Raw genomic sequence first — 60,771 nt, 5'->3', positions numbered from 1 at the left:
GAAGGTTTCCAGGCTGAGCGTACGAATGCTCCTCAGAGGACACCCTGTGTGAGTTGGCTCTCTTCTTTGTCAAGTGGGTCTGTCCCAGGGGTTGAACTCAGGCTTGGCAGCAAGTACCTCCACCCACTGACTCATCCTACCTGCTCAAGAGTTTGAACTTGATTTTTTTTTTGTTTTTGTTTTGGAAACAGAGTTGTTTTTTTGTTTGTTTGTTTGTTTTTTGTATAACCTTGGCTGTTTTAGAGTTGCAGACCAGGCTGGCCTCGAACTCACAGAGATTCACTTGCCTCTGCCTCCTGAGTGCTTAGATTAAAGCCACACTTCCAGTCTTTGTGTCTATATTTTAAAATTTAGCTCTAGATTTTGCTAACATATATCCCTGAATGGAGTCAGCTTATGAGTTGACTGTTTTGTAAACATTTTTGGGAGGGTGTGTATAAAATTTATCTATTATAATCCTCAGTGGTGGCCCACAACTTTAATCCTAGCACTCAGGAGGCAGAGGCAGGCAGATCTCTATGAGATGAGGCCAGTCTTGTCTATAGAGTGACTTCTAGGACAGCCAGAGCCACATAGTGAATCTCTATCTCCAAAAACTAAAAAACAATTTTTTTTTATATAAAATTATGTTACTTTAAGCTGGGCGGTGGTGGCGCATGCCTTTAATCCCAGCACTGCAGAGGCAGAGGCAGGCGAATCTCTGTGAGTTCGAGGCCAGCCTGGTCTACAAGAGCTAGTTCCAGGACAGGAACCAAAAGCTACGGAGAAACCCTGTCTCGAAAAATCAAAAAAAAAAATTATGTTACTTTAAACAGTTTTTAAATAGGTCAACTAATTTTATTTAAGCATTGTTGTTGGAAATGGAATTGTCATGTGTGCTAAGTATTTACACTCCCCTCAGACCAAGCTCAAAATTTTTAGTTTGAAAAAATACCAAACTTTTTTTGGTGGCAAGTGAAGGGTGTCTTGGTCACTGTTCTCTTGCTATGAAGAGACACCATAACTGTAGGAGGAGGCCGCTTGTTCCTCCCGGCTGCCCAGAACCAAAATAATCACACAGAAACTGTATTAATTAAAACACTGCTTGGTCCTTTAGCTCTAGCTTCTTATTGGCTAACTCTTACATCTTAATTTAACCCATTTCTACTAATCTGTATATCACCATGAGGTTGTAGTCTGACTCTGGCGGTGGCTGCATAGCGTCTCTCTGACTCCGTCTTCCTTCTACCTTGCTATAGGCTAAGCCAGTTTTTTTATTCATTGACCAATAAAAGCAACACATAGACAGAAGGACCTCCCACAACACATGAAAAGGAAGCATTGTTCATAGTTCCAGAGGTCTAGTCCATTGTCATCACGGTAGAGAACACCAGGGCAGGTATGGCAGGCACGGTGCTGGAAAAGTAAGTGGTTGAGAGCTATACTCCTGATCCACAGATGGGCCTGGCCTGGGCTTGGCATGGGCTCTCGAAAGCCCTGAACCCACTCCTCTTGACACATTTCTCCCATCAAGGCCAAACCTCCTAATCCTTTCAAGGAGTGCCACTCCCTGGTGACTAAGTATTCCAATCTATGATCCTGTGGGGCCCATTCTCGTTCAAACCACCACAGGAGGGAACAGCAAGATGCTCGGTGGGCAAAGGCACGAGGTATCAATTGATTTCACCCCTACCCTCCCTGGATGCACATAGTACAAAGAGAGAACTGATCTCTTAAATTTTCTTCTGACCTCCATAAGTATTACACACAGGTGTCAGTCAAACAATCAATCAGTTAACACAACTTAAAAAGATACAGCTAGGCTGGGAGAGATGGTTCAGCGGTTAAGAACACTTGCTCAAGCTGGGCGGTGGTGCTGCATGCCTTTAATCCCAGCACTCGGGAGGCAGAGGCAGGTGGGTCTCTGTAAATTCGAGGCCAGCCTGGTCTACAAGAGCTAGTTCTAGGACAGGCCCCAAAGCTACAAAGAAACCCTGTCTCAAAAAACCAACCAACCAAACATCCTTCCAACCAACCAACCAACCAACCAACCAACCAATCAAACAACAAAAATAACATTTGCTCTTGCAGAGGACCTGGGTTTGGTTCCCAGAACACACAAGCTGGCTCACAACATCTGTAACTTCCATGTAGTCTGATGTTTATTGTTGACCTCTGCAGGCACCAGACAGGCATGTGGTATGCAGACATGCATGTAGGCAGAATACCCACATAAATAAAATAAAGAAATCATATGTATATATAGGCTGGTGAGATGGTTCAGTGGGTAAAGCCTGAAGGCTTGAGTTCCATCTTGGAAACTTACATGGTGGAAGGGAAGGACTAACTCCTGCAGTTGGCTTCTGACCTCCATATGTAGCCCGTGCACATGTCCTCACCCAATACGTAAATGAGAGAAAATTTAAAAGTATTAATGCATGGTCTGGAGAGATGGCTCAGTGGTTAAGAGACTGACTGCTCTTCCAGAGGTCCTGAGTTCAATTCCCAGCACCCACATGGTGGCTAATAATCATCTCTAATGAGATCTGGTGCTCTCTTCTGGCCTGCAGGCATGCATGCAGGCAGAACATTGTATATATAATAAATAATTCTTTACAAAAAATAAGTCTTTACAAAAAGTATTAATACAGAGTCCTACAAGTCAGTGTGGGAAGCATAAGGGACTTCAAAGTGTTAGGCACTAAATAGGCCATCTACGTGACATATCCTCCTCTCAGGGCTAAAGGATTGCAAGAACCAGAGGTCATGGATGACTGCCATGAAACTGTTTTCTGGGCACAGCAGGGTGCCCCTGGCACACATGAGTTCATGGCGACTGGGCTTGAAATGCACAAGATGAAGCCAGACAAAATCCCAGTATGACGTGAACAATGCTCAGGAGGTCCCACCCCCAGCAGAGAAGCTATGGCAATTGATGGCTGTTGGGACAGGGCAAGCCAGTTTTATTAGGTTGTGGCACCTGAGAGGCCACCCATGCTCCAGTAGATGGCCCTATATCCATTCGGGTCTAGGCAGCATTTAGTGTTAACACATTGATTTAAAAAAAAAAAGTCCATGAAATTGGGAAGGAATTGAGTAGGGGGATAAGGGAGGAATTGGAGAGGACAGAATGGAAAAACTTAATTAGACCACATTGTGTCTGTGTACGAAATTCTCAAACAGTAAAAAAATAATTAAAGAAAATATAACCAGACTCGCTGAACATAGCGGACAATGAGGATTACTGAGAACTCAAGAACAATGGCAATGGGTTTTTGATCCTACTGCACGTACTGGCTTTGTGGGAGCCTAGGCAGTTGGGATGCTCACCTTACTAGACCTGGATGGAGGTGGCTGGTCCTTGGACTTCCCACAGGGCAGGGAACCCTGACTGCTCTTTGGGCTGAGGAGGGAGGGGGACTTGACCGGGGGAGGGGGAGGGAAATGGGAGGCAGTGGCGGGGAGGAGGCAGAAATCTTTAATAAATAAATAAATAAATAAATAATAATAATAATAAAACAAAACAAAAAGAAAATTAACCAATTCCTGTTCTACCTCTAATTGCAGCAAGTAGTTTCATCTCTTGCCCTCATTCTGTCCTCCTTGAGAATGGAGGCGGAGGCCCTCCTACAGACACCATGAAGATGAAATCAGGCCATAGGGATCAAATGCTTAGAACACGGCCTGGGACGTGGTTGATGAGCGTGTGGTCAGGGTCCTGTGTCCTACACACCTGTCTTGAAGGCCCCAGCTGTGCCAGAGTCTAGCCAGGCGGAGTAATCCATGCCATTAACCGGATATCTGGACTCCCACATCTGAAGCGAATCCAGGCTCATTATTTCCACATCTGGAGCTCCCCCAGCTTCCTGCAGGTTGCCGGGCCTCCGGGCTGGGATTGGATCCCATCTGGAGCAGCTGCCAAGCCACCTAAACTGGTTTAGGCCAGCCCAGGATTTAGAGGAGCCCAGAGTCAGAGTGCCAAAGGAAAAAAAAAAAGTTTGCTCTTGGAGCTGCTGACCCGCTGCCTCTGTAGGTGGCTTGAACTGAATTTCTTTCTTTTTTTCTTTTTTTTTATTGCGAAAAGAAGAAAAAAAAACATAAACAAAAAACAAGTTTCCACCTCCTCCCAGCCTCCCATTTCCCTTCCCCTCCTCCCACCCTTCTCCCCCTCCTCCCACCCTTCTCCCCCTCCCCCCACTCCTCTCTCCCTCCCTCTCCAGTCCACAGAGCAGTCCGGGTTCCCTGCCCTGTGTTAAGTCCTAGGTCCTCCCCCCTCCGTCCATATCTAGGAAGGTGAACATCCAAACTGGCTAGGCTCCCACAAAGCCAGCACATTAAGTAGGATCAAAACCCCCTGCCATTGTCCTTGGTGTCTCATCAGCCCTCATTTGAACTGAATTTCTGGAAGGGAAGGAAGAGATTTAATCATGGGGCATCTCGTCCTGGAGCTGGGGATAAGTTTTCTAACTGATTTGAAACATTGTACTAATGTGTTGCGTTCAAACCATGACCGAGTGGTAGGGGCCCAGGATGGATGGAAGCTGATGCTCCCTGGGTGAACAGTACCACATGCTCACAAACTAGCACCATCTCTTCCTCAAGAGAGGGACATAGAGTTGGGAGTGTTGGCGCTGGAGAGACGGAGGAGCGATGATTAGAAGTTCAAGGCCAGCTTCAGCTGCACATTTAAAAATATTATTTGTTGTTTGTCTGTAGAATTTTTCTGTGTAGCTCTGGCTGTCCTGGAACTTGCTCTGTAGACCTGGCTGGTCTCAAACTCAGAGATCCGTCTGCCTCTGCCTCCTGAGTGCTTGGACTAAAGGTGTGTACCACCACTGTCCAGCTAATTAATTAATTAATTTTTAATAAATTGTAACAGATGCTGGAGAGTCTGGGTGGAGAAACAGGAACCTTTATAAACTGCTGGGGTGGGGGGTTTAAGCTGGTACAGCCATTAAGGAAATTTGAAATATTTGAAAAAATTCTAAAAGTGGCATTTCCACAGGATTCAGCTCCTGGGCAGGTATCAGAAGGACTCTAAGTCAGCGTAGCACAGAGACACTTGCGCAGCCATACTAACCACAGCTGTTTTCACAACAGCTAGGAAGTGGAATCACCCTAAATAGATGACTAGATAATGAAAATGTAGCATGTGTGGTGTGTGTATGTGTGTGTGTGAGTGTGGTGTGTGTGTGTGTGGTGTGCATGTGTGTATGTGTGTGTGTAGTGTGTGTGATATTATACAACGTGAAAGTAGAAGGACCATTTGTGAAGAAGTGGGATAGAAACAGTAATGCGATGAATAAAGTTACGAGAATCTGACAGACTTGAACGGATGGCATGAAGTATCCCGTAATGTTTCCAATATGTTGAATAAAGATAAATGCTGAGAAAGGTTCAAAATGTACTCACAAGCTTTTTGACTTGATCTAGTAGGCTCCTACATAGTCTTCAAAGTCCTTTGGCAATAGCTCCCTTTCCAGAATGCCTTTCTCTCTTCTCTGGTTTCCCCAGTTCCTTTGTTCCCTGAGACTCCGAGAAAGGATCATCCGTAACTTTGAGAAGTTGGGTCCATCTTATTCTGGCCTCAGCAATTCCAGACCGTGAGTTCCTTGAGACATAGCCCAAGGTCAGCGCTGAGAGCTCTCAGGGACGGGGTGACAGAGCAGAGTGGGGGGAAACACGTGGATGGCTTACTTCCTGAACAGAGGGCCCGCCTCTTAGCTGTGGGTCTCCCCGGCTCTGCTTCTCTGGGCAAAGAAAACGTTCTAGGTCAAGATGGCCAGCCTCCTGAATTCTGCTCTCTGTTCTCTTTCTGAGTCATTGAGCTGGGGTGGTGGCTTCACTGTGGGTGTATTATCACCTCTGTTACTCCTTGGCCAAAAGAACCCCGGTTTCAGTACAGGCTTCCCGGCAGCATAAGGTAGAGCCTTTCCTGTCCATGTGCCTCATTTTCTCCACCTCTACAATGGGAACAGTAGTGTGCTTATCTTTTGGCTGTGGTGAAGGAATTGATGGGACTCATTTCTCACCACCCACCTGTTACTAACTGAGAGAAATTCACAGGACAAAGGGTTAGCAAACTAATTAATAATTAATTATTGTTCGAGACAGGATCTTCTGTAGTCCGGGCTGACCTTTAACTTCCTGAGACTGATCTTGCTTCTGTTTCCGAAGTGCTTTGATGGATACGCATGCATCATCATATACTCAGTTTATTTAAAAATATTTTAAAAACCTCACATTTTGGCAGGTAGTATGACGGGTGGGGGGGGGCGTGAGAGCTAGGGAGGGGCATAAAGGCCCTGCTTCCCATCCTGAATTCCTCACACCCTGGATCCACATGGTGGAAGGAGAGAATCAACTTACAAAGAGCTGTCCTCTGCATATTCACAGAAAACAAACTAAAGAATTTATATTCTCTGCGGTGTGTGTGCGCGCGTGTGTGTGCAGGTCGGAGGATAGCTTTCAAGAGTCTGTTCCCTCCTTCTGCCGTGTGCCTCAGGGACCTAAGGCTGGCAGGTTTGGTGGCAGGTACCCTTTACCCACTGACCCATTTTGCTGCCTTTGTTTTGTTTTCTTGAGACAGAGCTTCATGGAGCCCAGGCTAGACTTGAATTTGCGATTCTTTTGACATTCCCAAGTGCTGGGATGGCAAGTGTGTACCATCATGCACAAAATTAATCACTGCGAAGCAAGCAACTTAAAACTATAAACCCAGCAATCAGTGACATTTAACACACAATAGAGTTGTGCAAGCACCACTTGTCTACAGAGCCAAAAAAAAAAAAGTTTCTCCATCCCAAGTGGAAACACCAAACATATCGCTCCCTGTGCCCATCCCTTCAGGCGCAGGTAGCCTCTGTTCTGCTCTTGGGATCTTCCCATGCCGACATTTCATACAGATGGCACCATGCACTGTCTAGCCTTCTGGGTCTGGCTTCTCCCGGTACTATTGCTTTCAAGGTTCAGCCTTGCTACGGTGCTTGTGGGTGCCTCGTTCCTTTATGCAGCAGAGTAACGCCACGCTGCACAGCGCATGACATTTTCTTTCTCCATCACCAAGGCCTCACTTGCGTTCTCTGTTCTTTCTCATTTGAGCTGTGCATCGGTGTGCACAAGTTCTCACCATCCCGGGGGGGGGGGGGGCGGGGGGGGGAAGTGTGTGTCAGCACACTGAGGAAGACTGCTTTGGGGAGTCAGCTTTCTCTTTCCATCACAAGGGTTCTGGTGATCACACTCACATTGTCAGACTTGAAAGAAAGCACTTTTACCCCCTGAGCCATCTTGCTGGCCCTTGTTTGCTTTGTTGTCTTTGTAAACACAGGAACTCACTAGGTACCCTAGGCTGGCTTTAAACCCTCAGTCCTCCTGCCTTGGCCTGCCAAGAGCTTCTGTAACCAAGTAAAAGTGTGTGCCACCAGGCCTAGTTCTGTTTTGTTTTTTCTTTTTCCTCCTCCTTCTATTTTTCATTTTCTACTGTTATTGAGACAAATCTCATGTAGCCCAGATCAACTTTGAACTTGCCAAGTAGCCTAGTGTGGCTTCAAACACTGACCCTTCTGCTTCATCCTTCTTGAGTGCTGGGATTATAGGTGTGTGCTGCCTGGCCAAGGTTTGCTTTTAAGCATTTATTATTATTATTATTATTATTATTATTATTATTATTATTATTATATTGTGTGTGTATTTGTGTGGCTCATGTATACATCTTGGTGTGTATACGGAGATCAGAGGACAACCTTTGTGAATTAGTTCTCTTTCTGCTGTTGGTTCCAGGTATTGAACTAAAGTTGTCAGATTTACATTGAAAGTACTTTTTTAATCTACTGAATCATTAAATTTTTTTTTGGAGACAGGGTCTCTTGTAGCAGAGGATGACCTTGAACTCTTGATCACACTCCTCCTTCCCAGTGCTGGGATTACAGGTATACCACCACCAGGCTTAGCCTTGTTTTCAATTCTTTTGGGCCTGTGTGCAAGGGAGGCTCTGCTGGGCTGTGTAGTCCCTGTGTATAGCATTCTGAGGAACGAGAAGGGTGTACCATCTATTTTCACACACTTTAGATTCCTTCTGTCTCCCAAGCAAAGGGAGGACAGCTCTAGGAAGAGACTCCTTTACACCTGCATTTTGCAGACAAGGCAGTTTGAGGATGGGAGTGGTGATTCCTGTGCCAGCTTGAGAGTGAAGGTGAAGGCTCCCATCAGCTGCTGGACACCGGGACTAGGCACCAATCTATGAATATAACAGAACATCATTAGGGATCACGTCATTAATTTATCTTTTATTCTTTAATTTTGCCAGCCGTGTTTGGTTCTACCCTAGGTCTCTGTGTTATCCAGCCTCCGGTTCCTGGTCATCCAGTCAACGTCAGACATGAGCTCCCTCTTGTGGGAGGGACCAGCACCAGGGTATAGCACCACTGTGTGCCAGCCACTTGCTGAGAAGGGTCTTATACCAGTCCCCAGAAAGTTTCATGGTCCTTGGGATCCAATAGATCTGAGCTTAACTGCCAGCCTGAATAAGTTATGTCCTCCTTCTGAGTTTCTGGGACTCTCCCTGGGGTCAGGCACTTTCCAGATCCATACCTCACGGCCTCAGGGCAGGAATTAATGATGGAGGAATTAATGATGGAGGTAGAAGGTGTATCTAGGGAAAAGTAGTCAACCTAGCTCAGGGGTGTGAAGTAACTTGATAAAAGCCCCCTGGGAAAGGACAAAACCTGGAGTCAGCCTGAAAAGGCAGGCCCTCCAAAAAAGGGACATGCTACTGTCCTGATTTATTTTGAGGGGAGCTGACTTTTGACACCGTAGCTTACCAAATCTGCCTGAAGTGGCTTTTGGCTGTGAAGAGCAGAGGCTGTGTCCCTGGTGGAGGTGCAGGGTGCTCTAGCCACAGCCCACTTCCTCCCCCTATCTGTTCATATCTGCACAGCCAGCGACCTTGGGCTCTCCAGATGGGGCAACAGAGCAAGTGTTTCCATTCCTCCAAGGCCTGGCTCCTGCAAGGCACCCCTGCTCTGGCTTCCTTCTTTTCTTTTGTTACATTTTATTATTTATTCTGGACTGGGTATGTGTTCTCTGTATGGAGGTCAAAGGCTAATTTGCAAGAGTCTGTCCTCTGCTTCCAATATGAGGATCCCAGGGATGGGATTCAGATCCTCATGCTCAGCACCAAGTGCCTCTTCCTGCTCACCATGTTTCTCCTGTTTCTGTCAGGCACACGGTGGCATCATGCAAGAACATGAACAATTCAGCTTCCATTGTCTCCCCTGACTTCTTGAGGCCTCCAGAGGATGCTGTTCTCCTACTGACCTGGACTAGATACACTGACAATATTCCACATTAGATTTCCAGGTCTTCCTGGCAACCTCATCCGATTTACATGGACTCTTATCTGACATTTCTTTAATTAGTTAATTAGTCAATCATTACCTTGTAGCCCAAGTTATAGTCATGGATGACTTTGAATATTGTTTTTTTTTTTAAATTTTAAAAGAGATTGTGTGTGTGTGTGTGTGTGTGTGTGTGTGTGAGAGAGAGAGAGAGAGAGAGAGAGAGAGAGAGAGGGGGGGGGGGGGACATGGGTATAGTGGTGCTTTTAGAGGCCAGAAGAAGGCGGCATGGGATTCCCTGGAGCTGGAGTTGCAGATAGTTGTGAGCCACCTGATGTGGGTGCTAGGTACTGAAATTGAGTCCTCTGCCATCTCTTCATCCTTCAACAGACTGACCTTCTTGATTTATTACTATTTTCTGCACTGGGATTGAACCTAGGACCTTGTTGTAATACGAGCGGCAAGGCTGCATTCCCAGCACCCTGGCCGCCTGCTAGCTTATGCCCGAAATAACAATACACAAACTGTATTCATTTAAACACTGCCTGACCCATTAGTTTCAGTTTCTTATTGGCTAGCTCTTACATAATGATCTAACCCATTTCTATTAATCTGTGTAGCCCACGAGCTGGCTTACCAGGAATGATCTTAACCTGCGTCTGCCTGGAGTGGGAGAATCATGGCGACTCCTTGACTCAGTTTCTTTCTCCCAGCATTCTGTTCTGTTTACTCCACCTACCTAAGGGTTGGCCTATCAAATGGGTCTAGGCAGTTTCTTTATTAATAAGAAATCACTCCCACATCAGGACCTCATGCATGTCAGGCAGATGTTCTACCAACTGAGCTATGCCCACGGCTCCCTCCGTTTAGTTTATTATTATAAATATAAATCTCCTTTCCTCCTAAGTAAGTTTATAAAGGTGAAGGGTTCTTCCATGCTCAGCTTCACGGTGTGGTTTCTGAGGACAAAGACCGACACCTCAAGGTATCACTCTGCATCTACCTGTTCTTCCCTTCAACCCAGACTCCCATGAAGCCATCAAAACCCACCCACCATAGCACTTCTTACAGGAATCTTTCTATGCCTCTTCCAGGTCTCACTGTGTAGCCCATGCTCCCCAGAACTCCCGTTCACTACCCTCAGCTCACCAGGAGCCACCATGCTCAATTCTCCTCTGGGTTTTTACTGCTGCTGTACCGCTCCTCTGGGAATGGTCCCGCCCTCTCCCGGTACTGGTCTTTCTCTCTACTGCTCTTTCTTAACCTTTTCTCCCCTGGTCCCTTCTAGAAAAACTTCACCTTATTAGTCCCCACGCCAAAAAGTTTTCTGTCACTATGAGTTGTCATCTGATATCGCGGCATCCAATTTGTCAGCAAGTTTCATTTGTTTCACCATTGGAAAATTTCAGAGCCGAAATGTGGCTCAGTGGTGGAGTGTGAGGCTCTGGGTTCCATCTGGAAAAAAAAACCAAGAGAGCCAGGCGTGGTGGAACACTTTTAGTACCAGTACTAGGGAGGCAGAGGTAGATCTCTATGAGTCTGAGACCAACCTGGTTTACAGAGTGAGTTCCAAGACATTCAGGGCTACACAGAGAAACCCTGTCTCAAAAAAGAGACAAAAATAAACACAAAAAAGAACAAAATTCACTCACTCCTCACCAATCTCCTGTTCTTCCTTCAACCTATTCATAACGTTGCAGCCAGAGGGCGCCTGTTACAGCCTTTGCTTAGCGCCTTCTCAGCTCAGAACCTGGTGTAGCTCCCACCTTCCCCAGAATGACACCCTCAAAGGGTGTCTTAGTTAGGGTTACTGTTATTGTGATGAAACACCATGACCAATAGCAACTTGAGGAGGAAAGGGTTTATTTCAGTCACAGTTCACCTTCAAGGGCAGTGATGGCAGAAATTATCAAGGACAGGAAGCTGAGGCAGATCATGGAGGGGAGCTGCTTCCTGGCTTGTTCCCCATGGTCTGTTCAGTCTGCTTTCTTATAGAACCCAGGGCCAGCAGCCTAGAGATAATATAACCCACAATGGACTGGGCCCTCCCCTATCAATCACTAATTAAAGTACTCTACAGCCTTGCCTACAGCTGGATTTTTTAAAAATTATTTTTATTGAGCTATATATTTTTTCTCCACTCCCTTCCCTTTCTCCCCTCCCCCCTTCTGCCCTCTTCCATGATCCCACGCTCCCAATTTACTCAGGAGATCTTATCTTTTTCTACTTCCCATGTAGATTATATTCATGTATGTCTCTCTTAGGGTCCTCTTTGTTGTCTAGGTTCTCTGGAGTTGTGAATTGTAGGCTGGTTTTTCTTTGATTTATGTCTAAAAGCCACTTATGAGTGAGTACATATGATATTTGTCTTTCTGGGTCTGAGTTACCTCACTCAATATGATGTTTTCTAGATCTATCCATTTGCCTGCAAATTTCAAGTTATCATTATTTTTTTCTGATGTGTAGTACTCCATTGTGTAAATGTGCCACATTTTCCTTATCCATTCTTCAGTCGAGGGGCATTTAGGTTGTTTCCAGGTTCTTGCTATGACAAACAAAGCTGCTATGAACATAGTTGAGCACATGTCCTTGTGGTATGATTGAATATGCTTTGGGTATATACCCAAAAGTGGTATTGTTGGGTCTTCAGGAAGGTTGTTTCCTAATTTTCTGAGAAATCATCATACTGATTTTCAAAGCAGCTGTACCAGTTTGTACTCCCACCAGCAATGGAGGCGTGTTCCCTTTACCCCACATCCTCTCCAGCATAAGTTGTCATCAGTGTTTTTTATCTTGGCCATTCTTACAGGTGTAAGATGGAATCTCAGAGTTGTTTTGATTTGCATTTCTCTGATGGCTAAGAATGTTGAGCATTTCCTTAAGTGTCTTTCAGCCATTTTAAATTCCTCTGTTGAGAGTTCTCTGTTTAGGTCTGTACCCCATTTTTTTATTGGATTATTTGTTCTTTTGATGACCAATTTCTTGAGTTCTTTGTACATTTTGGAGATCAGTCCTCTGTCTGATGTGGAGTTAGTGAAGATCTTTTTCCATTCTGTAGGCTGTCGTTTTGTCTTGTTGACTGTGTCCTTTGCTTTACAGAAGCTTCTCAGTTTCAGGAGGCCCCATCTATTAATTGTTGCTCTCAGTGTCTGTGCTACTGGGATTATATTTAGGAAGTGGTCTCCTGTGCCAATGTGTTCAAATGTATTTTTTACTTTCTCTTCTATGAGGTTCAATGTGGTTGGTTTTATGTTGAGGTCTTTGATCCATTTGGACTTGAGTTTTGTGAATAGTGACAGATGTGGATTTAATTTCACTCTTTTACATGTTGATATCCAGTTATGCCAGCACCATTTAGTTTTTTTTTTGTTGTTTTTTGTTTGTTTTTTTTTTTTCAAGGCAAGTTTTCTCTGTAGCTTTGGAGCCTGTCCTGGAACTAGCTCTTGTAGATCAGACAGACCTTGAACTCACAAAGATCTGCCTGCCTCTGTCTCCTGAGGGCTGGAATAAAAGGCATGTGCCACCACCGCCCAGCCCCAGCACCATTTGTTAAATATGCTTTCTTTTTTCCATTTAACGTTTTTTTGCTTCTTTGTCAAAAATCAGGTGTTCGTAGGTGTGTGAATTGATAACCAGGTCTTTGGTTTGGTTCCATTGGTCCTCCTGTCTGTTCTTATGTCAATACCAGGCTGTTTTCAATACTGTAGCTCTGTAGTAGAGTTTGAAGTCAGGGATTGCGATGCCTCCAGAAGTTCCTTTATTTTACAGGATTGTTTTGGCTATCCTGGTTTTTTGCTTTTCCATATGAAGTTGAGTACCATTCTTTTGCAGTCTGTGAAGAATTTTGCTGAGATTTTGATGGGCATTGCATTGAATCTGTAGATTGCTTTTGGTAAGATTGCCATTTTTACTATGTTAATTCTACCTACCCAAGAGCATGGCAGATCTTTCCATTTTCTGGTGTCTTCTTCAATTTCATTTTTCAAAGATTAAAGTTCTTGTCATATAGATCTTCCACTTGTTTGATTAGAGTTATGCCAATATCTTTTATGCTATTTGTGGCTATTGTGAAAGGTGATGATTCTCTGATTTCTTTCTCAGCCCATTTATCACCTGTGCAAAGAAGGGATACTGATTTTTTTCGAATTAATTTTGTATCCGGCTATATTACTGAAGGTGTTTTGAGCTGTAGACGTTCCTTGGTAGAATTTTTAAGGTCACTTATGTAAACTATCATATTATCAGCAAATCTTTTCTGATTTGTATCCCCTTGATCTCCTTTTGTTGTTTTATTGCTCTAGCTAGAACCTCAAGTGTTATATTGAATAGATGTGGAAAGAGTGGACAACCTTATCTTGTTACTAATTTCAGTGATATCATTTTGAGTTTCTCTCTATTTAGATTGTTGACTGTTGGCTTTACAGCTGGATCTTATGGAGGTTCTCTCTCTCTCTCTCTCTCTCTCTCTCTCTCTCTCTCTCTCTGTTTTTCAAGATAGGGTTTCTCTGTGTAACCTTGGATGTCCTGGACCTTGTTCTATAGATCTGCCTGCCTCTGCTTCCTGAGTGCTGAGATAGAAAGTGTGTACCACTCCTCACCACTATCCACCAAGCTTGGAGGTATTTTCCCAATTGAGGTTCCCTCTTTTTAGATAACTTTAACTTGTTTTGAGTTGACCTAACACTAGCCAGTACATTAGGTAAAGGTGCTTGCCACAGAGGACAATGACCTGAGTTTCATCCCCAGAACCCACACGGTGGAAGGGGAGAACTAACTTATGCAAGCTGTCCTCTGATATTCACAAAATACATACACAAAATAAATAACCCAGTCCTCTTCATAAGAGCCCACAGGGCAGGATCTGGTGAACTTTGCAACATTCTTGCCCTGCTCTCCTCCCCTCTCTTCCCGTGTTTCTCTCAGTTCCAGTTGGCTGTTCTTCTAGGCAGAGCACAGCCTCGGGACCTTCGCGCAAGCCCTATCATTTACCTAGAATGTGTTTTTTTTTTTTTTTCTCTTAAGGTCTGCGCTCAAGTCCCACTTCTTTAGAGAGGCCTCTTCTGTCACCTTGCCTTCTTAACTTTCCCTTCATCACAGGTTATATGTAGAATTTGCCTTCTGAAGTTGCCCATTTTTAATTATTCATCGTGGAAGATAGCCAGCGTTTGTTGAACAACTATATGTTGCACAGCAGATTGTTAGGGGGAAGGCAGAAAATGAACGAGAAAAACCCTAGCCCAGGGTGACTGTCATGGCCTGACTTAGGGAGCTGGTAACAAATGCTGCCAAGAGCAGTTTTGTCAGGCCTGAGTTAAGCAAGGACTCCCAAAGACCTCAGGCATCTGGGAGAAGCAGGTCCATATAGATTACCTAAGCTTTGTCTTGTAGCTTTCCATTTGACCCAACTAATAGGGAGCTAGCTACCAGCGGCATCAGAAGAGGGAGAAGAGGAAGGGTGCATGCATTTCATCTCTTTCCCTGTGTGGCTCACATCTATGTCTGTGCTCCTGAAAGGGAGGTATATGGCTTTGAGGCAGCCTTGTTCACATAGTCCTGTTTGGTTCAGATTCCAGTAACTGTTGAAGGCCCTTGATCCAGGGTCTAGGACTGGTAATAGCTCTTAGTTGTTTCTATCCTCCAGAGTCCGTCTGTCCTTCCTTCCTTCCTTCCTTCCTTCCTTCCTCCCTCCATTCCTTTCCTTCTTTCTTTTCAAGACAAGGTTTCTCTGTGTAGTTTTGACCATCCTGGAACTCATTCTGTAGACAGGCTGGCCTCAAACTCAGAGATTCGCCTGCCTCTGCTTCCTAAGTCCTAAGATCAAAGACATGCACCACCCCACCCCACCCCATTCAGGCTGTTTCTATTAAGCCAGCTTCACTTTATCAGAGCATTCTGTTTGAATCTATTGTGAAACCCAGGGCTGTATATATAGATATTCCTGTGGAAGTGATCTACCACCAAATCACTCCCCTAGCTCATAATCTTTTTAAACAGCGATAAATTGAGGGGCTGGAGAGTTGACTCAGCCATTTGACGCACTGGCTGCTCAGTTCCCAGAACCCATATGGTGGTTCACAACCATCTGTATCTCCGGTCCCAGGGTATCTGATGCCTCCTTCTGGCCTTCTCAGGCACTGCATGCATGTGGTGCACAGACACACATGCAGGCAAACATACAAAATAGAAAAAAATCTCAAAAAAATCGAATTGGCATGGTCTTGCATGTAATGCCTGCACTCAGGAGGTTAAGGCAGGAGGATCAGCTCAGGGCTAGTATGGTCTATAAACTAAGATACTGTCTTTAAAAAAACAACACAAAACAAAATGGTGAAGGCTGAGGAGTTGGATCAGTGATTAAGAGCATTTATTGTTCTTGCAGAGAACCTGGTTCAGCTCTCAGCACCCGCATGATGATTGTAACTCCAGTTCCAGGGGTATCTGACACCTTCTTCTGAACTCCTTGGGCACCAGGCACACACATGTTATATAGACATACATGTAGGCAGAACATTCATAAGCATAATTTTTTTTTAAAAAAAGGCTTAGGCAGGTACATGTATGTGGCACCAAATTCGATGACTGGAGTCTGATCCCTGAGACTCCAGTAGCAGAAGGAGAGAACCATGGTTGTCCTCTGACCTCCATGCAAACTCGCCCCCTCCCTCACATCATATATGTATACACACATAGAAATGAATACACAGATCTAGGAAAAGAAAAATAACAAGAGAAAGAAAGAGTTTGGAGCTAGATATAGTAGCACAGGCCTGTAATCCCAGAGCTTGGGAGGTGGAGGTGGGCAGATCAGGCATTTTAGACCACCCTCAATAACATTTGAGGCCAGCCTGGACTACATGAGGCACTGTCTCAAAAACAGAAAGAAAAAAAACCCCATATCATTAATTTTTATGACTGGCTACTATTCTATCATCCAGATGAGGGGCTTTCCTTTTTCTTCAATGGGTCAGTGAATTTTTTCCATCTTACTAATCATGCCTACTGCTACTGTGTGAACAAAAGTGAACATGTGCCGGGCGGTGGTGGCACGCGCCTTTAATCCCAGCACTCGGGAGGCAGAGGCAGGCGGATCTCTGTGAGTTCGAGACCAGCCTGGTCTACAAGAGCTAGTTCCAGGACAGGCTCCAAAACCACAGAGAAACCCTGTCTCGAAAAAACAAAAACAAACAAACAAAAAAAAAAGTGAACATGTGCATGTGCTTTCAACTCTCTGGTGTCTGTGCTTAGGAATGGAATCTCTGAGTGACGTGAGCATTCTGTGCTGAACTTCTGGAGCCCCTGCTGCACCCCTCCACATTCCCACCACCAGTGTCAGAGAAGTGCAAGCTATTTTTTGCGTTGTTTTTCAAGACAGAATTTCTCTGTGTAACAGCCCTAGATGTGCTTGTTCTATAGACCATGCCGGACTCAATCTCACAGAGATCCACCAGCCTCTGCCTCTTAAATGCTGGGATTAAAAGTGTGTGCCTCCACCGCCCGGCCGAGGAGGGCAAACTCTTGTTCTCATTCTCATCTGATGTCAGCTTTGGAAGCCATGGGAAATGTTTTTCTATTTTATTTTGAAAGTTCCGTTTATTTATTGGAAGAGGTGTACCATCGGCAGTGTGAATGTTAGAGGACATCTTATAGGAGCTGACTCTCTCTTTTCATCATGTGTATCCTAGTTAGAGCTACTATTGCTGTGATGAAACAACACGACCAAGAGCAAGTTGGGGAGGAAAGAGTTTACTTGGCTTACGCTTTGGGATGGCTGTTCATTATTAAGGAAAATCAGGACAGGAACTCAAAGAGGGCAGGAGCCTGGAGGCAGGAGTTGAAGCAGAGGTCATGGCAGGGGTGCTGCTTACTGACTTGCTCAGCCTGTTTGTTTTTCTTTTATATATGGAATCCAGGACCACCAGCCCAGGGGTGGTACTACCCACAGTTGGCTGAGTCCCGACCCATTAATTACTATTTTAGAAAACATTCTACAGGCTTGACTACAACTTGATTCTGTAGAGGGATTTTCTCAGTGGAGGATTTCTCCTCTGCTGACTCAAGCTTGTATCAGGTTGACATAGAACCAGGCAGTGTAATGTGGGCCATGGGGATCAGACTCAGGCTTTCAGCCTGGCCAACAGGGAGCTTTACCCATTGAGCCATCTTTTTGACCTAAAAAAAACTTTTAAAAGATTTTTCTTTTTAAGACAGTCTCTGTATATAGCTTGACTGGCCTAGAACTCACCAGTCTGCCTCTGCTGCCCACTTTTTTACAATAAAAAATTCTTTAATTATGCTTATTTGTGGTGGAGCATGCGCATGCACATGGGCTCAGGGCCTGTCAGGTCAGAAGAGGGAGCTGGAATTGCAGGTGATTGTGGGTTGCTTCCTATGAGTGCAGTGAACTGAGCCTGGGTCCCCCTCCAGCACTGCAAGTGCTCTTAACTGCTGAGCCACCTCTCCAGACCCTGGGAAGACCTTCTAAAAAGTTAATGATGCTGGGATAGCATCACACACCTTTAATTCCATGGAAGGCAGAGGCATGGTGGAGCTCCAGGAGTTCACTACCAGCCTGGTCTACATAGTGCATTCCAGGACAGCCGGGCTTACGTAGTGAGACCTTGTCTCAAACCTGATTTCTAAATGAGTCCTTTGAATTTCATACGTGTATTACTACATTTTGAGCACATTCATCCCTCTGTCTTACTCTCACCCTTTCTTCCCAACAATTCCCCCTCCCACTTTCTTGTTTATTTTATGATTTAATAGGGGCTTCTTGCATAAGCAATGTCAGGGGGTGCCATCTTCTGGAGCACTAATTAGCCCCTGCTGTGCTCTGCTTCTGGAGTCCACACAGCTGTCTGGAACCGTCCCCTGAGTTTTGCCATTGCTTCTGTCCCATGCAGTTTTCTGGTCTCACTCCTATTCTGTGAAGTGGGAGGTGGACCAGTGTGAACTCCTCTGTGCGGGCCCAGTGGTTTTTGTGTTGGCTTCAACCACAGTAGGCTTTAGAGGGAAGGAGGAAAATGAGGGGCTCTGTTCAAGGACCCTTTGGTGACCTGGTGATCACATAGCTTTGTGTTTTTTGAAGGCTCAGGGTCCTTGTGATGGACCATTCATGTGATGTTACCCATCACTACCCTTCCTTAATCTCCACCTCCAGGTCGGTGTCTGTCTGTCCTTGTTGTAAATGTGTTGTCACCCAGCGTTTTCTCCATCCACAACCTTGTCCTTCTCCTTCACCCAAGTGACCCAGCCACCCACTCCCATGTTGTCTACTTTCTTCCCAGTGAGGTAACTCAGACTCTCACATGTGTCTGCTGCCTGGCCAAACATCCCACGGCCCTTGTGGACTAAAGGTGACTGCCGTAGAGTTTTCCTCAGCGCCGCTGACACTGTGACCCATTATTCTCTGTGGCTGGGGTGGGAGTGGGGTGAGCTGTGTGGTAGGACATTGAACAGCGTCTCGTCTCCACTGAGACGATATGCCAGTGCTACCTTTTCCCCTCGTGTGACAACCTCAAGTATCAGCAGATACGCCCATGTCTGCTTGGCTAGCTTAAATTAGTTCCCAAACTCAAAGAGCCAATATTTGCTCCTTGCCAGATGGTGGGCTCAACACCCTGCACACACCACCCCACTTCACCATCCATTTCATCTGCAGAAGGACGGGTGGCTCAGGGCACAGCACCACATAGCCAGGAAGCCCACTGCCAGTGCCTCTACACCCAGAATGGCTTATTCCTCTTTCCTGGTATCCATCTGTCTTCTCCAGTCCCACATCCAGCCTATGACGGAAGTGGCTATGGGTCTTCGGCCTCAGTCCCAGCATCTCTGTGGCCTTCCACCAGGTCTCCATAGCTACCCTCAGCCACTGGAAAGATCCTTCTCAAACTCTCTGCATTTGGGAATTGGTGTGTCTCCCATGTCCCCCGTAAAGTCTCCGTTAGCATCATCAGCAAAACTAAAACTGCACAGCTAAAAAGATACAAGTACGTTCTAATATGTCTTAAATCCAGGCGAGCAATATGGAGGCTCTTCTGCTCAGACACCATCTGTGACTCCCCATTGCCCATCAGATCAACCCATGCCCACTGAAATGGAACCCCAAAGCACTCCCATCAGCTCCTGGGCCCTTCCAGCCTCCTCATCTCTCACACCCCAGGCCAGGAAAAGCTACTTGCCAGACTACACCTTCTGGTTTCTCTGTGCCCGAGCCCCACCCCCTCTGGTGAACCTGTTGAAATTCAACCTCTCCCTACAGGCCTAGCTCAAATGTCACCTGCTTCAGGCTACCTGGTCTGCCCTCCCTTCTGTGGCTTCCAAGCAGAAAACTTCTATTATTTCTAAATCTAGTTCTTTACGGCAACTCCCCACCTTCCTGGGCAGAACGAGACAGGGTTACTGGAGACAGAAAGAAATCTTTGACGTGGAGGCCAAGTGGAACTTCTTCAGTTGGTTCTTCCCTCTGTCTGTCAACTGGCCCGAGTCAGCCGCCTGCCCACCCATGAGCTGACCTAGCCCAGCCATTTGGCCTGTCTCACATCTAAGGGCGGGGCCTACTGGATACCTTTGGAGCAGCGGGGCTGGCCAAGGAGAGTATCCTGGTGCAAGGTTAGGGTGCCTGTCAGTGGGTGGGTTGGGTTGGGGTGGGAACTAAATAGTCTAATTCTTCTGGAGCTCCTTCCTTCATCTTTATTTTTTTTTTCATTTAAAATTTTATATTTTTAGATTATTATTTATTCTATTTTATATAAATGAGTGTTTTTGCCTGCCATGTATGTTTGGGCATCATGTGCATGCCTGGTACCCTCAAGCTCAGAAGAGGGTGTTTCATCCCCTAAACCGGAATGTTTTGTGAGCTGCATCGTGGGTACTGGGAACTGAACTTGAGCCATCTGTATTTATTTATGTAGTGTGTGGGTCACAGTGGCTTATGGTGGGCCTGTAGTGGTCAGAGGACAACTTCCATCATGTGAGTCCTGAGGATTGAACTCAAGAACTCATGATGGGTGGCAAGCGCCTTTGACCTGATGAGCCACCTGATTTGCCCCTTTACTTTTTTTTCCTTTAAAACAATTATTATTCTTAAAGATTTATTTATTTAGATTATGTGTGTGTGCGCGCGCGCATCTGTGTGAGGACATACACACATGAGTGCAGAGCCCCTGCCTCCACTTCCCTGGAATTCACAGGCAACTGTGAACAGCAAGCGCTTTAAACCTCTGAACCCACATTCTAGCTCCCCTTTCCCCAACACTCCCTTTCCCTTTTACATATATTGCAACATTTATAAATAAATAAATAAACAAACACACACGTTGCGAAAGGATTTCTTTCCTTAAGTAGCCCAGGCTGGCCTGGAATTTGCCATCCTGTTACCAAGTGATGGGACAAACGGAGATGAGAAAGGGCTTGGGAGTCTGGCGGAACAGCTGTAGACTCAAGAGGGCAGATAGGGCCGGGTCCAGGAAAAGCAGGTAGCCCCCACCTCGGCTGGATGGAACTTGAGAACTCTTGAGAGCCCTCAAAGAGCACTCCTGTTGGACAGTGAGGGTCTCAGAGGTGATGGTTTAGGGAGTCCTGTGCAAGCTTGGGAGCCAGTTCTGCCTTGGGGCTCTGAAGGATTGGTGTACGAGATGGGTGACCCTGAATGGTAAGGAAGCTCTAACAGGAGCCAGGACCAAGGAGCCAGCCCCAAGGTTCGGGGATGTTAGCTGTCTGAGTCTTCATGACTCCATCTCTGTCTGTTAAGCTCTTGCTTTTGGCACTGTCCCCGCCTAGTTTAGTGCTCTGGATCTTGGGGGCCAGCCTGGCGAGCGACAGGGCAGGGGCGTTGCCGTATGGGCGTGGCCCCGCCACTGAGAGGAAGGGCTCACGGCTCAGTCCGGAGGGTTTAAAGGGCTGGGGCTGTCAGACCGCGTTGTCAGAGCCGAGGTGGTGGCACTTGCAGATCTGGATCTAGATCGAGCGCGGCAGGCTGCGAGGCAGGCTGCGACCTGGGTGAGTGAGCCGGTCCAGCGGCATTGGTCTGAGCAGGGCGGGGCGTGCATCTTCGGGCGCAGCCAGTTCCAGGACCCACGACCAGCGGGTGAAGTTGAATGACCAGGACACCGAGTGAGATGTCGGTGTATCCCAGAAGGTTGCTGGGGTAATAACCTTTTAAATTTTCTGAGCGCTCCCGGTGTCCTGGAGTAGCTCATTCTGAGTGCCAGTGGCGGAGAGAGAGGGTGCATCTTAGGCCAAAGATTTTTGCTCTCTCTGGGACACCTCTTTAGGAGCTGCTTGAGTCGCTGACAGATTGTCATGAAAAGGAGGCCTGAGCTCTGAGCCGGCATGTAGTTCAGCGGTACAAGTTTTTAAAGCATACTTGAAGCTGTTCATCCTGTGGATGAAATTCATCTGCCTGTACATGCTGTGTCCATCCACAGAAGTGTCAGCATCTCCAAGTTCCTTTTTTTTTTTTTTCAAATAAAGTGGTGGCCCAGCCCCTCTGTGTTTGGCTATGAGTTTTGGAAATCAGTCAAAGGTGGTATTTATCCCGAAAGTGCTGACTGGTGTCTCCATTGATGGGGTTGGCCAGCTTGGACCTTGCAAGGGGCTGTGGCACATTACCTGGGGGATTTCTGGCTTGAGGTGAGTGATAGGAAGGAAGAGACTGTCTTGGCCTTTTCGTGGGCAGTGGGGGTCGTGGTGGGGTCCTGACTCACAGTCCCCCTTCTGGTCTCTCTACTTTCGTAGTTCACTGTGCTCGCTTTGTCCCTCAGTGAAGCTCTCTCTCCGTGTTTGCCTTCCACTCCCAATTTCTCTGTCTTGAAGCTGACTCTAGCAAGAGCTTGTGACATCTAATGTCTTGAAGATAAAACCCCTGAGATTCCTGCCCAGACTCTGATGTGATCTACTGGGGAGGACTAGAGAAAGTGAACACATACCTGTGGACACTCAGTGGGCAAGCTGGGATTGGAACAAACCAACCCTGCCTGACCTCAACATCCTGAGCCACTTTCTGATGGCCTTGACATCTCTGTAGAGCCTAGCTTAGGTTTCTGAGCGGTAACATTAGCCGTGGGCTCATGTCATGGTGTTGACCGGAGTTGGGAACCGCAGAGGGGCTCGGATGACCTGGAAGATATTCAGAGAATGAGACCTCATCTCTCCTGTGTTTTGTAAATCTCAGATGTCCAGGTAGCAGGAATGAATATGTTTACAATTTCAAGTGGTGCCATACCTGTAGAGAGTGAACACTTTGTTTTTTAAAAAAATTTTTATTTGTGTGTGGGGGGGCAAAAGTGTGGAAGTCGTAGAACACTTTCAGGAGTCTGTTCTCTCCTTCAAGTACGTGGGTGTCAGGAACTGAACCCAGGTTCTTAGGCTTGGCAGCAGGTACTTCTACTCACTGAGCTATCTTGATGACTCATAAACCTTTTATATGTCATCACAGCTTTGTGAGGTGGAGAAATATGATTCCTGTCTGAAGCAACCAAGGCTCAGAGAGGCATAGACGCCTGCCTCAAGTCACACAGCCACCAGGGGAGAGAGCACTATAGAATCCCTTCCGTGGCTAGGGGAGAGAGCACTATAGAATCCCTTCCGTGGCTCGTGTCCATGTGTGGCCGTGTTTGCAATGGGATGCAGAGGTCATAACATCCCAGGCTGCCAGTAACCTTAGGACTTCTTTTAGGCTGGGTGGGGGTGGTGCACACCTTTATCCCCAGGACTCAGGAAGCAGAGACAGGCAGATCTCTGTGAGTTTGAGGCCAACCTGATCTTCAGAGTGAGTTCCAGGATAGCTAGATATACACAGAGAAACCCTGTCTCAAAAAAATCATACTAAATAAATAAATTATTAAATACTTCTTTTGAAGGCAGGACCTATTTAGGGACAAGGAATCTACATGCATCAAGTCTGTATTCAACTCTTCCCTGCTTGCTTTGACAACTCGGATCTGTTCTCATCTGTTATAATCTATCCCGAACTCTCCCTCTGATTTCCAGAAATTTGGCACGTTCAGTGTGGAGAAGCAGACCCAAAAGGCTGCTTTCAGTTCAGACCTGGAGTCTGGCCCCTTGTGGGGGAGAGGAGTCCCTAGGATGAGGCAGATGTTTTGTGTTGAGAGTCAAGGTTAGGCTGGGATGAGAAGCAGATTGCCTTGACTATTGGCTGCGAGAGGAAGGCTGGTTTGTGCGGTGAGATATCAGCTTTGGGGTGTTCCTATGCCAAGCCCTGACCAATGCCCGGCATTCAGGAAAAGGCATGTATGCAGTACCTGAGCAGAGCCCATGTTCCGAGTTCTTCCTTGTGAGCTCACACACCTTGTGCAGCAAGTCTCTGGCCGGTGACTTGCCAGTGGAACCTGACAAACCAGCCCTCCCTGGGTGTGGGTTGGGCTAGGCCAGGCTGCAGGACTGGTTGATGGTACCACCTATGCCAGATAAGGCAGCCCCAGCAGAGTGGGAGGGATGTTGTGACCGGGAAGGCTGGGTATCTTGCTGATATCAGGATGACACTGGGAGCTTGTTTAAGGAGAAATGGCCCTGCCAGTCTCCCACAGCCTTCCTAGGGTCTGGGTTTTAAATCCATGCCACATTTTTATTTTGGTGAGAGGGTGTCTCTTGTACCCCAGACTAGCCTCAGACTGACTTTGTGGCTGAGGATGACCTTGAACTTCTGATCCACCTGCCTCTACCTCCCAGGTGCAGGGATGACAGGCAGGGATGCCACTATATCTGGTTTTCTGTGATGCTGGGAATCAAACCCAGGGCTTCATGTTTACTAGAAAAGCAACCCATCAGTTGAACTATACCCTCAGTCCCATTTCCTCAACTTCTGCAAAGTACTAATAAGATGCGGCAATTGGTTCATGCCTGCCATCCCAGCACTTCAGAGGCTGAGGCAGGAGGATTTTGAGTTCCAGGTCAGCCTGGACTACAGAGCAAATTTTGGACTAGCTTAACCTATGGGACACTATTTCAATCCAAAACTAAAACCCAAAATCAACCATGAAATAGTGGTCATAGGAATGGCTACCATATATACTATGTGTATTTAACATGCCCTCACATACCACCGAATTCTCCCCCCAACAACTCCAAGAGATAAACCTAGTTGTTGTTATGTTGCTATATATTGTTGATTTATATTTATGAAACGGGGTCTTACTATGTAGCTTTGGCTGGCCTGGAATTCACTTTGTAGACAAGACTGACCTTGAATTCTCAGAGATTTATTTGCCTCTGTCTCTCTAGTGCTGGTATTAAATGTATGTACCAACCACCACATCCAGCCCCAAATTCTTAAATTTTATCACATTTATTTGTGTGTGTGTGTGTGTGTGTGTGTGTGTGTGTGAGCAAGCACCTTTACACACTGAGCCTGAGCCCTCTTGCTGGACCCTTAAAAAGAAAACAAAAGTCTTACTGTATTGCTCAGGCTGGCCTCAAACTCTCAATCATCTTGTATCGTACCTCAGTCTTCCAAATGTTGGGATTGCAGCCTGCATCATGAGCACACCTGGTTTTTGTGTTGTTTTTTTCCTTCCTTCCTTCCTTCCTTCCTTCCTTCCTTCCTTCCTCCCTTCTTCCCTCTGTCCCTCCCTCCCTCTCTTTTTCTTTCTTTCTAATTGGGTGTGCACGCGGGTGTATGTGAGGTTTGTGCACATGAATGTAGGTACCTGTGGAGGTCAGAAGGAGGCGTCAGCTCCCCTAGAATTGGAGTCATAGGCACTTGTGAGATATTTAATGTGGGTGCTGGGAACTGAACTCTGGTCCTCTGGAAGAGTAGAATGTTCTTTTAATCTGGCTTTCAGGCATTGAACTGACATCATCAGACTTGTGTGGCAAACACTTTTATCCACTGAAATACCTTTTGGGCCCCCTATATGTATTTTTTTTATTAAGGCTTAGCTATTCAATATAAAACTAACTTTTTTGGTGTTAGGTGCTCACACTCCAGCACCTTGCTGCATCCCTTGCTTGAAATAAACCCTGTTACTGTGCACAGTGGATATTTGATTCTAGCAACTGCACAATGGTGGTACCTGCCACCTCTTCGGGGCTCCAGAGGAGACCTCGTGCCCATTAGCGTCACTTCCCATTCTCTTTCCCCCGTCCCTGACACTCACTCATCTGCTTTCCCTCTGTGTGGACCTGAGATGACCTGTAGGGCCTTCACGTCTGCCCTCTGTCATGTAGAATCCTGTCTGCAGGTCCATCCGTGTTCTAGCAGCCGCTTCTTCTTCATGTAAAACAGCACGTGGTGTGAATGCGTCACGTCTTATCTGTCTTTTCATCTCTGCCCACAGCACGTGGTGTGAATACGTCATGTTAAACAGCACGTGGTGTGAATACGTCACGTCTTATCTGTCTTTTCATCTCTGCCCACAGCACGTGGTGTGAATACGTCATGTTAAACAGCACGTGGTGTGAATACGTCACGTCTTATCTGTCTTTTCATCTCTGCTGGGCACTTGGAGTTTTCCTCTTCTTGACAGTTGTCAATCACACTGGTATGAAAATTGTTTGAATACTTGTTTTCCATTACATCTAAAACTGGAACTACTCGGTCATGTGATAATTTAAGGTTTAACTTTATGAGAAAGAACCAAGTTGTTTCTTGTGATGGTTGTGCCTCAAAACTTTTTTTTTTGTTTCTTTTTTTTGTTTTTTTTTTTTTTGTTTTTTTGAGACAGGATCTCACTATTTTAGCTCAGGCTGGCCTTGAACTCACAGAGATCTGCCTCTCAAATGCTGGGATTAAAGGCCCATGTGAAAGTTTAAAGACAACTTGGAGGACATGGTTTTCTACTCCCACCATGTGGGTAACAGGGGTTGAACTCAGGTTGCCAGACTAGGCAGCAAGCACCTTTACCTGTGAGCCGTCTTGCTGGCCCTCAAAACTTTGTGTGTGTGTGTGTGTATGTGTGTGTTAGAAGTCATCTTCTTTGGGGTTGGGAGGTACTCTAATGTGAAAGAGTATGTGGCTCAGTGGCAGAGTGCTTGTTCAGCATGTGCGAGGCCCTTAGCTCCATCCTTAGAACAGAAAAACAAACTAACTAACTAATAATTTCCAAATGGACTATTTATGTAATTTTCATTATTTTTTAAAAATATGTGTGTGTGCGCTCACATGCATACAGTTATAGGTGCGTATGTGGAGCCCAGCGGAGGACCTCACTCTCTGATTTATTCTCTTGAGACAAGGTCTCTAGCCGAGCATGGGGTTCACTAGTGTTGGTAGGCAGACCACTGATAAACCTCAGTCACCCTGTTGTCTCCACCCACAGCAGCACTGGGGTGGTTCAAGCTGCCATGTTGGCTTTTTGTGTAAGTGCTAGAAATCTTACCTGAGTTCCTCATGCTTGCTTAGCAAGTGCTCTTATCCACTGAGCTATTTCCAGCTCTGACTGATTCTCTCTCTCTCTCTCTCTCTCTCTCTCTCTGAAGCAGGGTCTGGATCTGTAGCTGGCCTGGGACTCATGATTGTCCTGTAATTACAGACATGCTCCATCATTCTTGATTCCAATGAACCTAAATGTTTTTATTTTTAAAAATTACATTAATTAGGCGAGTCATGGTAGTCTCTGCCTTTAATCCCAGAACTTGGAAAGCAGAGGCAGGCATATCCCTGTGAGTTCAAGGCCAGCCTGGTCTACATAGGAGGATCCAGGCCAGCAGATGCTACATAGTGCGACCCTATGTAAAAACAAAACCAAACAAAACAACAAAACCCAATTATTTATATTGGTGGGGTGGCAAATATGCCAGGGATCATGTGTAAGGTTCAAAAGACAGCTTGAAGGTGTTGGTTCTTTCTTCCACCATGTGGGGATAGGAGGTTGAATTCATTGTCAGGGTTGGAAGCAAGCCTTTTATCTGATGAGCCAGGCCCCTCAATGCACTGTTTACCAAGGCCTTCCTTAGGGATTCAGTGAACTTTTCCACTTTATTTCCATTTATTTTTTCAGATGAGGATCCTGAGGAGAGTCTCACTTGGACACCACAGTGCCTTCTCCCAGGGGTAGAACTGGGAGCATGTTGGTGGGCTGGAGCCCACACTTAGCATGGGATGAAGAGAGGTGGGCACAGGACTTCGGAACCTTTCTTATCCTTGTACAGTGCCCCTGTGTTGTACCCTGCCCCCAGAACTAAAGCCAAGAGTCCTCTAGCCCAGATTCCTCCCCATGGTAACTCTTTTATCCATGCCAAAACCCCAGCTTGACATGGCTTTTGCTGTGTCTGCACTGAGTTGTATTCTGACTTCCTCCAAATGCTGCTGGCCAGAGGAAATGAATGGCCGTGAAAGCTACAGCCTAGGGCTTGTGCTCGCTCATTGTTCTGAGAGTGATGGCGGGGTGGAGGCTCACTGGGTGAAATAGGCTGGTGACAGGGCTGGGTTTGGCAATGAGAAGGAGCTGGTGTGGGCAGAGCAGGGCAAAGGCATGCAAGCGGAAGGAACAGCATACGCAAAGTCTTAGAGGTGAAAACCGGCTTGGCCTGTGTCCAGTGTAGACTGGAGTTGTCAAAGACCGTGAGTGAGGAGGGGGGGGGGGGGAAGGAGACAGTACTACAAGGATAAACGGGAGCCAGCCCATACAGGCTGTCATGGTCCAGGCAAGGTGTCTGAATGTCATTCAGAGTGTAGTGGGGACTCATGGGAGGGTTTTGAGCAGGGGAATTTTATGATCTGATTTAAATTTTATGATTTTAGAAACATTTTCACCTTTTCGGTGTGGGGTGTGTGTGTGTGTGTGTGTGTGTGTGTGTGTGTGTGTTGTTATGGTCCACCCTGTGGAAATTGAAATCAGGTTGCCTGAGTTAGCAGCAAGCACTTTTATTCACTGAGACTTCTTGCTGGCCCCTGATTTTATCTCCAGAAAATGCTTTTAGCTTCTGTATTTACTTTGGAAGATTGTGGGAGCAAGAGCAAACCAGTGGTGTACAGCTAGAGTGGCAGGCAGATGTGGGGTGAGAAGATGGGCCTGAAGAACTATTCTGCATTGCAAAAGAATCCACAGGCACATGGCATTCCTTTGAGGCAGTGATTGTGAAACTTGAGCTTAAAAAAAAAAATCTGTTAACTATTGATGCAAAAGGAGCTGAATAAGGCTAGTCCCTGAATATATTTGTTGAATTGATTTACTCAGAAAAAGGGACTAAAAAGAATTGTTTGTAGGGAGGGGCTTTGTAATCTGAAAATCTCCCTCCTTTTTCTTCTGTTTAAAACTATATAAAAGCATTTTACTGTAGTGGTGTTTAATATGGAAATGGTATTGTTAGAAATAATTTTCTCCTAGTGTTTTTAAAGATTTATTTTATTTGTGTGTGTGCACGTCTATGTGCCTTTAGAAGCCAGAGGCTTTGGAATCTCCTGGAACTGGAGTTATCTGTTGTGAGCTGGCTGTTGTGTGTGTTGAAAACTGAATTCAGGTCCTCTGCAAGAGCAGCAAGTGCTTTTAATGGCTGAGACATCTCTCCACACAGAGCCATCTCTCCAGCTTTCTTTCTTTCTCTCTCTCTCTCTCTCTCTCTCTCTCTCTCTCTTTCTTTCTTTAATATGTTTAATTTGGATGTAGGAAGGGGGTAAGGTAAATCTGAGAGTTTGACATTCTTTCAAACACATCGGGGGAAACTCACTATTAGGTACCGAGGCATAGGAATCAGCTCTGATATGAGGTTGCTAAAGGCCTGGGAGTCAGGTGGAGATCGCGGGGAGGTGTATACAAGAAGAAGGGGAAACAATCCCCACATCAATAATTTTCATGGCAAAGAGGACTCCACACAGACTGGGAAAAAGACCCTTGGTGAGGGAGAGAATGTTGGAAGTGGGAACTCCTAAGGGGCTCTGAAGCAAGGCTGAAGACAGTGGAGGAGGGTGGCAGAGCATAGGACTGGCAGGCATTTAGGAAGCTGATATGGTAGGGTTGGTAGATGATTTAGCTGGCAAGCAAGCAGATCTGAGTTCAGGGCCCAGCACCCACAATAAAAAGCTGGGCACGACAGTGTGTATCCTCCCCTCTGGGGAAGCAGGGACAGGAGACAGTGGTGGCAGGGTAGGGGACAATTGAGAAAGAAGCCCGACATGGATCACATAAGCACAAACACAGAACTTAAAGAAAGAAAGGAAGAAAAAAAGAAAGAAAGGAAGGAAGAAAAGAAAGAAAGAAAGAAAGAAAGAAAGGAAAAGCTGCTCACGGTGGTTTATGCCTGTAATCCCAACATTTAGAAGCTGTGGCTGGAGGATCTGTAGCTCAAGGCCAGTCTGGGCCCCACAAAATAAATAAATGAAGTTGGGGAGATGGCTCAGTGGGTAAAGGTACCTGCCAGCAAGCCTGGCCACTTGAGTTCAATACCTAGGACCCACATAGCAGGAGGAAAAAGCCAGTTCTTGAAAGGCTGACATCTGACTCCACACATGAACTGTGGTGTACTTGCCTCCTCAATACATACACAAATAAGTAAATATAAATTAAAAAACAAAACAAAGACAGAAAAATGGGAGGGGTGGAGGAAGGAAGAAAGCCACCCGCTCCCCATGCCCCTACCCTGATCCCGGCGATTAGAAAGTACCTCATTGGAGCGATGGCTCAACAGGTGGAGTCACTTGTTATAACCCTTGATAGCCTGAGTTTGATCTCCTGATCCCATATGGTGCAAGGAGAGGACCGATTCTTGCAAGTTGTCTTCTGTCCTCAGCATGGCCCCAGGATGGACACACACACACACACACACACACACACACACACACGCACGCACATACAAATAAACACTCTGTGAGTTCAGTGAGTTCAAGGCCAGCCTGTTCTACAAAGTGAGTTCCAGGAAAGCCAGGGTTACACAGAGGAACCCTGTCTTGAAAATACCAACAACAAGCTGGGCAGTGGTGGCACACTCCTTTAATACCAGCACTGGGAGGCAGAGGCAGGAGGATCTTTGTGAGTTTGAGGCCAGCCTGATTTACAGAGCTAGTTCCAGTACAGTCAGGGGTACACATAGTAACCCTGTACTCAGAAACTAACAACCCCCAAACCAAAAAACCCCCAAGCCAAAACACACCCAAAATAACCCAAACCAAAAAAACAATAGCAAAATACCTGTAAAATTTCAAAAAAAAAAAAAAAAAAGGACCTAAATGCCACTCTCCCCTGCTCCTTGGCAACCTCACTAGATACCTTGTACCTGGTTGCATCACCGCCTAAAGTGGTCTCCTCCCTCCAGAGCCAGGGCCACGTCCGTCATGTTCACCACTTTAATCCCAACGCCCAGAACTGAGTCACTGGCATCGCTGGGCCCTGAAAGGATTTGCCAAGCAGCTTTCCTCAGAAAGCTGGTGGAGCACCCAGAGTGGGTGTGGCCGCGGAGGCCTGTGGAGCACCTAGCATAGGTGTGCCTGGCGGAGGCCTTTGAAAACGGTCTCAGTGGGTGCGGTCAGTCACTGGCTGGCTTCCCTGACCTCGGCAGACACAGTTTCTCATCAGCTACTGTTAAACTGTTATGGATACTTCTTAGGGTGTGTGTTCCTGGGAGGTGCCCAGGTGAAACGCCATCCATTCTTTCTCTTTCTACTTTTAAAGATTTATTTTATGCATAGAAATGTTTTTCTGCATATTTGCCTGTGTATCACACATGTGTGGGGAACCCGAGGAGGTCAGAAGAAGGCACTGGATCCCCGGAACTGGAGTTGTGGATGGCTGGGAACCGCCACGTGGGCGCTAAGAATGGAACACAAGTGTACTGCAGGAGCAGTCGGTACTCTGCTTAGCCTAGAAGCTATCTCTCTAGGCCTCCCTTTAAAGATTCTATCTATCTATCTCTATCTATCTATCTATCTATCTATCTATCTATCTATCTTTATTTGTTTTTATGAGACAGGGTTTCTTTGTGTAGTTTTTTTTTGAGTCTGTTCTAGAACTCTCCCTCTATACTAGACTGGCCTCGACCTCACAGAGATCCACCTGCCTCTGCCTGTCAAGTGCTGGAGATTAAAGGCCTGCAAAAATTATGTGTATGTGTGCATGTCTGTGTGTGGGTATGCACTTGTGAATACAGTTGCCTGTGGAGGCAGAGGCTTGGATTCCCTGACATTGCAGCTGCCTGACATCAGGGCTGGGAGTCAAACGCAGGTCCTCTGGAAAAGCAGTATGGTCCTCAGTATTACTTTTGCTAGTTTTTTTTTTGGGGGGGGGGGTAGGGTTCACGTAATCCACACTAGAATTTAACACAACATGTAGCTGAGGATGGTCTTGAAATCCTGATCCTCCTGCCTCTCCCTCTTGAAGAGTGCTATGATCACAGGCGGACCGATCTCCTCTTCCCTGTGATACAGTGCTGGGGATGAAACCTAGGGCCTTGTGCATCCTGGGAACATGCTCTACCCATTGCACTATGCCGTCAACCCCTCCTTTCTTGGCATTTATTTGTTTACTTATTTTGATGCAGTGTTGCTGTGGGACAATGGTCTGACCCTGTCACTTGTATTTTAAATAAACGCTGATTGGCCAGTAGCCAGGCAGGAAGTAGAGGCGGGACAACGTGAATTCTGGGAATTTCAGTCTGCAGTCGTCACCCAGACACAGAAGAAGCAACATGTGACTGCCTCGCCTAAAAACATACCAAGCCATGTGGCTAACGCAGACAAGAATTATGGGCTAATATAAGTTATAAGTTAATAAGAAGCATGAGCTAGGCCAACCAGTTTATGATTAATGTAGACTTCTCTGTGTTTATTTGGACTAAATATCTGTGGGAGCCAGGTGGTGGTGGCACACGCCTTTAAACCCAGCACTCGGGAGGCAGAGGCAGGCAGATCTCTGTGAGTTGGAGACCAGCCTGGTCTACTAGAGCTAGTTCCAGGACAGGCTCCAAAACCACAGAGAAACCCTGTCTCGAAAAACCAAAAAAATAGATAGATAGATAGATAAATAAATAAATAAATAAATAAATAAATAAATAAATATCTGTGGGACCTGGTGGGACAGAAACCTCTGTCAACACAGGGTCTCACTCTGTAACCCAGGCTGGCCTTGGACTCAGAGTGATTCCCCTGACTCAGCCTGCTGAGTGCTTGTAGAAGGGGTGTGAGCCACAGTGCTTGGCTAGCATGACCACTTTGGAGCATCTGCCTGGGACTTGAGGCACTGGAGCAGCTATGCTTCAGTTTGGGGAGTTGCTTACTTCTCGCTTCTGCCTCCACCTCAGGCCTTCCAAAGAGACACACTTGATCCTCCTGGCCTACATTTGTGTGTGTGCGGTGTGTGTGTGTGTGTGTGTGTGTGTGTGTGTGTGCGCATGACCCTGTGAGTGCATGTGGAGGCCAGATGAAGACTTTTGTTGTCCTGCTCTCTACTTTTTTTCATTGGTGTAGGGTCTCTCACCGAACCTGGAGCTTCTCATTTTGGGGCTCCAGGAATCTGCACTTTTCCAGTCCTGTGCTTATCTCTGTCCCCCAACACCGGGGTTATAGGTGCACAAATCACACCTGTTTTTGTTGTTGTTGTTTTAAAATTCTATTTACTTTTAATTATATTACATTTATTTTTGGTATACGTACATTTATCCATGACTCCTGTGTGAAAAGTCAGCAGACTAGAGCCAGGTGTGGTGGCATACTCCTTTAATCCCAGAACTCTTGAGCAGGCAGATCTCTGAGTTCAAGGCCAGCCTGGTCTACAGAGTCAGTTCCAAGACAGCCAGGGATACACAGAGAAACCGGAGGACAGCCTGTTGGAGTCAGTTCTCTTCTTCCACTGGGGCTTTCGATGCAAGCGCTCTCCCACAACGACCCACCTCACAGGCCAATAGACAGCTTCAAACTGTAGTAGAAGAAAGTCCACGTAAGCTTCCCCATCAGAACTGTGTAGAGCATAGCTGGGCAACACAGAGAAGGTCACCATGTGGCGCAGCCTCCTGTCTCCACCCTGTGGGAACACTATTCCAGTTACACACTCAGTAAGTACGTGGCTCTCACTTGCCCTTGGGATCTCTGCTTCTGCTTCCCATATCCACACCTCAAATGACTTTAGGTCCTTAAAAAATAGAACAACACTATTGGTCTGGAATTCCATTGATTTGTTTCTTGTTTTACTTACAAGACAGAGACTCATTATAGCCCAGGCTGGCCTTGAATGCACAATTCTCCTGTCTCAGCCTCCTGAATGCTGGGATTACAGTCATGAGCTATGATGTCTAGCTAATACTGATCCTTTTGCAGTGGATTATTTCACTGAGTGTAATGACCTCAAGATTCATCTGTATCACGGAACATTCCTGACTTTTTCTTTTCTTGTCTTCTCTGAGTATTATTCTGCAACACACACACACACACACACACACACACACACACACACACACACCGTCTTCTACTTATCAACTCACCTGTCTAAGGACAGTATGGTGGTTTGTACTTTTTTGTCTGTTGTTTATATTGCTACTATTGGACAAGCTGTACAAATACCTTTTTGAGATCTTTCATCTAGATATGCATCTAGAGGCAGACTTGCTGGATCATATGTTATTCTAGGCTTATACTATTTATTTATTTTTCTTTGTGTATGTGTATGTACCTGGCATGGCATACATGTAGAGATCATAGAATAACTTACAGGAGCTGATTCTCTCCTTCTACCATGTGGGTCCTGGGAATCAAATTCAAATCATCAGGCTTGATGTTGAGTGCCCATGGAACCATCTCTTTGGCCCTTCGTGTGTGTGCATACCCACGTGTGTTTAAAAAGGTAAGATCTCATGTAGTTCAGGCTAGACTTAAACTTACCGTGTAATTGAGGACGGTCTTGAATTCCTGTTCCTCCTGCCTTCACCCTCTGAGTGCAGAAAAGTGCAGGCACCACCACGCACCTGCTTCATTCTTTCTTTCTTTCTTTTTTTTTTTTTTTTTTGGTTTTTTGAGACAGGATTTCTCTGTGGCTTTGGAGTCTGTCCTGGAACTAGCTCTGTAGACCAGGCTGGTCTCGAACTCACAGAGATCCACCTGCCTCTGCCTCCCGAGTGCTGGGATTAAAGGCGTGTGCCACCATCGCCCGGCCACCTGCTTCATTCTTACGGGACAATTAGAGTGCCGTACAAAGTGGTTGAACTCTTTATATTCTTCTCAGCGTGCACAGGCTCCAGTTTCTCCACTTTCTCATCAAAACCTTATTTTTTTTGGTTCTCCTTTAGTTTTTTGTATTGCTGAGACTAAAGCCGAGAGCTTTGGGCATGCTGAGCCAGTGTTAGGCCTAAACCATGTCTTAGCCCCTCACTTGGGGATTCTAGGCAGGTGCCCTATAGCTGATATGGTCTCCGGTACCCATCAGTTCTCTGACTTGGAGGAATGAAGCTGGGATTCAATCTTCTGGTCTGGATAATCTACTCCAGGGAAGCTGTGTGAGATTCCCTGAGACAAAGGCCTCACGTCCCTGTGGTGTGTGGTGCTATGCACGGGGAGCACTGTATCCCTGCCCCTGTGGTGTGTGGTGCCATGTACGGGGAGCACTGTACCCCTGTTCCTGTGGTGTGTAGTGCCATGTACGGGGAGCACTGTACCCCTGATCCTGTGGTGTGTGGTGCCATGTACGGGGAGCACTGTATCCCTGCCCCTGTGGTGTGTGGTGCCATGTACGGGGAGCACTGTATCCCTGCCCCTGTGGTGTGTGGTGCCATGTATGGGGAGCACTGTACCCTTGTTCCTGTGGTGTGTGGTGCCATGTACGGGGAACACTGTACCCCTGTTCCTGTGGTGTGTGGTGCCATGCACGGGGAGCACCACATCCCTGCTCACTCTTCAATTCTTGTCATCGCTTTGCTTCTTTCAGGAGCTGACCCTAAGACAAGGATCTGAGTACCAGTAACTGGGCTGAGAAGATATTTCAGCAAATACCAGCAAAGAAAGAAGAGAGTCAAGAGAATTGGAAGCAGGTACCCAAAGGAATACATATAGGCACATGCTCAGAGTAGCACGTTTCCCATCCCCAGAGATGGAAACAGCCCAAATATCTATCAAGAGATGAGTGGTTGAACCAAAGTGTGGCAAGTCCAGAGAATGGGATATCACTCAGCAATACAAAGATCCCAGTGATGATCCTTGCCAATGTGGCCAGAGTTGAAAGAGGGAGAGGGAATAAGCCAGGCAAGAAAGGTGCCACTGTGTGAAAGTGAAAGCCCATAGCATCACAAGGAAGATCAGGCACTGAGCAAACTGGGTGTGACTTCATCCCCACACTGGGGAGGTACCGCCCTGTAAGAGGATCAGATCCAGCCTCAGCTACACAGCACATTTGAGGCTAGCCTGCCTCAAAGATTTGCCTGTCAAAATTCATACTGAAGGAAGAACAGGGGAGTCATTGCTAATGGGCACTGGTATTGTTCTAATAAACATGTTCCAGATAGAGGCGATGGCTGAAAAGGTTGTGAAGGCGCTAAATGCCAGTGAAATTTTTACTTCCTTATGAATTTCTTAATCTTTATTAATTGTTTTTGTGGCAGGATGTATGTGCTCTGAGGCCGTTCTGGCTCGGAACGTACTCTGTAGCCCAGGCTGGCCTCAGCCTGAGTCTCTCGGGTGCTGAGATTTCAGGCACACACCACCACACTTGGCTTCCCAACCCATTATTTTCTCTTTATTTTAAGACCGAGTCTCACCATGTTGTTGGTCTGGCCTTGACCTTATTGTATGATCTGAACAAACCTTGGATGTATTTTTTTCTTTTGCTTTTATGTATATGTGCATGTGTGCCCATATGTGTGTATGCACATATACATAGGTAAGTACCTGAGGAAACCGGAGGAGGGTGTCGGATCCTCTGGAGCTGGAGTTACAGGTGGTTGAGAGCTGCCTGAGGTGATTTTTTAAAAGTGAAAAAAACTCAGGTCCTCTAGAAGAGCATAAAGTGTTCTTAACCACTGAGCCAGCTCTTCTGCCCTGCCCCTATTACTTGTTTTTTCTGAGACAGGTTTCTCTGTGTAGCTCTGGCTGTCCTGGAACTTGCTCTGTAGACCAGGCTGGCCTCCAGAGTGCTGGGATTAGAGGTGTGGGCCACCACAGCCTGCGTGGCCTTGGGTACTTTTAATCCTCTTGTCTCAATCTTCTGAGTATTGGAATTGCTGACTTGTGCCACCTGGCCCAGATTTCTTTCAAACTCTAAATAATCACTTTTATACTCAGTGAACTTAAAGAAAAAAGTATCCATATGAGAGAGAATTTAAGTTTTTTGCCTGCCCTCTTCTCTCATCTGAGAAAATCTAGCTATGGAGCCCAGGTTAGCCTCACTTGCAATCCTTCTGCCTCAGCTCCTTGAGTTCTGGGAATATAAACATGTGCTTCCATGCTTGGCCTGCCATTTGTTTTTCTGCATTTGACTTATTTCCCTTGCCCTGCGTGGCTGCACAAACCTGCAGTTCCAGTCACTCAGGAGTCTGAAGAAGAACATCACTTCATACCAGGAGTTAAAGGTCAGCCTGAATATATAACAAGATGCCATTTCAACCAGCCGATCAATGAAAGAAGACTGAGTGGTTTGTTTTACTTAACATGATGTCTTCCAGTACCTTTTTGGTCAAAAGTAACAGGCTATTCTTTTTGTGGCCAAATAATATTCTGTAGTATGAACTTAAATGGCATTTTAGGGCCTAGGAGGATCCCTCAGTGGTGAAGAGTGAGCACTGCTCTTATGAGAAGGGGGTTCTGCTCTCAGGACCCATGATAGCTGACTCACAACTGCCCATAATTCCAGTCCTGGGGATCCATCGCTTCTGGCCTCCAAAGACACCTGCACACAGTTAAACACCTGACATCCAAAAATTAAGAAAAATGGTGTTGTATATTATGTGAATCTTCACTTTAACTGAAAAAAGAAAGAAGAAAAAGAAGAGTTTGGAAAGTAAGACAGGGAGGTAGAATGCCAGTCAGGGATGTTCTTGCTTTGGGCTGTTGGAGTTAATCTTATCATGGAAAACCCTGAATAGAGTTCATGTCTTGGTGCTATTACACACACACACACACACACACACACACACCCCAGAGAGAGAGAGAGAGAGAGGGAGAGAGGGAGAGAAAGAGCCGGAGTGTTGATTTACTAAGACTCTAGAGCCATTGGTTGAGGGCTACTTTGTGTGTATGCATGCATGTGTATTGCTTTCTGGGACTCTATCGGTGCCCAAACAGAGAAAGTCCTACAGAGTGTGTCTTGGGGCTGGAGATATAGAGAGAGGTTAGACTACCTTCTGGATATACCATCTCCTTCCAGTACTGCAACAACAACAAACAAATGAAAATTAAATAAATAGAAAAGAAAGAAAATAAGGGTGGTGGGGATTAGGGCTGGAGAGAGGCTCAGCAGCTAAAAGCAACAACTTCTCTTCCAGAGGACTTCAGTTTGGGGCTCCCAGCACTCATTACTCTTTATAACTCGGAACTCTCTTCTAGCCTCCACGGGCACTGCGCTCACAAGCACGATCCCTTCACCCGGATACACATAATTAAAAATAAACCCCCTTTAAAATTTGTCTTTGTCTCCTAAAGAAAGGTGTGTGTGCTGCCAAAGTGAAGGTTGGGGGTGAGCACAAAGACACTTGGGGACCCTCCTGTGTGCGGAACAGGCCTGCGGGAGCCTGGTTGTGTTGATTAGTCCCGCGTGTCTTCTAGGATGCTGCCCATCACAGACTACGTGTTGTACCTGCTGGGGCTGGAGAAGACAGCCTTTCGCGTGTATGCTGTGTCCACGCTGCTGCTATTCCTCCTTTTCTTCCTTTTCCGCCTGCTCCTGCAGGTGTTCAAATTATGTTGGGACTTCCGCACCACTTGTCGCAGGCTGAGCTGCTTCCCGGAGCCTCCAGGCCGCCACTGGCTGCTGGGCCACGTGAGCATGGTGAGTGAGCCTTGGTAGAGCTGGGCCGCTGAGGTTAGGAGCAGATTCACTCTGTGTAGTAGGAGATCAAACCTTAGAGGAGGCAAGCATTTGCCCAGGGTCACACGGTTGGGAGGAGGCAGAGCTGATGATAAAGTTAAGTTGGTACCCCCTGCTGGCTAACTTTCCTAATACTGGAAGCTGCAATGTAGGCCACTGGATACTGGACTATGGACATCAGTGCTCTTACTCAGAGCTGAGTGTTACAATAAAGACCTGCCAGGTTGTATGTAGCCACTAGTACAATAGCGGCTCTACAGTTACCTGGGTAACCAACTGTCCTTTAAAGAAAATTATCCATGCTGCCTAGAACAAAACAGTAGTAGTAGTTAATAATGATGATGATGATGATGATAATTTCTTTCTGTAGTTCTATATATAGCAGCAATTCCAGTGTAGCTGGGAGATACTGATGCCCATAAAATTTGGGGTATGGGGCCTAGAGTGGGGACAAGTAGCGGCCTCCTGGAGATTTTGTTTCCCTACCCTTACCTGTTAGGGTGAGTCTTGTTCTTTTTGCTTGTTTGTTTTGAAACAAGGTCTCTTTATGTATCCCTAGCTTCCTAGAACTTGCTCTGTAGACCAGTCTGGTCTTGAACTCACAGACATCTGCCTGCCTCTGCCTCTCAAACTGGGATTAAAGACGTGCACTACCATACCTAGCTACTCTCACTATTGGAATACTATGATACTATACTGAGATTCTAAATCTTTCTTTGCATTTTTTTTTTTACAAAGTCTTGTTATTATAGGCCAGGCTAGCCTCAAACTCATAAGCCTCCTGCCTCAGCCTCTTGAGTGCTGGGATTACAGACATATGTAAGCACGCCTGACTCATCTAAATTTTTGTTTTTAATTTTATTTTGAGATGGTCTCACTCTGCAGCTCAGCTTGGCCTGGGGTTCGTACATAGCTCAGGCTAGCCTCAAGCTTACAGCAAATCCTCTTGCCTCAGCTTTATGAGTGTTGAGGTTACTGTTGGGAACTCATGCCTGAGACAGAAAGAGTCTCTTTAAAAAGTGGGGAGCTAAACATAAATTGAGAGTCCCTGCTTAGGGACACACACACACACACACACACACACACACACCCCATTCAAGACATAAACATTGGTTCACATGGTGACAAACCTTTGGACCCAGTTACTCAGGATGATCACAGAACACAGATATTCATCTTGGGCAACACAGGAAGATCTTGTCTTTTGTAGCTAGCCTGACTTTGAAGTTGCTGTCTTCTAGCCTTCCTGAGAAATTCTGGATTCCAATCATTCCAATCCTTTCCTGCTCACATACCACCATGGCTCCCCATTGCTATCCGAAGGAAGGCTAAGGTTCAAAGTCTTCTGGACTGGGAACCCCAACCTCTTGACTTGTCCTGCTCTCCTCCTGTGGTCTCCAGAACTGACTTCCCATTTCTTAAGCTGGCCCCTATGAAACTGTGTCCTTGGTCCAAATATCTTTTTCTTATAGGTGAATATTCATGCTGATCTCCAAGCACATACTGGCAGAAGGCCTTCTCTGCTTTCAGTCTTTGTTTGTTTTTCCTGAGAAAAGAGTCTTAATGTGTAACCCAGGCTACTATAACTGTTATTATCTTCCTGAAAGCTAGGCCCAGCTCCTCTCTCTCTCTCTCTCTCTCTCTCTCTCTCTCTCTCTGTCTCTGTGTCTCTATCTCTCTGTCTCTCACTCACTCCACAGGGAACTCCTATCACACAGTCTAGTCTCAGACCTATTATGTAGCTAAAGATGATATTGAATTCCTGCCCTCCTGCCCTCTACCTGTCGAGTGCTGAGACAGCAGACATTTGCCACTATAAATGCTTTAGTAGTATTTTTTAAACTAATATTGTATTATTGTTTTGTACTTTGCTCTTCTGTGGCTATGATAAAACACCCTGACCTAAAGCCACTTAGGGAAGGAAAGGGTTTGTTTGACTATGCTTCCAGGTCACCTTCCATCACTGGGGGAATTCAGGGGAGAAGCAGAAACCATGGCCGTGCACTGCTTACTAGCTTGCTCCCTTTGGCTTGGGGAGCTTTCTTATACAGCTAGGATCACCAGCCCATAGGTGGTACTGACTACAGTGGGTTGGACCCTCTTGCATCAATTACCTGTAAAGGTAATTCCTCACACACATAGCTACAGGTCAGTCAGATTTGCACAGTCTCTCTATTCTCAGCCGTCCAGGTGACAAAACTAAAGAGGACATACATCAAATATTTGATAAATCCAATTCTTATTGCTGCATTTACTATTTTCTCTCTCTTTTCCTCTTTCGCTCCCCCTCCCTGTGATGCTATCTTTGAAATCCATGCTCTCACAAATACTGGGCAAGAGTTCTACCCCTGAGCCACACCCCTGCCCCTCACTAAGGGATTCTAAGCTGAATTGTCGTGTCTTTGTTGCCTGTTTCTGTCTGCCGCAGTATCTTCCCAACGAGAAGGGCCTTCAGAATGAGAAGAAAGTCCTGGATACCATGCACCACATCGTCCTGGCATGGGTTGGACCTTTCCTGCCTCTCTTGGTGCTTGTACATCCCGATTACATCAAGCCTGTGCTGGGTGCTTCAGGTAGGCTGGTTGGGCCTCAAAGGCATGAGTGAACTAAAGGCTGGGAGAACAACATGGGAAACAGGGTGACTATGTGAGAGTCTCAGGAACCGTGCAAGGCTGTGCACCTACTGGATGTCACATCTAAGTAATTTGTTCATCCAAATTATTCATCCAGATTTGGGTAAGTGTTGCTCAATTCTAGGCCATGGTATTTTCTTCATTAAGATTGTGATCTGCTCACCATGACCAAGCATTTCAGTGATCCCATGGCCATCTCTCCAGCCCCGAAAAGGGTCTCTTTATTTAGCTCAGGCTGGCTCACACCAAAGTTCCCCTCAAATTTGTGCCACCATTCTGGTTCTGTGGGGCCCCGGGAGCTTCCAGCCCTCCTGCCCCTCCCTGTGAGTCTGTCCACTTCTACCGTCACTGTTGCCCAGGCTGGACCCTGTTCCCCTTCACTGTGTTCTCTTTTTATGGAGGCAGAACCAGGCCAGGGTACAGTGCATTGGTGTGAGTCGGTGTGTTCACAAGGTTGTGCAACAGCTCACTCTTTCTAGTTTCAAAGGTTTTCATCATTCCCACAAGTAGCTTGCGCCTGAGGCAGTCTCGCCTCTGGTTCCTCCCTGCTGAACTTCCTGGCTCCCAGAACCTGCTTTCCATCTAGATGGACTTGCTGCTTCCAGAATTTTTTTTTTTTTTGGTCTGGTTTCTCCCAGTCAGCCTTTTGTCTTCCTGGTCCCTCCATACCACTGTGCTCTTTTTATGATTCATTGTAGAGATGGATCGAATTTCACTTGTTCAGCTACCCAATGGCTGTTTAGAACAAACCTGCAGGGAGCGTTCGCTCTCACAGTCCCCCTCCTCCTGCTTCTGCTCCTTTATTCCTTCTTTCTTTTCTTCCCACAACAGAATTTTTTAAAAATTTGTGTGTGTGTGTGTGTGTGTGTGTGTGTGTGTGTGTGTAGGTCAGAGGACAATTTGTGGGAATCAATTGTCCTTCAACCACGCAGGTCCCAGGGATCAAACTCAGGCTGTTTGGCCAGTGAGGCAGGTGCCATCTTACGGGCGGGCCCTCCTCTGCCTTTCTCCCCGATACCAGGCATGGAACTCAGGGCCTTGAGGACCATTGGCAAACGCTTTGCCACTGAATCCTGTCTCCTGAGTCCTTTCTAAGAAAGGCTTTATATATTTTATTTGTGTACGCATGGTTATGTGCTTGTGCATGGGGCTTGGAAGCACGTACCCTTACCTGCTGAGTCAGTCGTGGAGTCCAGGGTCTCTTGTTCACGGCTGTTGGCCAGATACCTTCACCTGTCCCCACCTCCCGCCTCACTGCAGAGGTACCACCCTGTCTGGTCTTAAATGGCTCCAGGAGATCCGAACCCAAGTCCTCACCATTGGGAGGCAAGCGTCTTACCTCCTGAATCATACTCCCCAGCCCTGTATTTTACTTTCTAAGGAATTCCCTTGCGATTTTCCACAGAGACTTAATTGTTCAGTACTCAATCTGCAAGTGCTTGCTGCCAATAAGTGATAACTGTAACTAGAGCAACACACCAGCCAACAGTTGGTTCATCTGTCAATGACACATGTGCAGATTTATGGAGTATCTCTCGGGATAAGGGGCAGGATGTCTCGGCAGTCAAAGGTGCTTGCCGCCAAGCCAGATGACCTGAGCTTGGTTCCCAGAACCCCATGGTGGAAGGAGAGAACCTCCTCCTGCAGGGTGTCCTCTGACCTTCACCTGCTTACCTTGCATGGCACTCATACACATACACGTGCCCACTCATACACGGATATATTATTAAAAATAATAAAGAAAATGAGATGGAGGGTCAGAGTGGTGACCTGTGTAGGTTTTTCATAACAAATATCAGCAGAGCTGAAGTCTGACCCCAGGCGTGGCTGTCAAGCACAGTTTTGTGTGTATGAGCATCTCTGAGCTGGGCATCATGTAGTAGCAGCCTTTCCCGAGCACTTTCCCTTGAAGTGGCTCTGCTGGTCTGGTAGAGATCGTTTTCTTTCTAACATGACTGCCATGTAAGAACAGGGAGAGAGTTGAGGATGAACTAGAGGATGGGACAGTAAAAGATCCCCTTGCGAGAGAGCTTCCTGGAAAAGGGGTCAGTAAAGCCAGGCTTTGAAGGATGTGTAGGCGTTAACCAGGTGTAGAGTTCAAGACAGAGAGGCTTGCCAGTCCAGAGGTACAGAAGTGGGAAGATTTAAGGGAACTCAGGTGCTCTGAGTGCGTAGAGTGGAGGGTGTGCGCGTGGGGAGTGGGAAATGAGACCGAGAGTTCAGAGGAAGCTGGACCAAGAAGCAGATGGGTCTCCACTTTATCCTGGGGTGCTAGGGCCAATGGCAGGTATATGAGCCAGGCAGCAGCTGACCAGATCTGGGTGTCAGTAAGACTCCTGACTAGTTTAGCCTGGATTCCAAAGTCAAGACGAGAGAGGTTGACTGTCCTGCTACCTTGCTTTCAGTGCTTCTTCCGCTTCGAAGCCTTTGGGCCTTTCCAGGATCCCTACCTCTGTGGCTCTCTTAGCACCTGGCATGCCCTCTGCGGGTTTGATAATTGACTGGTGTGTTCCTCTCCTTCCCTTTCCCACCCCACCCAGGAGCTCCCGCAGGCAGGGAGTGGAGCAGAGCCATCTTTGGATGACTGGCTTCACCTTGCATGGGCTGGGCACAGAAAGGCAGCAGAAGGGGTGTGCCTGTGTGCCCATGAGGGATGACTGTGCATGCGTTTGCCAGTGCAGGGAAGGGTGCGAGGGTGGCTGAGTCACACTGGGTGCACGTATCTCTTTCTTGGGTGCCTCTCCACTCAAACCTTTCTATGGTGTGTAGTTTTCTTTTACTCTTTGGGGGCCCACCACCCAGCTCCCACATAAATACATGGAGACTTATTCTTACTTATGAGTGGCCAGCCTTAGTTGGGCCAGCTTTTCTACTTAAATTATCCCATTTCTCTTTAACTATGTTTGCCCCTGGGATTTTTACCTTCCTTTATTTTATATATCTTTCTTTCCTTCTTACTCCGTGGCTGGATGTATAACTGGGTGCTGTACCCTAGCGTCCTCCTCTCCTCCTTTTCTAGCTTCTCCTCTTCCTCTTCTCTCTTTTAGATTTCTCCTCCTATTTAATCTCTCTTCCTGGTAGCCCCATCTATTCCTCTTCTGCCTAGCTACTGGCTGGTCAGCTCTTCATTAGACCAATCAGGTGTTTTAGACAGGCAAAGTGAAACAATTGCAACATAAAAGAATTCAATACATCTTTTCATTGTTAAACAGATATTCCACAGCATAAACAAATGTAACACATCTTAAATCAAACATTTGTGTACAAGAAGGACATAGCCATTAATCCAGCCAGCCAGCCACACATATTTCTATATATTCATCTACTCATCTGTCATTCCACTCACCCAATCACTCAATTATACATCCATGCATGCATACATGCAATTTTCCATGTATTCATCTGTTCACCCATCTGTTCACTCATCTGTTCACCTGTTCAACAACATATGCCCATCCATCCATCCATCCATCCTTCCACTCACTTACTTACTAACCCATTTTTGCCTACCCATCTTACCATTCATCCACCAGTCTGTCTGTTCACACATCCACTTACCCGCCCACCTAGTCACCCATTTGTCCACTTACTCACCTACCTACCAACCCATTCATCTGCCTACACATCCATCCATCCATCCATCCATTCATCCATCCAATCATTCAATCATTCATGTACATATCAACCATTAACCTACCACCTACCCATCTACTTATCCCTCTTTTCATCCATCCACCAATCCCACCCACCGATCCATCCACCCATCCATCCACTCATCCATCCATCCATCCATTCACCAATCCAACTATCTATTTCTCCTTTCCTTCCTTCCTTTGCTTTATTCTTTTAAAATAAAAAACAAGTGTGCATGTGTGTCTCTGTGTGTGTGCATGCATGTGTGCACACACATGTATGTGTATGTACACACTTGTAGTTCAAGGCTCAACATTTTCCAGCTAAACTTGTGAGCCTCAGAGACTCTGTTTTTACTCCCCAGCTCTGGGATCACAGGTGCTTGCAGCCAAGCCTGACTTATTTTAATTAGTTTTTATTTTCTTATTTTGTATGTGTGTTAGGGCAGGTGTGAACCACAGCACATAAGCAGAGATGAGAGAACAACTTGCAAGAGTCTGTTCTCTCCTTCAACCATGGGGATTCGTGAGATCTAACTTGGGTCTTTGGGCTTGGTGACAAGCACCTTTACCCACTGAAGCATCTCACTGGGCTGTAACTTTTTTCCCGGGTTCTGGGGATCCACAGTCAGTCCTCCTGCTTGTACAACAAGTACACTTACTCTCAGAGCCCCTTTTCCAGCTCCTGTTTTTTCTCTCATCTGTCTACCATTTGATTCATTCATTCACTGAATGATAAAGGTTTTTGGTATTTTTTTTTGAGGCAATGTCCCAGGCTGGCTTTGAACTCACTACATAGCCCAAGGTGTTTCTGAACTTCTGAACTTCCTACCTCCTCCTGGGATTGCAGGTGTGTGCCACAAGTCCAGCTCATTACATCAGCTTTGATTTCTCCGGGTTTCCTCTCTTAGCAATCTTTGTAACATCATCTACAAAGATCTGCGATTCACATTTGATGTTCTGAAACTCATAGTGCCAAATAACACCCCCATCTTTGAAGGTCTTGGGGACATGATGTCCCACGGTGACATGGAATTCCTTCCTATATCTCATTGCAAAGCTTATGATTTGCTACTTCACAGATAAACTGTAGTATTATACCAGGCTTATGTACGAAGCCATCAGTAGCAGGACGTTCACCCTGGCATCCAGGTGCTGCAGGCCACTCTGGAGTCTCTCCCCTTGAAGAACTGTTGGGGGTTCAGCCCTGGCCCCATGACCTGCCTCATTAGTTCAGGCTCAGCCAAACCTGCCATGTCTGCTTTTCTGGAGCTTCTTGGTCATCATGGCAGCCAGATCCAGTCAGAAAACTTGGTGGATGTGGGTAAAAAAAGCTTCATGATTCCCTAACCTGTGACTCGGGCAATATCTAGCTTTTGGTATGTGTGTTGGCTTGTGGGTGTGTGTATATGCATTCGTGCATGTAAAGTCCTGAGGGTATCCCAGCTGTCACTCCTCATGTGCCTTCCATCTTGTGTTTTGAGACAGGATCTGGCTTGGAGCTTGTGAAGACTGGTTGGCCAGTGAGCCCCATATACTTCTTTTTACCTTCACACGGCTGGGATTATAGGTGCATCTTAAAAAATAAATTAACTTTTATTTGGTATGTCTGGAAGGGAGAGGAGGCACTAAAGTGCCGTAGTACATATGAAGAGGTCAGAGAACAACACTTGATTCTCTCCACCTTGTACACACCAGAAGAGGGAACCAGAACTCATTATAGATGACTGTGAGCCACAATGTGGTTGCTGGGAGTTGAACTCAGGACCTCTGGTAGAACAGCCTGTGCTCTTATATTTTTAAATATAAGGAAGCCCAGCATTCAGGACCAATGAGGTGGCTCCGTGGGTAAAGTCAATTGTTGGCAAGCCTGATGAACTGAATTTACTCTCTGAGACCCACATGGAAGAGGAGTACTGACTCCTACAAATTGTCCTTTGACCTCCATGTAAGTGCCAGGCACGTGTGTGCTCACACACACACACACACACACACACACACACACACACACACAGATAGATAGATAAATACATACATATATACATGCAGATTTTCTAAAACTTGGGTTTCTTTTGTATTTATTTTTAGTGTGTGCATTTGTGCACGTATGTATAAGTATGCACTTTATCATGTATGTGGATGTCTGAGCACAGGTTGTGGGAGTCAGTTCTCCTCCTTTTCCTTCTGAGTCCCAGGAATTAAACTCAGGTCATCAGACTAGCAGGAAGCATCCTTACACACAGAGATATCTAGCAGGCCCTTTCCTTTTAGTAAATCTATTAACACAGCAGCCCAGGTTGGCCTGGATCATATTGTGCACGTAACTGAAGCTGCCCTGAAATGTACAGTGATTTCTGGCTTAGTGTATCAACTGCTCATATTACAGGCATGCAACACCTCGCCCAACTCAGGGCTCTCCCGCGAGAGCAATGGGGAGCCATGGGAGGTGTTTGAACAGGAGAGGCTTAGGTTCAGATCAGCATGTTATAAGATTTATCAAGGGAGGGCTGGAGAGATGGCTCAGAGGTTAAGAGCATTGCCTGCTCTTCCAAAGGTCCTGAGTTCAATTCCCAGCAACCACATGGTGGCTCACAACCATCTGTAATGAGGTATGGTGCCCTCTTCTGGCCTGCACCACAGACAGAATATTGTATACATAATAAATAAATATTTTTAAAAAAGATTTATCAAGGGATGGATGTGAAGGTGGAGAGAGATAGGAGGGCAGGAGCCCAGAGAAGAGGCCCAAGGAACTCATAAGCAGAGGTCGGAACTCAGTCTGGGATCACCGCTGCCTCTTCTCTCTCCACAGCTGCCATTGCGCCCAAGGATGAGTTTTTCTACAGCTTCCTGAAGCCTTGGTTAGGTGAGTGCCACAGGGAGGAGGGTGATCCTCACTCAGAGCAGTGGAAGGAAACCGGTTTACTTTGCAACTTTGCAAAGTTGGGTGCTAGCATGGAGAACAGGCAAAATGGCTGCCTTCCCCCTCCATTCAACCCCAACTGGTTTTTATATTTCTTTTCTATTTATTTATGTTTGTTGATTTATTTTAGTATATTGGTGGTTTTTCCTGCATGCATGTCTGTATGAGGGTGTCAGATTCCCTGGAATTGGAGTTAGACAGTTGTGAGTTGCCATGTGGGTGCTGGGAATTGAACCTGGGTCCTCTGGAAGAGCAGCCAGTGCTCTTAACTGCTGAACCATCTCTCCAGCCCCAGGTTTTTATATTTCTAATGTTTCTCTGCCCTTTGGATTTCTCATTGGCTAAGTTCTTCAGGGAGGTACTGTCATTCTGGTGTCTAGCATTGTCCCTTCCTCAGATTCCTGTCCCATAAGTTGAGGACAAAAAGGCTCACCTGTTGTGTATCTTGGGACTGGAGACTCCCTCTGCTTCTGACACAGGGGCTTAGACTTCCTATACCTTTCAGTTTTAGGATAAATTGAGGTCACGTACAGCAGGCACTGGCAGGCAGCTGGGGAAGATGTGGGAGGAGGTGGGGTTGCCCCCTGACTTTCTGTCATTTTCCAATGGACTCTAAACACACTTCATATTGAAAAGGGAGCCAAAATGGTTGTCTTTGAGACAAGAAAGTCAGGGGGGGAGTGTATGGGGTTTCTTGGAGGGCTTAGGTCAGGGAGAGGAGTGGTCTCTAGCCTTTGGTTTTCTGGGTTCAGGGGATGGACTTTTGCTCAGCAAAGGGAACAAGTGGAGCCGCCACCGCCGCCTGCTGACGCCTGCTTTCCACTTTGACATCCTGAAGCCCTACATGAAGATCTTCAACCAGAGCACAGACATCATGCATGTGAGTCCCAATACTCATCTGGGCAGGCCTCAGAGTAGAGGGGCAGTGTCCTTGCCACACCTGAAATGGGTTGGCAGTGGGTCCCCCTTGCTCCTGTCTGAGCAGCTGTGGTCTGCGGTCTTCACGGTCTTCACGCCTGGTGGCCTCGTGTTTCCCTTCCAGGCTAAGTGGCGGCGGCGGCTGGCAGAGGGCTCGGTGACCTCCTTCGATATGTTCGAGCATGTCAGTCTTCTGACCCTGGACAGCCTTCAGAAATGTGTGTTCAGTTACAACAGTGACTGTCAGGAGTGAGTGTGACCCCCCAGGGTAGGTGGGGGTGGAAGGAGAGCTGGACCCTCCCTGCTGTGAAGCAAGCTTGGCTGTGCACCCTGAACCTTGTTCTTTTTCTTCCTGGTGGCCCCCAAGGTGACATCACCTCTCTAAGCCTCCGTTCTCCTATAAAAAACGATCATAAAAAAGGATCAAGTGAGATTTTGGTTGGGTGTGGTAGTCCACACCCGTGATCCATAATTGCAGCATTTGAGAGGTTGAGGCAAAAGGATCTTGAGTGTGAGTTTAGCCTGGACAGCTTAGTGAAGCCTCATTTCACAAACCCCACAGAGCTAGATGGCACACACCTTTAAACTGAGCACTCAGGACACAGAGGCAGGAAGATTGCTCTGAGGTAAGACCAGCTTGCACAGTGACCTTTAGGATAACCTAGGCTGCATCTTGTGAACCTGTCTCAAAAGCAAGCAAGCAAGCAAGCAAGCAAAAACCTCATATAAATACATAATTAAGGAGGTAAAATGATGTCAGCCAGTGTCCTCACACTTAGTGTGGATGCTTAGGAAATGCTGCTCTCCCTTCTTCCTCCACAGAGAGGGCACAGCACAGAAATGTCCACCTCATTCTTTCTTTGATTCCTACCTCTCCTTCCTCTTTTCCCTCCTTCCTTTCCTCTTGTCCTTTCTATCCCTTTTCTTCCCTCTTATTTGGTCTTATCCCCTCTCCTTCCTCATCTTCTTTTTCTTCATCTTTTTTCTGTATTGCTATTTTCCTTCATCCCTATCTCCCTCCTTCTCCTTCCTTATGCCCACTTTTTTTTCCTCCTTTAAAATATATATGAAAAACTTTGTTTATCTTTTAATACTATGCCTTTGTGTCCATACATGTGCAGGCATGTGCACATGAGTACAGGGGGCCATCGAGCCTAGAGGTGTCAGAGGCCCCGGAGCTGGAGTTACAGGCAAGCTGTGAACTGTCCAGCATGGGTGCTGGGAATTAAACTTTATTCCTCTGGGAGACTAGCATGTGCTCTTAACTATTGGGTCATTCTTCCATCCCATCCTACAGGCTTTCACACAGTACCCAGGGTGGCCCCTTGATCATCCCTGATTCCCCCTCTTTAATGCTGGGATTACAGGAGGGAGCCACCACCCCTAATCCTTTGCTGAACAAAGATGAAAATATCTGATTTTGAGAGATGCTCTCAGGATGAAACAATGTGGCATCTTTCCTGGCTTGTAAAAAGCATTCAGTGAATAGTTGTTGACTGAACTAATAAAATAATAATCACGTAGGTTTGTGATTTCCCAAATATTCCTTATGGGACTGATTGTGCAACTCTGAAGTAGAGTGCCTCTTATGTAGGAGGCCCTCGGTTCCATCTTTACTCTTGCGCAATGAAATATAATAAGCCAGGAACAGGGCTTAAGAGATGATCCAGTGGTTACAAGCACATGATGCTCTCGCACAGGATGGGAAATTTGGTTCTCAGCACAAATGATGGGCAAGCAGTTAATAAACCACCTATAGCTTCAGTTCCAGGGGTATCTGGTGCCCTCTTCTGGCCTCCAATGGCACCTGCATGCATGTGGTGAACACACTCTCAGATCCCTACACGAGCTGGCTGTGGTGGCAGAAGTCTGTAATCCCAACCCTTGGGAAGCAGATGCAGGAGGATTTCTGAATTCAAGGCCAGCCTGGTTTACAGAGCAAGTTCCAGGACAGCCAGGGCTACACAGAGAAACTCTGTCTCAAAAAATCAAAAAAGCAAAAGCAAACCAAAATAAAAACCCCACGGGCTGGAGACATAATTTAGTGATTAAGAGCACTTAATGCTGCTGTGTAGGACCCGGTTTGATCCCTAGCACCTCCCTGGCAGTTCAGCACCATCTGCAATTCTAGTTTCGTAGGATCCAGCTCCTGTTTCTGACTTCTGAGCGCACCAGGGACACATATAGTGCACAGATGTGCAAGCAAAGCACTCATACACATAAAATAAAAATAAAAGAATAATAAGACAAAACCCTTTAAATAGAATAAGTCACGTGGTGGTGCAAACCTGCAATCCAAGTACTTGATGGGTAAAGACAGGGCAACAAGAGACTGTGTCTCAAAAAAACACAAAAAGACTGGCGATATAGCTCAGTTGGTAGAGTGCTTGCCCAGTACACGCAAAACCTTGCAGTCCATCTCCAGCCACACACACACACTCACACAGAGAGAGAGACAGAGACAGAGACACAAAGAGAGAGACAGAGACAGACAGACAGGCACACATACACAGAGACGGGGAGAGAGACACACACGGAGAGACAGAGACAGAGAGAGACAGAGACAGACACACAGACACACAGAATACAGGGACTGGAGACATGGCCAAGCTATAAGAGCACTTGCTGCTTTGAAGAACTCGGCATTCAGTTCCAAATACCCACGTGGCAGCTATCAATCAACTGTAACTCCAGCCTCAGTGGATCAGACTCCTTTTGGTCCCTTCACGCACTACACACAGCTGGCGCACAGACATAGATCCTGGCAAAGACTCATATACATAAAATAAAAACAATTTAAAAAATAACAAAATAATACAGAAGTTCTGTCTGTCATTATGCAACGAAGACGGGGCTCATGCATGCCTCTGGGCCGCGCGGGTGGCTCACTGCCCTTCTCTCTGCAGGAGAATGAGCGATTACATTTCTTCCATCATCGAACTGAGTGCTCTGGTGGTGAAACGCCAATACCGCCTGCATCACTACCTGGATTTCATCTACTATTTCACGGCCGATGGGCGGCGCTTCCGCCGGGCCTGCGACACCGTGCACAAGTTCACCACTGAAGTCATTCAGGAGCGGCGGCGGGCGCTGCACCAGCAGGGCGCAGAGGCATGGCTGAAGGCCAAGCAAGGCAAAACCTTGGACTTCATAGACGTGCTGCTGCTAGCCAAGGTGAGGCTGGGTAGAAGCAGGCTCCTGGCTCCAAAATTACACCCAGTGCTGAAAAAAAGATTCTCAGACTCGTGGGGATTACAGTTATGAGCTGCAGTTCTTCTACAAGAGCAACAAGTGCTCTTAACTACTGAACTATCTTTCCAGTCTTTTTGTTTTCGTTTTTCGAGACAAGGTTTCTCAGTAGCTTTGAAACCTGTCCTGGAACTAGCTCTTGTAGACCAGGCTGGGCTCGAACTCACAGGGATCCGTCTGCCTTTGCCTCCCGATGCTGGGATTAAAGGCATGCACCACCACCAACCAACACATTCCAATCTTTCTTGTTTGTTGCCTCTTCTTTACTTTTGAGGCAGTATCTTATTTAGCCAATACTAACCTCAAACTCTTTGTGTAGCTGAGGATGACTTTGAATTTCGGATACTCCTGCCTCCGTCTCCCTAGTGCTGGCATCACAGGGATATGTCACTTAGCTTCTTGTGTGGAATTTTGGATACAGTTCTGGATTCCAGCCCTGACTCAGAGGGTATCTGATTGATATCATCATACCCTGGTGCTCATAAGACCTGATGACAAAGTTGCTGGGTATCCAGCAGGACAAATGGCTGTCAGGAGTTGCTCAGTCAATGCAGGTGTGCAGCATGTAAGAGTAAACGGTGGTGTGCAAATATGACGGTAGCTCTTGCGGAGATTTAAGTCAGCTCCAGGTAACTTAGAATAGCTGGGTATGGCGACACAAAACCCCAGAACTTGGAAGGTTGAAACAGGAGGATTGAGATTTGAGACTACTCTAGGCTATGTGACCTGCGAAGAAATGAAGAGGAGGAGAGGGAAGAGGAGGAGGGCTGGCAAGATGGCTAGAGGTTAAAGAGGCTTGTCAGCAAGTCTGATGGCCGGAGTTCTAGCCATAGAACTCACGTGATGGAAAGAAGAACTGAAAATTGTTCTGACCCCATAGGCGGTATCTCCCAGGAGAGGCTTGAGAGGCAGGTGTGTCTAGGAAATACACAGTCCTGACTCCATCTGCAGCAGCAGCAGCAGCAGCAATAACAACAACACACATACGCACACACTCCTAATCACTTAGTGAAACTGTATCTGGTAGTTTATGTAAATGGTGAAATTACCTAATGCATTTCTTCCTTTTCTTTTTACATTTATTTATTTGTTTATTTATTTCGTGAGTACATGAAGGTGTGTGAGCATGCTGTCATAGTGAAATTACCTAATGCATTTCCTCTTCTTCTTTTTACATTTGTTTATTTATCGAATCTATGAAGGTGTGTGACCATGCATGTGCCACAACATGGATGTGGAGGTCAGAGGGCAAACTGTGGGAGTTGCTTCTCTCTTACCATGTGGGTTCTGGGGATCGAACTCAGGTTGTCGGTAGGAGACACCTTTATGTACTGACCCATCTTTCTGTCACCCTCACTCATTTTTTGAACTGTCACATAATTGTCAAGTGATGCCTACATGAACTCCCTTTGACATTCCTTCCCCTTTCAAACCTTTCATCGTTTATAGTAGGTTGCATCCTTCACTCTACTTGGAGTATTTATTCCCTGTTTAGTTTCGGAGAGGGGTGGATGGGAAGCCAGGCACAGTGGTGCACAGAAGTGCACGGTCCTTGGGTGACTGAGGTGGAAGGAAGTTTGAGATGAGTCTGGGCTGCATATGGAGTCTCAGAGAGAGTGGGGTAGAAAGGGCGAGCTGAGGATATGGCTCATCAGGTAAAGATGCTTGCTACAAAGACCGATGACCTGAGTCAGTCCCTGTGATCCACATGTTCAAGGGGGAAAGGATTCCAGCAAGTTGTCTTCTGATTCTCTCATGTGCAGCATGTTGGTGTGTGCACGCAAGTACACACAAATGTGAACACACACACTAAATAAGTAAATATGTATGCACACAACAAATAAATAAATGTAAAAAATAGAAATAGGAAAAGAGGAAGAAAGACAAGAAAAAGGTAAATGCAAAGAGGTAGGTCTTACTTTGGGGGTCTTCTAGGTTGTGGGAAGTGGGGTAAAGTGGGCTCAGCATCCTCCAAATCTGACTTTGGGGGACCTCTAGGATATGGGAAGTGGGGTAAAGCAGGCTCAGCATCCTCCACTGCCATTGCAGGATGAAGAGGGAAAGGAATTGTCTGATGAGGACATCCGGGCAGAGGCTGATACATTCATGTTTGAAGGTAAGGATGCCGAGTTAGGCGGAGAAGTGCGGCTGTCCTCCCGGTTTGGGGAACACCCCAGGGGACACTGTAGTCTGCCTGGAGGTGGCAGCTTTACCATACCTATCTGCCACAGGTCATGACACAACATCTAGTGGGCTGTCGTGGGCACTGTTCAACCTGGCGAAGTACCCGGAGTACCAGGAGAAGTGCCGGAAAGAGATCCAAGAAGTCATGAAAGGCCGGGAGCTGGAAGAGCTGGACTGGTCAGTTGGGAGGGTCAGGAGGATTGAAGGGAGGAGTCTCTGCTCTATCACTTTCGGGTTATGTGGCCTTAGACAAGGCCCTTAAGCTTCCAGAATTCCAACTAGTAACATAGGGCTGACCGTGATGCCTACCCCTTCTTCCGTAGTTCTCAGAACCACTCCACCTAGCAAACATCCCTCAAATTCAGTGGCTTGTGGCTGGCATTTAGTTACCACTTTACCCGCAGGTGATTTTTTTGTGGTTATTGAGCCCCGTTGTATGGAGTGGAGCTACTTCCAAACTGTTGTCTGGATTCAGGTTTCTTCCAGGAATCTCTTCATTCTGCTAGGATCCAGTGTTCCTCTGGGGCTTGTTCTTCTCAAAGATTCCAGAAGTGTAAAAAAAAAAAGTTATGCATGCACCAAAACATTGTGGAGGAGGCAAATCCCACGGTGAAACTCAACAAGAGTGGGGCGAGAAGGTCCCAGTGGCCTGAGAATATGCCTGTAGACACATTACTCTCTGGGAAGGGATGTTTCAGTTTGGCGGCAGTGGCATGCCAGGGTGATCATGTTTGCAAGGAGAAAGTGCAGAAGAGAAAGCAGAAAGACAGTCTTGAGCTGTGAGCTAACTCTGAGGGATGCAGAGCAGAGCCCTGTGGCCAGGCGTGGTGGCACACCGGCCATTCCAGCCTTCAAAGGCTGAAGCAGGAAGAGTTCAAGGTCAGCCTTGTCTACACATCGTGTTTGAGGCCAGCCAGGGGTATATGAGTCACTGTTTCCAAAAAAAACAAGAGGTCTGGGAGATGCTGTAGTTGGCAAAATGTTGCCTTATGAACATGAAAGAAAATCACGCTAAAAAAAGCTGGTGTTTTAGTTATTGTTTTATTGCTTTAAAGAGACATCATGACTATGGCAACTGTTATAAAGGAAGGTATTTGACTGGGGCTTGTTTATAGTTTCAGAGTTTAGTCCATTTCCATCATGGCAGGAAGCATGGCAGCATGCAGGCAGACATGGTGCTAGAGAAGGAGCTTAGAGCTCTGTAGCTCAATCTATAGACAGTAAAGAGAGAGACACTGGGCCTGGCTTGTGCACTTTACGACAGCCACATAAAGCTTCTCTGGGGCTGGAGATACTGCACAGTGGTTAAGGGGTCCTGAATTCCAATCTGAGCCCTGAGCAACTCACCATTGCTTATCATTCCAAGTACAGGTGATATGGTGCCCCCTTCTGGCTGTCATGGGCATCTGCATACATGTGACAGATACACCCAAAATTAACCTGTTAGAGTTAGGTGTGGTGGCACACAAGTCTAGTCCTCGAGGCTGAGACAGGAGGATTGCAGTAAGATCGTGATTAGCTTAAGCTATATAACAAAACTTTGTCCCAAACAACGCAATGCACACAACATGCATGCACGCACGCACAAGAAAGAAAGCGTTTTGATTTTTAAAAAATGAACTAATAGTTATAACTAGTCCATTTTGGATTTCTGAGTACAATAAACTATTCTGAAATTGGCAATGAAACAGAAAATACAACAGATGAAATCTGCAAAGGATGCATACAGGCTGGTAACTTGCTCCTGCTCTTAAGTTCCCAACTGCTTTGGTACCTCCTGTGATTGGACAACAATTCATCAATGCTAGGTTAGGGCTGGCCCCAGCAGCCAGCCCCATTGCTTGCTGTTTCTTTTGTCACTGTTCTGACCGGTTGATGATCAGATAAATGTATCTGAACCTAGGACCTCATATATACCAACCAGTTGGACTATCACTGAGAAACATTCTCGGCCATCTTTTCCTTTTTTGTTTCTATTACATTTATTTATTTATTTATCTAACGTGTGTGCACGCATGTGTGTATTACTGTATACATGTGGATGTTGAAGGGCAACCTGCAGGAGCTGGCTTGCTCCTTCTCCAGGGACTGAATACAGATAGTCAGGCTTGGAAGCAAGCTTAACTCACTGAGCCTTCTCACTGCCTTCCTCTTGTTTTTGTTTTGTTCTGTTTTAGGACAGGGCCTCACTAACTAAGTTTCTTGGGTTGACTTTGAACTCACTCTCTAGCACAGCTTCCCAGCTAACTGGAATATAGGCTTGGTGGTCAGATACTTTGTATCCTAAGAGTTTGTTATGAGGCTTGAGGTCACAGTCAGTGCCTTCAACAAACCAGGTTCAAATAGGCCATTCTCAACTAAAGCAGCCAAATTACTAATGGAAAACAGAAAAAGGAGATTTATTCAAAGTGGCCACATTGGGAAAGGGAGGAGGTAGAGGACAAAAAGTAACAGTGTTACTTTCTCAAGTCCATTTTTGCGGCCTGAAATGAGGTTAACGTTTAAGGAGAGGCCAGGGTTATATATATGTAAACAGCCCTGTCAAGGTGTGGTTCCACCCAGGATTGGCTCATCACCGTATGTACTGTAAAGTGATCGAACTGTAAGTCTCTTCCTGGGAGAGAGATTCCCTCCTGGGTGCTGAGCCTTTACATTCTCCCCTTTCCTGGCATTAGATCCCTGGAGGAATTCCAGTTTCCTGGACTCCATTGCTTGAGTAATCAGATCCTCAGACTGAGAGGTGCAGGGTCTCTTCAGAACATCTTTCTTCCTTCCTGGCCAGTCACACTCCTGACACCAGCCTGGGACACTGCAGACTGCAGAAGCTGTGGGGCCATGGCGGATCTCTGAATTGGTTCTACGAAAACCATTCCTGTGTGTGCATGCGTGTGTTCGGGGAATTACACGTGTGTGCGTGCGTGTGTTCGAGGAGGAGTCACAGTTCCTTTCTCTTCAGGGACGACCTGACTCAGCTGCCCTTCACCACCATGTGTATCAAGGAGAGCCTCCGCCAGTTCCCACCCGTGACGCTCATCTCTCGCCGATGCACCGAGGACATCAAGCTGCCAGACGGGCGCATCATTCCCAAAGGTAAACCATGCTCCGGCATGGTTTACAGGGTTCCAGCCATGCCTGCTGTGGGTGCAGGACCCCTACGATGCCTGTGTGTCTGTTGCTAGTGATGCGGGCGTCTTAGTTTCATTTCCTGCCGATGTGACAATATACATAACCCGGCAAGAGCGATTTTAGGGGTAAAGTGTTTGTTTGGTTCATGATTCCCAGTTACAGTCTATCATGGTAGATGGATTAGGGTATTGCAGCCACAGACAAAAGCAGAAAGCAAGGAATGACTCCATGCATGCCAGTGTTCAATTCTCTCCTTTTTATTCTGTCCAGGTCCTAGCCCATGAAATGGTACCACTCACACTCAGTGCGTCTTCGCACCATAAGTAATCTAGTTAAGATCTTTTACGGGGGCTGGAGACATGGCTCAGTGCTTTAAGAGCGCTGGCTCCCAGGACCCATATGGTGGCTCACAACTGTCTGTAACTCTATTCCCAGAGGATCCGATACCCTGTTCTTAACTCTGTAGGCACCAGGCTTGCATGTGATACACATACATACATGCAGGTAAAATACTCATACACACAATAAATAAATAAACAAACCTAAAAATATATAAAAAAGAATAAAAGGGCTTGCTATTATTGTAGAGGACCTGATTTTAGTTCCAAGCACCTTGTTGTGAGCCAGGGTATCTGACACTCACTTCTGGCCTCTGTGGGCATCTTCATACATAAGTCATACATAAGACACATACATACATACAAGTACATATAAAATAAAAATAAATTTTGAAAAGGAAAACTTCTCACTGGCATGACCACAGACAAGTCTAACGAGGCAGCCCCTCACTGAGACTCCTTTTCCAGATGATTCTAGACTGCAATAAGTTGATATAACTGGCAGGCACAGAGGGCAACCTGGGTGTGTGTGGAGGAGGTAGATGTGCCTGTAGCCAGAGTGGAGAGGCCTGGACCTGGGTGGGTGCTAATGGTAGAGGGTTAGTTTCTTTAAAACAAATTATTCTCATTTTATTATTACTACTGCTACCCCCTTTTTATTATTATTACCACTACCCCTTGTGTGTGTGTGTGTGTGTGTGTGTGTGTGTGTGTGTACATGCACATGTATGGAGGTCAGGACAGTTTTCAGCAGTCAGTGTGTGTGTGTGTGTGTGTGTGTGTGTGTGTACATGCACATGTATGGAGGTCAGGACAGTTTTCAGCAGTCAGTGTGTGTGTGTGTGTGTGTGTGTACATGCACATGTATGGAGGTCAGGACAGTTTTCAGCAGTCAGTGTGTGTGTGTGTGTGTGTGTGTGTGTGTGTACATGCACATGTATGGAGGTCACGACAGTTTTCAGCAGTCAGTTCTTTTCTTTCACCATGAGTTCTAAGGTTTGAAACCAGGTCCTCAGGATTTCACAGCAAGCATTTCTAACCTGCTGAGCCTTTTTAAAAAAATTCTGACCCAGAAGGTTAGGTTCATTCAGTAGCCATCTCTCTCCTGGGAGCCAAGCTATATTTGGGGTGATGCTTGGGGCTCAGACTGAAGTACCACCCAGTTTCCGGAGAGCTGCAGTAAGCTCCACACATTCCTGTCCATGTGGCATCAAGGATGGCTTGAGAAGCCCAGGACAGAGGGAAGACCTCATCCAGGGAAGAAATGTGGACAGCCATTCTCCAAGACGTAAGACAAGTATGTTTATGGAGCAGAACTTCAGGGTGCAGGTGGTGAATGAATGGCCTTGAGGGCCGAGTGCAGGCACCTGACTCCATCCAGAGGGCAGAAGAGCCAAAGGAGGAGCTACATGTAGAGTGAGCATTGCTATACCTTTGAGCAGAAAAGTCATTCTGTATGGACAGTCAGGTGATGGGGTTTGCTAGAGAGAGGCAGGGAGAACAGACATTGCAGCAAATGTTTTCAGAAAAGGACGGACAGGAAGTGGTGGTAGCTGGCGGAAATCTCTCCCTGACTGCAGAGAGAATCAGGAGTGTGTGTGTGTGTGTGTGTGAGCCTCAAAGGCTCCCTTGGGCCCCACTGATTCCAAATGTCTCTACAGGTATTATCTGCCTGCTCAGTATCTATGGGACACACTACAACCCCCTAGTGTGGCCTGACTCTAAGGTAAGTTCCTCCCTTTGTCCTCCCGTGGCCGTGGATCCTTCTCGGGGCTGGTTGCAGGAAGGAACTGGCCCTCCCCTTCCAGAGCTGCAGTCAGTCCTTGTTAGGAGGTCAACAGTCACTGAGCAGCTACAGGCTGCCGGGCTGTGTTAGGCCTCCGTGCTGGTAACCAACCAGGACACCGTCTTAGCCCTCAGGGCAGCAAGCCAATAGATAAGATCACTTTGGGAACTGCTAAACGCTCTAAGAAAGGAAAAACAGGTGGGATGGGGGCATTTCCCTCAGGGGATCAGGAGAGGTCCTGAAGACAAAATACTGTGTGAGCTGAGAGGCCCAGTCCAAACTCAGGAAAAAGCAAGTGCAAAGGCCCCTGGGGTAGAAAAGAGCCTGGAAGCAGGCACTTTACCACAGGAGATAGGCATAGCTAAACTGTAGTGTCGGTAGGCTGGAACAGATGGCCCTGAGGTGTTCCAGCTGCAGAGGCCCTCAGAGGTTGAGGTGCAGACCAGGTAGTTGGGCCAGTCCCCAGACTCACCCAGGCAATTCCTCACTAGGTGTACAATCCTTACCGCTTTGACCCGGACATCCCACAGCAGCGCTCCCCACTGGCCTTCGTACCTTTCTCAGCAGGTCCCAGGTAAGGCTTCTACTGACCTGAGATGTTGCCACAAATGGGAGGGACTGGGCCAGTGTCAGGTCAGGGGTATCCTCCAAGGAAGTAGAGACCAAGCCTCACCCACAGGTAATTTCTGGCAACACAAGTCCCTTTATACCCTTGGCTAAACCAAGGGTTCGGAATCAGATGGCAATTCCATCCTTGAGGACAGGGTACCCCTCCTGTATGTTAGCCCGGGTTTTTGGACTCACACATTTCTTACAGCTCTGTGATACTGTCTTCGGTTCTACAGAGACAGGAACTGAAGCTCAGATAAGGGTGCTCATCCATCAGGATGTACTATAGTAGTAGGTTTGAACCTTTGACTCCAGGGTTGCAAGTCCTAAGGATCCTTGCCTCTCATTTGAACCCTTCCTGCAGGAACTGCATTGGGCAGAGCTTCGCCTTGGCAGAGATGCGAGTGGTCGTGGCGCTGACACTGCTGCGCTTCCGCCTGAGCGTTGACCGAACGCACAAGGTGCGGCGGAAGCCGGAGCTCATTCTGCGCACGGAGAACGGGCTTTGGCTCACTGTGGAGCCTCTGCCCCCGAGGGCCTGAACGTGCCGGGCGGGGCCCGGCGGAACCCGGGGTTCAAGCTCCGCCCACTCAGGCCTAGACCACGCCTCCAAGGGTCTGGGTCCGCCTCCAGGATCTTGAAGGCGTAGACTAAGCTCCTCGAAAGTACAGGAGGTTAAAGCTTTGTGGAGGAGCCTCTTGTTGGTGACGACCACGCCCCTCAGGACAAGGCCCAGCCCCTTGGGATCTGATTCCTCCATTTGAGGTCAAAGTCCCGCCTTAAATTACCCTCATTCACCTATCAGCGTGAGGGACTCAGGCTAGGCCCCGCCCCCTCGGGCTTGGGCCACGCTCCCAAGACGAGGCAGATCAACCTGGCCCCGCGGATTCAGGTTCCCAGACCTGACTCACAGAACCTTCCTTAGACCTAAGACTCAACGCTGGGACTGGATTCTCGTCTTACCTCCGGCTTCGCCCAGGTTAGCTTCTAAACTGAGGTTTTAGAAGCTGGAGCCTGGGGTTGCAGCCCTGAACCTTCAACATCACCTTTCTAAGACTCGCACCTATGCGGAAGGACTGCACAAGCTGAATCTCAGGACTTTGGCTGTTTGCTTTGTTGTTGTTGTTGTTGTTGTTTTTTGAAACCCGGACCCTTACAAACCCCCTC

At 46.7% G+C, this 60,771-nt stretch overlaps 1 protein-coding gene across 1 annotated transcript; it reads left to right on the top strand.

Annotated features, from left to right (window-relative positions):
* Positions 1–37,945: 37,945 nt before the first annotated feature.
* Positions 37,946–60,190, top strand: LOC121432418 (cytochrome P450 4F22). The gene is made up of 12 exons (XM_041630385.1): positions 37,946–38,167; positions 40,635–40,779; positions 47,284–47,337; positions 48,147–48,274; positions 48,437–48,561; positions 51,219–51,486; positions 53,611–53,677; positions 53,793–53,922; positions 56,702–56,835; positions 58,871–58,935; positions 59,487–59,569; positions 59,969–60,190. Exons 1-12 carry the CDS (start codon positions 37,946–37,948, stop codon positions 60,144–60,146), a joined length of 1,599 nt encoding a protein of 532 aa, XP_041486319.1. The 3' UTR covers positions 60,147–60,190.
* Positions 60,191–60,771: the final 581 nt, after the last annotated feature.

The sequence above is a fragment of the Microtus oregoni genome, unplaced genomic scaffold (assembly GCF_018167655.1).
Source record: "Microtus oregoni isolate MIOR12 unplaced genomic scaffold, Mior012 000034F_ref0000314, whole genome shotgun sequence".
NCBI lineage: Eukaryota > Metazoa > Chordata > Mammalia > Rodentia > Cricetidae > Microtus > Microtus oregoni.
Note: the sequence above shows the minus strand (reverse complement) of the source record. Positions and strands in the feature narration are given on the sequence as shown.

What these genes read in the sequence shown, in the direction of transcription:
- LOC121432418 (XM_041630385.1), top strand. Translation starts at nt 37,946, where the DNA reads ATGCTGCCCATCACAGACTACGTGTTGTACCTGCTGGGGCTGGAGAAG. An exon ending in GCCTGTGCTGGGTGCTTCAG is followed by an intron (nt 40,780 to 47,283) that starts GTAGGCTGGTTG and finishes CTCTCTCCACAG; the next exon opens with CTGCCATTGCGCCCAAGGAT. An exon ending in GAGCTGGAAGAGCTGGACTG is followed by an intron (nt 53,923 to 56,701) that starts GTCAGTTGGGAG and finishes CTTTCTCTTCAG; the next exon opens with GGACGACCTGACTCAGCTGC.